Source organism: Panthera onca, chromosome A3, assembly GCF_046562875.1.
Source record: "Panthera onca isolate mPanOnc1 chromosome A3, mPanOnc1 haplotype 2, whole genome shotgun sequence".
Taxonomy (NCBI): domain Eukaryota; kingdom Metazoa; phylum Chordata; class Mammalia; order Carnivora; family Felidae; genus Panthera; species Panthera onca.
Genome location: NC_138341.1, coordinates 57,718,272 through 57,790,360, shown reverse-complemented (window position 1 = coordinate 57,790,360; position 72,089 = coordinate 57,718,272). Strand labels below are relative to the sequence as shown.

At 44.9% G+C, this 72,089-nt stretch overlaps 1 protein-coding gene across 1 annotated transcript; it reads left to right on the top strand.

Annotated features, from left to right (window-relative positions):
- The first annotated feature begins 43,664 nt into the window (after positions 1-43,664).
- Positions 43,665-66,001, top strand: SLC1A4 (solute carrier family 1 member 4). The gene is made up of 8 exons (XM_060604460.3): positions 43,665-44,537; positions 52,576-52,618; positions 54,820-54,882; positions 56,232-56,398; positions 59,014-59,247; positions 60,442-60,636; positions 60,923-61,057; positions 63,032-66,001. Exons 1-8 carry the CDS (start codon positions 44,011-44,013, stop codon positions 63,264-63,266), a joined length of 1,599 nt encoding a protein of 532 aa, XP_060460443.1. The 5' UTR covers positions 43,665-44,010; the 3' UTR covers positions 63,267-66,001.
- The last annotated feature ends 6,088 nt before the right edge of the window (positions 66,002-72,089 follow it).

Sequence of the window (72,089 nt, the reverse complement as noted above, 5' to 3'; positions counted from 1 at the left end):
TTTTATTTTTATATAAAAGACATAAAGGAGGGGCGCCTGGGTGGCTCAGTCGGTTGAGCGTCCGACTTCAACTCAGGTCACGATCTCGCGGTCCGTGAGTTCGAGCCCCGCATCGGGCTCTGGGCTGATGGGTCAGAGCCTGGAGCCTGCTTCCGATTCTGTGTCTCCCTCTCTCTCTGCCCCTCCCCCGTTCATGCTCTGTCTCTCTCTGTCTCAAAAATAAATAAACATTAAAAAAAAAAAAAAAGACATAAAGGAATTACCTGTCAGTACTACAGTGATCATTTTTGGAGAGTGAGTAGTCCTCTCCCAGAAGGCAACAGGGTTACTCTGGGGGCTGGCTCAGTTGGTAGAACATGGAACTCTTGATCTCGGGGTCATGAGTTTGAGCCCCATGTTGGGTATAGAGATTAGTTAAAACTGGAATCTTAAAACAACGACAACAACAAAAGAAACCAGGGTTAGTCCGTGTGGCCAACAGAATGCAGCAGAAGTGATAATAGAACACTTTGTGTTAAGGTTGTGAAAGGTTGAGGCTTCCAGCCTTGGGCTCTCTCTCTTGCCTTCTCATCATTTACTCTTGGGGAAAATTGTCATTGAAGGAAGACTCCCACTACCTCCATTTTGACCTCAAACTTCCTAATTAAGTTCTTCTTTCCAGCTTATCTCAACTCAGGCAGAAGACACCGTGGGCAAATCATCCCCTGATGGGAATGGAAACTACCCCCTCAAGTAGTAAGGACTGCTCTGAGCCAGCAAGACCCTGCCCTTGACTGACTCCAAGACCATGATCAACTTGACCTCCACTTCACCTGCAGTACCCACCGACCTTTGTCCCACAGTTTTCTTATATAAACCTGAAAGCATCTTTGGCACTTTGGAGACCGTCTTTGCGACGCTAGTCTGCTGTCTACCCTGTGTTGGCCTTGCTGTTTCACCACTGCGGTCCCTCTGCCTTTGCATTTTGTCAGTAGCGAGTAGCCAGACCTGGTCTGCATGGGAGCCAGGCGCTCTTGCGCCCCTGCACCCTGGCTACAGCATGAGTAACCCTATCAAGAGAACCACCTGAGGTCTCTTGCCAACAGCCACAGGAATGAGCTTGGACACGGATCCTTCGGCCTCAGTCCAGCCCTCAGATGACAATGGTAGCCCTGGAGGACTCTTGACTGCCGCCTCTCAGGAGCCCCTGAGTCAGAACCATGGGGCTAAGCCTCTCCTGCTAATTGAGGTAACAAATGCTTGTTGGTTTAAGCTGTTAGGTTCTGGAAATCATCTTTTATGCAGCAATAGATAACTAATAAAATACTTTTTGTGCAATATTTTATTTCTAGATAACATACATATATTGCTTAACAACCAGAAAAATTTTTTTTAATTTTTAATGTTTATTTATTTTTGAGAGAGAGAGACAGAGCATGAGCAGGGGAGGGGCAGAGAGAGAGGGAGACACAGAATCCGAAGCAGGCTCCAGGCCCTGAGCTGTCAGCACAGAGCCTGACACGGGGCTCAAACTCACGAACAGGGGAATCATGACCTGAGCCGAAGTCAGATGCTTAATTGACTGAGCCACTCAGGCACCATGAATTTTTTTAATTTTTAAAATTTTTATTTTTTGAGAGAGAGAAAGAGAGAGAGAGAGAGGTTGTGCAAGCACACAAACGTGGGGGAGGGACAGGGGGAGAGGGAGAGAATCTCAAGCAGGCTCCACGCTCAGCGGGAGCCTAACTTGGGCCTTGATCTCACAACCGTGAGATTGTGACCTGAGCTGAAATCAAAATTCTGACACTTAACCAACTGATCCACCCAGGTGCCTCCAGAAAAAATATTTTTCAAATGATCGGTCAAGGAAATCTTTCGTTCCAGTGTGACAAAGGACAACCTGTTTGGTCACCTTGTCACCACCAGTGCCCAGTGCACTTGTACCAGCTAAAGTCAGACACATCTCCTGTGCAAAGGCACCAGCTACACCAGTGGGGCTCAGACAGGGACTGCCTTCAATTTGTGTTTGGCCAGGGACCCTGGCCTTGCAAAACATCCCACAAAAGGGGAGAATTCTTTTCATGTGACCCAGGTATAAAAATATAAATATGATATAGCAGAAAATCAGTTAATTTCCTTGGAAAGTTGGTTAACTTTTAAACTTGGTGAGCTGATTCATATAGTATATGAAGTAATAAATAACATTTGATCCCAATCTATTAGCTATGCCATTGTATTCACAGAGGAGTTGCTAAAACAAGGAACATACATTTTTCTTTTGAAGGCCAGTGGGCCTAAAAGAAAGCATGAGTGGTGGAAGGAATGCTATATTAACTCTGTGGCTCTGGAACAAGTCACTTCGCCTCTCTGGGCCTCAGTTTCCTCATACATAAAATGGCAACGCTGGGGTATATCAATCTCTCATGACTCTAAAAATCTGTTGATTGATAGTCCTGCTTTAACCTGCCAAGGAATTTTGGCTCTTCGATGACAAGCCATCTCAAAGCCAGCCGGAGCCCCCCTCATGAGGGACACTGCTCTGTCCAGTATGAGAGACACTAGCCATAGGGGCCTTCTTAAATTTATATTCACTGAAATTAATTAAAATTAAATTTTAGTTTCTTGGTGGCAGTAGCCACATTTCAAGCACTTAATAGCCACACGTGGCTAGTGGCCAATGTATTAGACAACACAGAGTTAGAACACCTGCATCATCATGGAAAGTTCTATCAGACAGCACTGCTCGAGGTCTTGGCTTTCAGTGTGGGCCGCAACACTGAATTGGCATCACCTGGGAACCCTTAGAAATGCAGGCTCTTGTATCTACCCAGATCTGCTGAATCAGAGTCTGCATTTTAACAGGATCCGCAGGTGCTTCCTGCACATGTGGGCTCGAAAAGCACGACTATAAGAAGGCCTCCCCACTGAGTAGGTAGCTGCAAGGACACAGCAGTGCTCCTGTGGCTTCTGTATAGACTCCAGCGACTCCTAGTCTGGCTCTTATTACGTGCATGATCTTATCTACTGAATAGGAAAATCTGAGGCTATAACAACAAAAAGAAATGATCATGATGCCTAATACATAGTAAATGCTCTTTAAATGGCTGTTTGATATGTTTGGATTTGATGAGATTCAAGGTCCCTGCCAACCATAAGCCCAGTGCAGACTGCATGGCCAAAAGTGGCTCTTCCCCTCGCCGCCACAGGGTGGTGCTGTGTCACCAACGTCCCTTCTTCTTCAACAGGCTTCCAGCCAGCTCCCGCGCAAGAAGCCAATAAATTGCCCCGCGACTTCCAGGTCTCTGTTTCGGATTACCGAGCACGACCGCACGGCTGGGACACCAATCCAAGCATTCATCTGACAGATAATGGGAGAACAGGCCTCAGCTTTGTGCCCAGTTGGAATGCAAAAGTAAGGTCGGCACAAAGAGTTGAATGAGGACTGTGTGAAAGTCTTATTGGAAGCTGGAGGCTTCTGTTGGAGAGCTAGGGGGAAGGGAAGCCTTATGATTTTCTAAATCTGCTTCTCCACGACCTGGGCTCTTCTAGCCACAGATCTGAGCTATGGCTTTCTGCCAGTCAAGTGTGTGTGTGTGTGTGTGTGTGTGTGTGTGTGTGTGTGTGTGTGAGACAGACAGACAGCCAGGCAGAGAGACAGGGCGGGGGTGGGGGGAGAGGAAGGAGAAAGAGAAAGAGAGACCGAGACTGGGGGCTAAGGATTGCATGGTGATCTGGGGTGGGATGGTGGGGGATTTTTTTTGCTGCTGGGCTCCATCTCCAGTTTCCAATTTGGTGGGAGGGCTGGGGTGACCTGGTAATTTGCATTTCAAACAAGTTCTCAGGTGATGCTGCCTCTGCTGATCCAGGGACAGCCCTTTGAGAAACAGGAAACTTCTGAAAGGCTCATATGGAACAGATTATATAATCCCAGTTCAAAAGAAGGATGTTACTCCAAAGGAATTATTCCAAATCCACCCCCCACACCACTGCCTCCCTCCTTGCCCCACCCCATGATGTCCTCAGCTCCCTCAGGGTACTTGTTAGTCAAAAACCCAGCATGAACTGGAAGGGTGGCTGGGGAACCAGGAGCCAGAGCTCATTCCCAGGTGATGGTGCCCCTCCTTTCCCTGCAAGACTCCTAACTCCTAATCCTTGACTTGTTCTGAGTTTGATTAAGACTCTCAAAGCTCACTTAGCCCCACTTTAGGGACAGACCATGCAGAGACCACTCTCTTTGCTTGGTGCCACCAGTTCAAGGCAGGGTCACCCCATAAATAGGTGGAAATGGCAGGAACCTGGATTGTAATGGGAGCATTGGACATCTCATAGGGATTCAGACAAATCAGATGGGCCCTCAATGGTTCGTATGTGGTGACTGGGGCACTTGTCACTGGAGGGGGAGTTCTAGGAAAAGAACCTGAGTTCTTCCTCTGAGTTCCTTAAGAGCCAGTTTCATTTCTAAAGGGGTCTCCTCTCCTATACCAGGAAGAGGAGGGCTACTCTGAATTGCCAGAGAGAAGTCTTTTATGCATGGAGGCTTCAACTTCAGTCTGTATGACAATAACTCTTATCTTCCAGTAATTTCCCCTGTATAGTTACCTTCCCACAATTTGTATCCCCAGAAGCCAACCCCTTTGTCTGACTTCACAATTTATCACCCTTAGTTAAAATGGTATGTAAGTCCCCCGGTCTTACCACGTGTTTGGAGTTTTCACTTTTCCCTGTAAGACTTCCCCATATGTATGTAAAATAAAACTTTCTCCCATTTTTTTTTAAGTTTATTTATTTTGAGAGAGAGAGAGAGCGCGCGCACACGCGCACGCAGGGGAGAGAAAGAGAGGGAGACAGAGGATCCCAAGCAGGGTTCATGCTGTCAATGCAGAGCCCAATGTGGGGCTCAAACTTACGAAATTCCAAGATCATTACCTGAACAGAAACCAAGAATAGGACGCTTAACCAACTGAGTCACCCAGGTGCCCCCAAATAAACATTTCTCCTATTTAATCTGCCTTTTATCAGTGTGGCTTGCGTCCCCTGTGAAATGGTGCAGCTACTAACCCTAAGAGGTAGAGGAAAGGGTTTTTTAACATCCCCTACATGCTAAGACAGCATTTCCTAGAGTGTGTGGTGGTGAGTTCTACTGGGGGCCCGTGAGATGAGTGATGGAGTTCAGAGGCTAATGTGTCTAATTTAGATAGTTTTTAAAATTGTTCTTTCATGGGGTGCGTGGGTGGCTCAGTCGCTTGAACATCTGACTGTTAATTTCAGCTCAGGCCATGATCTCACCGTTGGTGAGACTGAGCCCCGTATCGGGCTCTGCGCTGGCAGCACAAAGACTGCTTGGGACTTTCTCTCTCCCTCTCTCTCTGCCCCTCCTGCCTGAGCTCCCTTGCTCCCTTGCTCTTTCTCTCTCCCTCTCGCTCAAAATAAACTTAAAAAAAATAAAAATAGTTGTCTTTTTAGGATCGAGATGAACATGAAATGAATTTGGTAAAAGTGAATTGATTTAGAGAAAAATACTACATTATAGAATAGATGTTTATCTGAAGTTTAGGAAACACTGGTCCACCGAATCCACTCACACAAAAGTGTTGGTGAGCAGTACAGATTTGGCTGGAGATTTTACAGTGGAAGATTGAAAATGGGGTCTCTAGGGGCACCTGGCTGGTTCAGTTGGTTGAGCATCCGACTTCGGCTCAGGTCATGATCTCACAGTTCGTGAGTTTGAGCCCCGTGTTGGGCTCTGGGCTGACAGCTCAGAGCCTGGAGCCTGCTTCAGATTCTGTGTCTCCCTCTCTCTCTCTGCCCCTCCCTGCTCTCTATCAAAAATAAATAAACATTTAAAAAAAATTTTTAAAACAGGGTCTCTATATAGCACAGCCCATGCCCCACAAGGGCCATAAAATCCCATAGGAGACATTTGTGTTCTTCCCAATCCATTAATGGTACCCAGTCACTGGATCTTTTAATTTTCAGTGTTTCTGCCACAAGGGCACAGATTCCTGGCTCCACCTAGGGGCCCTACCCCACCCCCAATTCTTTCCCTTTATTATGAGGAAGAACTTAGCTCTGCAACTCCCACCCCAAATTCTGTGACTGAGGAAATCTTCTATAATTTTCATGTAGGGATCAATAAACACCGGCAAAACCATTTTTAAAAAATTACTTTTGGTAGTTAAGATAGCAACGTAAAATGGGGTAACTACTTTGAAAACATTTTAGCATTTTGTTGAAGTGTTAAACATACACCTCCTGTATGTCCCTGCCATTCCACTCCTAGGAACTTACTGTATTTACCTAAGGTAAATGAAAAACTATGCCCAGGCAAAGACTGGACATGAATGTTCATAGCAGCTTTATTTGTAATGGCAAAAACTGAAAACAACCCAAATGTCCATCAGCAGGCAAATGAACAAACAAATTAAGGCGTATTGATTCAATGAAATACTCCTAGCAATAAAAAGGAATGAAGTGTTGATGCACGCAATGACGTTTGACATGGATGGATCTCGAAATAATTATGCCGAGCTAAAGAAGCCATACTAAAAGGATACATACTGCATGATTCCATTTATGTGAAATTATATAGAATGCAAACTAATCCATGGTGACAGGAAGCAGATTTCTGACTGCCTGGGGTGGAGTGGCAGCAGGAAGGGTAAAGGAAGAATTATAAGGGGGTATGAAACTCTTGAGGGTAATGGATAAATTCATTATCGGTATTGTGGCGATGGCTTCACAGATGTATGTTTACATCAAATTTAACAACTGTACATTTTAAACACATGCAGTTTTGTATTGTAGGCCAATTATACGTGAAACATTTCTTAAAAATAGTAATGCAACTCAACAACAAGACAATAGAACAGAAGTGCGTAAAAGATGTTATCAGGCACTGTACCAAAAAAAGATGCCAGGGAAATTAAGCACATGAAGCAATGCTCAACACTATCAGTCAGTAGGAAATGTAGACTAAAACCATGGTGAGGAATTACCACACATTTCTCAAAATGGCAACAATCTAGTTCAAGTCCTGGAGAGGATGCAGGGCTGCTGGGACTCTCCTATATTTTTTTGTTTTGGAAAGCAGTTTGACAATTTCTAAGAAAGTTAAATATACACTTAGGGCGCGCCTGGGGTGGCTCAGTCAGTTGGGCATATGACTCTTGGTTTCAGCTCAGGATCTCAGGTCATTTCATCATTCGTGAGTACGAGCCCCGCATTGGGCTCCATGCTGACGGTGCAGAGCCTGCTTGGGATTCTCTCTCTCCCTCCTTCTCTCTCCCTCTCTCTTTACTCCTCCCCCATTTTCTCTCTCTCTCTCTCAAAATAAACATATATATATGTATATATATATATATACATACATATGTATATATATACATATAAATATATTTACATATATCTACACACACACTTAGGACATGACCTAGCAATCCTATTCCTAGATATTTACCCAAACTAAATTATGTCCATTTAAAAACCTGTACATGAATGTATATAGCTGCTTCATAACCATGTTATATGGTTATGTATAGCTTGTTCATAACCGTGAACAACCCAAATCCAAATGTTTTCCAAGGAGTGAATGAATAAACAAACTGCGTATGTCATACAATGGAAAACTGCTCAACAATAAAGGAATGAACCCCCAGTACATGCAACAACATGAATGAATCTCAAAATAGTGGTGTGGACTTAAGCCAGACTCAAAAGGCTGCCTACTGTAAAATTCCATTTATATGACATTCTGGAAAAGGCAAAACTATGGTGATGAAGAACAGCTCACCGGTTCCAAGGATTAGAGGATTAGGATAGAGAGAGGACTGTCTATAAAGGGATTTTTTTTTTTTAGGTGATAGAAATATATTCTAATTGTGGTGGTAGTTACACAAGTCTATACATTTGCCAAACTTTGTAGAACCATACACCCAAAAAAAGTGAATTTTACTGACTATATAAAAACTTAAGGATCAATTTAAAAATAATTCATATTGTTATAAATGTTGGAAACAATAAAGAAGTGTGGGAAGGAGAAGGTAGAAGGGCCCTTCACACAAACACAACACAGAGCCTTTAGCCTACCCATTGTTAGCTGTTTACTAAGCATCCTCTCGGATTACTTCCCACAAATACATATGAGTTTACTTACAACTTTTAGCTTCACAGGAACGGGTTTATATCCTACATATGGTTCCACAACTCCTTTTTTGTGCAATGTTGTGAGGGTCTTGGAGAAATAAATCTTAACTCCAATATACAATTTGGTGCAACTGAAAACCACTGCACCATTTTCTAGGTTACCTAAGTGGTTATGCTATGCCTGTGCTACCAGTCTGGGGAGAAATTAGAAATTAGGCTGGGCCTAAGCCAAATCAGGAAATCCCTAAGGAAAATTTAGAATTAAATACCCATTGCCTGTTTTATTAGGTTCTCTGTAGGGATGATAGTCGCTGTACTATAGGGAAGAAGGCACAAACCTCTCTCCAGACTTGGGAATGGGGTGGGAGTGTCTCTGAAGAAGCCTGATGAGCATGGCAGGGGCTGATCATGGTCAGGGTGGATAGAGACAATGCCCATTTTCTAAGGTGAGACAGAAAATTCTTACCAGCCCAGCAAATGTTTTAAATCTGTTCTTTGAGGGGCTCCTGGGTGGCTGGATCAGTTAAGCGTCCGACTCTTGATTTCAGCTCACGTCATGATTCACAGTTTGTAAAACTGAGCCCCAAGTTGGGCTCAGAGCTCACAGTGCAGAGCCTGCTTGGGATTCTCTCTCTCCCCCTCCCTCTGCCCCTCCCCTTCTTACACTGTCTCTCCCTCTCTCAAAATAAATAAACTTAAAAAAAAATAAATCTGTTCTTTGAGAACCTAAGATATGCTCTCTTTTCTTGATACAGAGTCTAAATCATGCTTGTGTCCTTGTTGGGAGCTGGCATCGTGGAGGAAGCCAGGCTCTGTCTGTATTGGAGCAGACGGGCTGGAATCACAACTCTCAGCTTTACCAGCTGGACAACCTCGGGCAAGTCATATGACCCTCCTCTATTAGATTCATGGGCTTGTTGTAAAGATTAATATACAAATGCCTGGTAATCAGTAGCTACTCAATATGATCGGTAACTGTACTGCTGTTCTATTCAAATCCCGTCCCTTATTTGCTGGGGAGGCCTCTGACCTCAGATGTAAGAAAGATTAGATTTCTTCTCTTGTGGGAGCTTCCCTGAGTGACTACTAGATGGATTTTGCCAACAGCCTCCCCTTCCTTGCAAGGCAGCTGGGGCCCCTCTCGACTCTCCAGTTCAGCACCCACAAATGGCTAAAACTTGCTATGAAATCTTGCCTGGCAGGACCTGTATTGATTTTGTTCTCAAAGTCTTTCCAGTGGCCTCTAATCTCCCTGTAATGCCCAGTTACAAAACATGGTGGCTTCGCTCCACAGCTGCCAGAGACTTGTGTCTTTCTGGACAGAAACCCAGGCCCCCCTGTACCCCTAGGGTCCACCTTGTGTTTACCTTCAGACTGCAAGGTCTCAGAGTTCAGCACCTTCCACCAGATTATTGAACAGCTCCACAGATCAGGGCTAAGGGGTGCGGTCAAAGATTCGTGCCTCATCTCTGCCTCCTTTTCACTGTCGTCAGTTAACAAATATTGATCATACCCTGCTGTGTGCAAGTGGGGAACGAAACCCTACACAGTGTTCTCAAGACCTTTTATGGTCCAGTGCTGCGTGTTGGCTAGGTCAGTGGGAAACAGAGGACAGACAGCCTCAGCTGAGCCCCTGGCACCATTCCTGCCAATATTTAAACCAGGTCAATTCTTCTGGCCTGGTACACCATTTAACTCTTACAGTGGCTGAACTGTTTGCCAGTCCTGAAAGCTAAGTAAGGACTTGGAAGGGCAGGAGGTTCTGACCTAGGGCCAGCCTTGTGTTTATCTTGAAACCACAAGGTCTCAGAGCTCAGAATGAAACATAGAGAGACAAGTCACATGGCCCAGCTGGGATCCTGCTGCTGGGTCCTCCTCTACCCAGGTGTGTGGCCTTTAAAGTCACTTACCTCTCTGGTTTCACTTGTTTCCTAATTTTTATGGAAATAAGGCAAGAGTTTCAGAGTATTTTCAAATGTGACTTTTGCAGTTTACTAATAATTCCTCAGGGAGGAGTGAGGGGGAATAGCCACCCACCCAAAGTGCTAACTACTTTTTCTGTTTTAACCTAGCATTTTTGAGAGGTCTCCCCAAGCATCTCCCCATATATACCTCCCACCCTGTCACACTCACTTTTCCAGCAATGATATTGGGAGTCACAGAAGAGGGAAGTCTTGGACTTATAAGTACACAAACTTTTCTTATACATTTGGAAAATAATTTAAGTAGATATTTTGAAAATAGGTAGAGTCACAGTAACCAAAATAAAATATATTCTTGAAAAGAGATTCTATATAAAACAAAAAGAATCTCAGCAGACAAGGTAAAGCAAACACCTGAAATAGTTCAGAGATACACTATAAATTTAAGTTTATAAAGGGGCCATGGTCATTAGAGACTTACAAATTAAAACAACAGCGAGATACCATTACATACCCACTAGAATGGCTAAAATCCCAAACACTGGGGCGCCTGGGTGGCTCAGTCGGTTGAGCGTCCGACTTCGGCTCAGGTCATGATCTCACAGTCTGTGGGTTCAAGCCCCGCGTCGGGCTCTGTGCTGACTGCTTGCTCGGAGCCTGGAGCCTGCTTCAGATTCTGTGTCTCCTTCCCTCTCTGCCCCTCCCCCGCTCAGGCTTTGTCTCACTCTGTTTCTCAAAAATAAATAAAACGCAAAAAAAAAAAAAAAAAATTGAAATCCCAAACACTGACAATACCAATTGCTGGCAAGAATGTGGAGGAACAGAAACTCTCACTCGCTGCTGGTGGGATTGCAAAATGGTACGGCCACCTTGGAAGCCAGCTTGGAGGTTGCTTACAAAGCTAAGAATACATTTACCGTAGGATCCGGAGGTCACCTCCTTGGTATTTACTCAAACGAGTTGAAAGCATGCATTCACACAAAAACTTGCACACACATATTTGTAGCGGCTTTATTCATAATTGCCAACACTTGGAAGCAACCCAGATGTCCTTCAGTAGATGAGTGGATAAACCATAGTATACCCAGATGGTGGAATATTATTTGGTTCTAAGAAGGATTGAGCTATCAAGCCATGAAAATCTATGGAGGAAGCTTGGATGTGTATTACTAACTGAAAGAAAGTCAGTCTGTCAAATGCTACATACCCAGTAAACCTCAGGGGGCTGGAGAACTGCTCTAGGCTGGTAATGGGTTTTGCGTTTCATTTTCTACGCTGTGGCCAAAGTAATCCTTCTGACCTGCGAGTGAGGTCCTTCTACTTCCCTTTACGAAACCATACTTTGGCACTGGCTGCCTCCAGGATAAAGCCAAACTCTTCTGATCTTCCTGATCTAGCCCCTCCTCTGCTCTCCAGACTCACACTCCTCACTTCCTCCTTTTTCCCTTCTGCTTTTTGGGCCATCATCGCATTGTTGAGGTCTGCTGCTGCAGGCAGAGGAGTGTACTGCTGGCCTCAGCTTCCATCCTACGGGAAGCTTCAGTGCATTCACACCAAGGCCACACGTCCCCTGAGCTACTCCCAGCCAAGGGCTCCTGATCAGACCCATTGCTCTCTGATCTCTTCCTGGCTTCTGCTTCTCAGAGGACCCAGACTAACACACTTGCCGTATTGAATTACTTGCTGTAATGTCCTCCCCTTCAGTCAGGCTTTGCACGTGCTGTTCCCTCCATACGTTAGCACTGTATCCCCTAAGCCTGGCACAGTGTGGACATTCAGTAAATACTGATGGTAATAGCGGTCAGTTCATTGAGCATTCAGTGTGTACCTGCCTCTGTGCTCAATGTTTTGTGGGTATTTTCTCACTTAATATTCCTAAGAGCTAAGTGGGTAGCATTATCATCCCCACTGTAGAGGGCCACAACGGGCCCCACCCACCACACTTTCTCTGCAGGCACGAGAAAACTGAGGTATGGAGAGTTTAAGTCACTTACCATGGCGATATAGCTGAAAATGCATAAAAAGTGGTCAGGCTTTGAATCCTGCCAGGCCAAGAACTTAGCCACGGCATTCAAGAGCCTCTCCCGTTTCTAACACAAGGCAGGACCTGAAAAACTTAGTAGGAGCTCAGCTCCAAGGCAGGGAGAGCCCAGCTCCGAGTGGGGTCTCCAAGGGAGGATTCCTAACCAGAGGCTGCCAGTAAGGCAAGGTCACAGGGAGCTGAAGGAGACCCACCCCAGCCCCTGCCTACAAGGATACTGAGCTAGAGTGCTGGAGTGATGTCGAAGCCATATTACTGTTCACTCTTTCCTGCTCCCTAGCCCAAGCTTAAACCCGACAGTGAGGATTGCAAAAGCCATTTGATCAGCGGCCTCGCGCCACCTGCCTGAGAAAACACGGTGCTGTGAAGACAGTGTGCGAAGAGGGGATACGGCTGCCGGCACCCAGCTGGAGCCCTGCAGCTGTGACTGTGGTGTCCTGGCCGTGGCGGGGGGGCTTCGGCAGTGCGTGCTTCCTCCCTGCCTCAGCATCGCCATTCTCCTGTCTGTGATGCCAAGTGGCTCCCGTGTGCCCACCACTGCTGCCCCTTTGGCAGTTTCTCTGGCGTTCCTGGTAGTGTCAGGCACTAGGCCATGGTACAAAAGACCTCAGAGTTACTGCAGGGGGACAAGCTACAACCAGCGCCATAGTTTCACAGAAACGAAAACTGAGCCCCAGGGAGATGCTGTGACTTGCCCAAGATCCCAAGGCCAGTTGGTGGCAGAGCCTGAGAAAGACCCTATCTGTACTTTCTTCCTCCTGTCTGTCTGCTGCCTCTTGTCTGGCTCATTTCCCCAGTGATGCTCATGCTGCTTCCTCTCCAGACCTGAGAGCCAGCCTCTCTGTTCTTGCCCAAGGGCTGGCACCGGTCCCGCCCTCCCTGACTCATGCCTAACTGCAGCAGCAACCTCCCCTCCCCCACCTCACCCCACCCCTGCCCCGGTGCCTCTCAGCTTCCATTTCTGCCCCCTCCACTCCATTCTCCACCCTGAAGCCAGAGTGACCTTCCCAAAAACCAAGCCAGGTTATGCCACTGACCTATGAAAAGCCTCTGGTAACCCTGTCACCCACGATGGAGCCTCGGCATGACATCTGGTCCTCTCCAGCCCAGCCTAGACCCATCTCAGCAGCTTCATTCCCAACACACCCCTTATGCACACCTGACATCCCAGCCACACAGCTCACCTAACTCAAAGCTGCTGCAAGAATTAAATGCTATCTGACTGTGCACAGCACCCGGAGCATAATAACAGCTCAGCAAATATTAGCTGGCCCGGTAGCCTGGGCACCTCCCCACCAGGCTGGCTTCTAGTACACACCCGTGCGGGATGGATGATGGGTGAGCTTTGCTCTGCTCTCTGAGCCAGGAGACACGCCCTTAGCTGAGGCCCCAGTCAGACCTTTAACTCCCCAGATCCAGGTATACCCTCTAAGTAAAGGGGTAAAATGAAGAACACTTGCCCGCCCCACTATTTATTTCTCAGGGATGTTTTTGTTTTGTTTTGTTTTTTTTGAGAAAAAACTTGGAGATAGTGCATATGGAATAGTCACATGGTTTATTCCCATCCCCCGAAAGCAGGTGAGCCAGTGTCCCCTGGGATCCATACCTGCACCTGCAGGTCTCAACTTGGGACTGGGGAAGGACGCCAGGGATATTCACCCTGTGGCACAAGGGGGATAATTGGCGGTAGGTACTCAGTGTTCTAACTGCTTAGTACCACATGTAGGTGCTTGTAGGTTGACAGGCAAAAGCACAAGGGGCCTAGCTTCACGAATGCCTTGTATCACATTCACAAGTGATCAGTGAGCAGTCCCATAGCTGCAGGGGATGGCCTCTGTGAGCCTTCGTGATGAAGGCAGATTCCAACCTGCACCGAGAACCTGGAAGCCACTGGTTCATTAGGTTGCCTACTCATCCATCCATCCATCCATCCATCCTTCTATCCAGTCATTTATCCAGAGTACATTAATTTTGCCTCCCTCTCTCTTTTTTTTTTAAAGTTTATTTATTTATTTATTGAGAGAGAGAGTGACAGTGGGATCATGACCCAAGCCGATATCAGGAGATATCAAGAGTCAGATGCTTAACCGACTGAGCCACCGAGATGCCCCAATTTTGCCTCTCTCTCTTGTTTATCACCAAACAAACCGGGAAAGAATACTATGGACCGAATGTTTGTGTTCCCCAGAAGTCATGTGTTGAAGCCCCAGTCTCCAATGTGATAGTGTTTGGAGGTGGGGCCTTTGGAGGTGATTCCATTTAGATGGTGTCAGGAGGGTAGATAGAGCCCTGATGGTGGGATTAGTACCCTTAGAAGAGGATCCGACAGGATGGTGGCTGTCTACAAACCAGGAGGAGGACCCTCACCCCACACAGGTTATTCTGGCACCTTGATTTTGAACTTCCCAGCCTCTAGAACTGTGAGAAAGAAATATTTGTTGTTTAAGCCACCCAGTCTATGGTATTTGGGTATAGTGGCCCGAAGTAACGAAGACAAAGAATAAGGAAAATCAGAAAAGCAGACTAGCTCTCCCAAACTCATCATGATCCCTCCTTCTTCCCTCCCTCTTTCCTTCCCTGCTTTCTCCTATCTGGACAACAGACAGGGAGTTGCTAAGATGATACATGACAAATAAGGTATACTCAGTCCTTTCCTCCCTTTATTGAAGTTAATCTTTTAGCTGATGAAGTATTTCAAATGTATGGAAAATTGTGGAGAATGCTGTTAACTAGTCACCCAAGTACCCATCACCCACTCCAATACTCCAATGAACATTATTTGCTTTGAGGTTCTTTTTTTTTTTTTAAGGAAACAGAATGTCACGGCTCAAAGTTGCCTCTCTCGACCCCACTACACCCCCGTCCGTAACAGCTCTTCCCAACTAGGAGGTAGTGTTTGGGCAGGCTTAGGGCTTTTACTACCTAGGTATAGCCCCATAAACAATGCACAGTATTGTGTTTTGTAGTTTTGCATTTTATATGCATGATATCATACTGTATGCTTCCTTCTACAACCGGTCTTTTAATTTATTGGATTTTTAAAAATTGCATGTGTAGTAGATGCCAGTTGTAACAAGTCAGGCAACACAGAGCTGGGTACCAGAAAAGTTAATCATCTCCATCTGCTGCTTCCAATCCCACCACTCAAGGTAGCCACTGTTAACAGGTGACAAACATCTTTCTGCACCTTTCCTTTGCTCACACAAACACACAGATGGGCTCCGATGCTGAGGGAAGAGGCAGGGAAGGTTCAGGACAGGCTGGAGCAGCCAGGGGTGGCCATATGAACAGATGTTGCAGCCTGGAGAGGAAGAGCCGTCAGAGGCTGTGGGGGGAGGCATGCAACTTCCCCAGCCGTTAACCCACAGCCGGTCAGTTTCGCCATCCATATGCCTCTCATGGCGGGCCCTGTGGTCTGAAGGCCGTCCAGGTCAGTTGATGAGCAGTGTCCTTTCCATAGAGCATCCTTGGGCTGGGACATGAAGAGGGTCTGCCTCTGGCCAGCTGGGTGACCATGCCAAGCCGTGGAACCTCTATAATAAAGGGACCACAAGACCTCTCCAGTCCTTTCCTATTGAGGACTGTCACCCAGATTGTCCTAGTTGGAAGCTGACCTGCTAGCGGGTCCAAGATGTAGGAGAAGCTTTGGGAGGCCAAGCTGGCTTTAGTTGTGACCGAGAAAGGGTTCGCAGATGATATGTGTTTTTTGACCCCTCCAGGAACCTGGAATGAGAACACAGAATGCCAAGAACATTTCCAAGTTTGTTTGTTTTTTCACTTTTTATAAGTGAATAGGACCAGACACGTTATGCTCAGAGCTGGACTGGAATGTTTTTTTCTTCCTTGCCAAAACAAGAACCGATAATTAGAGCTTAAGTTATTTTCACAGGGCAAAACAGTGAGAGAACATGAACGGGAGACCAGAGTTGCTGCACAGTGGAGACCTGCCCAGGGTTCGACCCCTGAGCCTACAGTGGTGTGAGGAAAAGTATAAACCTTGCTTGGGCTTGCAAATCAGGGTCTGAGCTAGACCATAAGAGCCCTCCCATTGTTAAATTCTGTAGTTCTGTTTTTCCTTTTTCCCATTCATTTATTCAACATTTTTTTTGAGTGCCTACAATGTATCAGTCGTTGTAATAAGAGCTGGGGACATCAGTGAAAAATCAGAGAAACCCTCGCCCTTGTGGAGTTCAGAACTCCTTGCAAACAATCTCAAAACACAGAGACTTCCGCTCTTTGTCACTATTCCAATAATTCATTCATTCATCTTTCAAATGAATTGATTTCTCCAACATCCTCATGTCAATGGATAGGACAGATATTCCTGGCCCCATTTTCCCAATGGGCAGACCAAGAACTAATAAATACAAGAAGCATTAGCATGACCATTGCAACCTTTAAGGAAACACACACAGAGGTGGAAAGGCCCAGATCCCACTTCCTAGAACCCCTGTCAAGCTCCTCTCATGGGCTGGAAAAAAAAAAATGGAATGTATGGATTTTCTGATTAAAAAAAGAAAATTTATGTTTATTTATTTTTAAGAATGAGAGAGACAGAGCATGAGCAGGGGAGGGGCAGAAAGAGAGGGAGACACAGAATCCAAAGCAGGCTCTAGGCTCCAAGCTATCAGCACAGAGTCCAATGTGGGGCTCGAACCCACGGAACGTGAGATCATGACCTGGGCTGAAGTCGGACACCCAACCGACTGAGCCACCCAGGTGCCCCTGGATCTTCTGATTTAATACCAATAAGAAAGCTGAGTTTCCAGACATGACTGAAGGAGCAGTGGTGAATCTAGAAAGATGATACTGCAGTAAGACAAGTGAGGCTTCCTGACTCCTTGGGCAAATAAACACTGCTTGTCTTGCTCCGTTTCTCCAAAATGTTCACATCCCCCTTTGGCATCCCAAACCACACCGACCTACAGCTCTTATCCAGGCTGGGATACTGACACCTCCTCCGGGCCCACAGAGAGCTTGGTGGCCATTGAGTCCCTTCCATTGATGCCATCCAATAGCTGAGCCTGGCACTCCCTAAATTGCCCAGTGGGGCTTTTACAGGGCACTTAATAACTTACCCATGGCTCTGGTTCCCCCAGCTCCAGGCTCCCAGCCAAGTTCTCCGAATTGTTTTCATTAGCAATGAAAGGGCTTTTTAGCCTTGCAGCAGAATGCAGGGGCTTTTGTCTCCTTTCCTCACAGGGCTGTGAAGTCCCTTTCAGGCTGCTCTTCTCTCCCAGCAGGGCCCACCCATCAGAAGGCATCCAGTCCTGAATGTGGGCCCGCCAGGCCAGAAGGTGGCTCCCAACAACTCCCCAGGTGTTCTCAAGTTGGCAGCATGAGCAGAACAGGTTATCTGAATCTAATCTGCCCAAAAAGTGTGCTGGAGATTTTAGGATATCGAGTATCTATAGTGCATTAATTAAAATGGGAAAAATAATAATGCGTTCCCAACCTAACCAAAAACCCCAACCAATAGCCTCTCAATCACTAAAACACTCAAACACTTATAAACAATCCACTAAGGAGCTCTAAATAATATAGATCAGTGGTTCCTAAAAGTGTGGTTGCAGACCAGCAAGCATCAGCATCCTGTGGAAACTTAAAAATGCAAATGTTCAGACCCCAAACTAAACCTACGAAGTCAGAAACTCTGGGATAGAGTCCAGCTGTCTGAGCTTTAGCAAGACCTCCAGGAGATTTAGATGCATGCTAAGGCCTAGGAACCACTGATACAAAGCATTGAACAATTACCTATTTAACATTTAATGAACACATTGGTGGGTACCTTTGGGGTTTTTGTTCGTGTTTAAATTTTATTAAAAAAATTTTGTTGAGGTATAATTCAACTATTACATTCAGGTGTACAACAGTGTTAACCTTTGTAAACGTTGTAAGCCAGTCACCACAATAAGTTTAATTACCAACTGCACCTTACAAAGTTCATACAAGATGATTGACTATATTCACTGTTCTGGACATTACAATCCCACGACTTATTTATTTTATAACTGGAAGTTTGCACATCTTGATCCCTTTCACACATTTTTTCCCCCAACACCACTCCCCTCTGACAACCACCAATCTGTTCTCTGGATACATGTGTCTGGGTTTTGTTTTGTTTTGTCTTGTTTGTTTCGTATTTTCGATTTCATACGCATGGGAAATCAGGTGATATTTGTCTTTCTTTGTCAGACTTATTTCGGTCCTAATACCCTCAAGATTCATCCATGTTGTCACAAATGGCAAGATTTCATTCTTTTTTTATGACGGAGTAGTATTCCATTGTGTGTGTGTGTGTGTGTGTGTGTGTGTGCATGCCACATCTTCTTTACTCATTCTTCCATCGATGGGCATTTAGTGTTTATGTTGTCTCCACATCTTAGCTATTGTAAATAATTCCACAGTGAACATAGGGGAGCATACATCTTTCCTAAGTAATGTTTTCATTTTCTTTGGATAAATACCCAGTAATGGAACTACTGGGTCATATGGTGTTTCTGTTTTTAATTTTTTGAGGGAACTCCATACTGTTTTCCATAATAGCTGCATCAATTTGCATTCCCACCAACAGTGTGGGAGGGCTCCCTTTTTTTCACATTCTCACCAACACTCGTTATTTCTTGTCTTTTTGAGTGTAGCCATTGTCACAAGTGTAAGGTGATAGCTCATTGTGGTTTGGATGTGCCTTTCCTGGATGATTAGGGATGTTGAGCATCTTTTAACGTGCCTGTTGGTGGTCTATATATGTTCTTTGGGAAAATGTCTATTCAGATCCTCTGCCCATGTTTTAATCAGATTGTTTGTTTGTTTGTTTGTTTTATTATTGAATTGTATAAGTTCTTTATCTACTTTGGGTATTAACCCCTTATCAGATATGTCATTTGCAAATCTTCTTCATTCAGTAGGTTGCCTTTGTGTTCTGTTCACTGTTTCCTTCACTGTGCAGAAGCTTTTTAGTTTGATGTCGTCCCATTTGTTTATTTTTGCTTCTGTTTCCCTTGCTTTTAGAGTCAGATCCAGAAAATCATCACCAAGACCGATGTCAAGGAGCTTACTCCATATGTTTTATTCCAGGAGTTTTATGTGCCTGAGCTTTAGAAGACAAAAGCCTATTGATTGCCCCATGAGGCAAGAGAAGTTGCTACTTCCAGGACATACCTATGGGGGTGGGGAGGCAGGTGGAAATATAGGTACGCGGGTATCATTTATCCCTCAGTGAGCCTTAAAAGACACCACTGATTTCTTCATCAGGAGAAGCTGCTAAAGCCACCAGTTTGCACAGCACCTCACAGTTTTTCCACCCCAGAAAGGAGAGGAAGGCCTCCACCCAGATCCCAGACTACATATTTGGAATGGGCAGACCCTGTCCACCCTCCCTTAACACACACACAGAGTCCCTTACCTGCAGAGGTCACCTGAAGCAGCAGTGTCAGGGTAAGGACTCCCTCACTATGCAGCTTCTTATGGGAAGCAGTGAGCACAAGAGTTTTTGTTTTGTTTTGTTTTTGTAAAGAATGCAACACATTCTCTATAATGATTATTTATAGTGATTATGCATAAAATTACAGTTATGGTTTAACACATAATACAGGAGAGACATTATGTGGTGAGGTCAGCCTTCCCAGGAGACAAAAGACTTGAGTTTTTCAGAATTTCTATTATGACTCCTCTAAACTGTAAGCCCTCAGTGGTCAGTGTCCCAAGTCTTAATCATCTCTGTCCTCCCACACTCAGACACTAATGGCCTCTGTAATGATTTAGTGAATTAACTTCTTTCTGCTCCCTTTTCTTTATTGAAGCACCCAAGTGAAGATTAAAGATAAAATCCTTGCCCGATAGGGGCGCCTGGGTGACTCAGTCAGTTGGGCAGCCCACTACAGCTCAGGTCATGATCTTGCGGTCTGTGAATTTGAGCCCCGCGTTGGGCTCTGTGCTGACAGCTCAGAGCCTGGAGCCTGCTTTGGATTCTGTGTCTCCCTCTCTCTGCCCCTCCCTGCTTGCTCTCTATCTCTCTCTCTCAAAAATAATAAACAACAACAAAAAATCCTTGCCCAACATGTCCCTGTGGACCTGTGGGAGGACGCACTTGTGATGTTTGCATCTGAAATGAGATCAGTGTGGCCTAACTCCCAGAATTCTGTGAACAAAGGGGTTGAGAGTGTCCATAATCCTTCCAGGGAGTAAGAGTTAGTTGGCCCCTAAAAAGAGCCCACTGTACATGGCAGGTCCAGAATTGAGGCCAGCATCCATCAGTCCATTAGAGAAGTTTTCCTCAAAGAGGGAGACCCTTGTTTCTCTCCATCATTAGATACCCAGAACCATCTGAACTCTCACTCTCCAAATGTTTGCTGCAAAAACAAGGCAACATTTTTACTCAAAATTCACTATGTGAATCCAACATCATCCCATCAGAGAATTGTTGTGGCTCCTTCAACAACGTTGAAGTTTCTGGAATCCCGGATAGGGGCTGTGCTATAGACACATCTCAGCTCTTAGTAGTTGTTCGTACATATTGTGAACATGTTTTGTAAGGAAGTTGAAAAGCCTGTGAATTAAGTAGCTAGCTTAAAAGACCTAAAAATCCCCATAACTTAGAAGAAGAAAAGTTGAGAAGTGATAAAGTATATTTGCAAGAGGTGAAAACATGACAGGCATAAATGTAGCCATGCACATATCCCATCTAACATGTGTACAATTTATTTCTGTGCACTCTGTGCATTAATTTTGGATCTTTAACGAATAATTTCAATATTTATATTACATTAAGGGACTGCCTATAAACTCCTCGAGGGAAGTTGTGATGCAAAAATGGGGATCATATGAATGTAGGTCTAGGTGTAAAGCTATTTCTGATGTTTAGCAAAAGGATATGAAATCAAAGCAATTGTCAGCGAATTTTATCAAACCGCCAAAAAAATTTGTTAAGAGAGAGAGAGAGAGCAGGGGAGGGGCAGAGGGAGAGGGAGAGAGAGAATCTCAAGCTCTCTAGGCATGGATCCTCCTGCGGGGCTTGATCTCACAACTGTGAGATCATGACCTGAGCTGAAATCAAGAGTCGGACACTTACCAGACTGAGCCAGCCAGGTGCCCCAAACAGCCAAAATTTTGGTTAACTGGAACCCTCAAGTAACTATTAGATTTTTCTAAACTCTAAAATTATGAGGAAGAAGCAAGTCCCCTGACAATAAATTCAAATTAGGACTATAACCAAAATGAATGAAGCCAAAAGCCATCTCACAGTGCTGGAGTATAGCACCTCAGCTCATGCTCATAAACTACAACGATCAGTCCTTGCATCATGAAGGACCCTGATTAGGAAAATGGCAAGACGATCTGGAGATGGATGGCAGTCGCAGAACAGTGTGAATATACTTAATGCCACCGAATTGTACACTTAAAAATGGCTCACATGGCCAACTTTATGTTATGTATATTTTACCACAACAAAAAAAGAATATGGTGAGTCATTGACTTTCTTGGTTTTGTAGGCATTATTCCAGGTGTTTAGTTAAGACTCTTTGGGGGCGCCTGGGTGGCTCAGTCGGTTGAGCGTCCAACTTCGGCTCAGGTCATGATCTCACGGTCTGTGAGTTCGAGCCCCGCATCGGGCTCTGTGCTGACGGCTCAGAGCCTGGAGCCTGCTGCGGATTCTGTGTCTCCCTGTCTCTCTGCCCCTTCCCTGCTCATGCTCTGTCTCTCTCTGTCTCAAAAATAAACAAAAAACATTAAGAAAAAAAATTTTTTAAAAAGACTCTTTGGTTGCAGAAAAGGAAAATTGTAAGGAAGCAGGGGTACATGCAGAACCCAAGGGCAGGAATGCTAAGAGGTCTCGGGGAGGAATAGAATCGGGAACTGACGGGCCATGGAGACTCTTCTTTGTCTCAGCATTTGTCAGTGATTCTATTTCACCCACATGCTCTCTACAGCTTGGTTTCTCTGTCTCTCTGGCCCGCTGAATGGAATATGCTCACTGCCTTCCTCTCTCCACGGCTCCCGAGTTCACTCCTCATGCTTATCCTCCCACATTAAGAAACTTGCAGTCTCTCACTCCCAGCTCCATATTCCGAAGAAAGGGAAGCTGATTGGCATCTCCTGGTCAGGTGGCCTCCCCTGGTCCAATCAATCCAGGGGTGGTACAAACATGCCAATTTTCTCTGGGGAACCCTGAATGATGCAGCATGGCATACGTGGTTTTTTGGTTTTTGCTTTTTGTTTTCATTTTACTCTGTTCCTTCACAGTTCAATACAAGAGTCAACTACTGTAAATAAAACAAATCTCCAAATTGAGGTCAACTATTCAGCATGCCTAACGATTTCTAGGTTTGCCTTAACTGAACGAAGTCTGAGCTCTTCATTTTTGATCGCCAGGGTGAGCATTTTCATTTTCCACTTTACATTTGTTTTATAAAATAACCACTGCGGGGCGCCTGGGTGGCTCAGTCGGTTAAGCGTCCGACTTCGGCTCAGGTCATGATCTGGCGGTCCGCGGGTTCGAGCCCCGCGTCGGGCTCTGGGCTGATGGCTCAGAGCCTGGAGCCTGCTTCCAATTCTGTGTTTCCCTCTCTCTCTGCCCCTCCCCTGTTCATGCTGTGTCTCTCTCTGTCTGAAAAATAAATAAACGTTAAAAAAAAAATTTTTTTTTAAAAGTAAAATAACCACTGCAAATATAATTAAATATTTAAATAATCATCCCCAAACTGTGACATTGAAAAAAAAATAATAAAACTCCAGAACAGAGCCGTTGGCTGGCAAGTGACTCCACTGTGTGAGAGCTGGAAATGTTCATTTTTCTTAGCTGATGCACGAGTGTCCGAATTTGGCATACAGCCCTCAGTTTAGGAGAGTCAGTTCAAGGGTAAAAAGGAAGTTTAGGTTGTCTTAAACCCCAGCCATTAACGTGGAGAATAACCTACGCTAAGTAGCAGTGAGGTGTAAGTATGTAGTAAGTCTCAAGCCAAATTTGGCAAGTGACCAAAAGCAAGGCAAGGAAGGCCATAGAAAGACTGAACCAAGGACAGATTATGTCTACTTTCAGGAGGAAGGGTACTAGGGCTGGCATTTGGTCTGGGCCTTAAAGGATGGGAAAAATTCTGACACATAGATAAAGATTGTTAGTGTTTTAGGAAGTCAAAGAAATAATATCCTTTTTTTTCCTCCCTCCTGAGTTTTGAACTATTTGAGACACAGACATAGGAGTCTGTCTGATGGAAATGAAAATATCATTCTTGTTATTATAGAGCTGTTAAGATAACATGACTAAAGTCTGTGGCCAGTGGGTTTATGAAGGCTTAACCTCTGAATTAGACACATTCCCCGGTCTGGGGCCCAGTTGGATGAATGCTTTAAAATGCACAGCAGGGATATCAACCAGAATACAGGCCCATCCTAAAAGAGGAAGGGGCTGGGGCCAGTGTGCCCAGGTCTTTCTCTTAGAGCCACCTACCAGATTGTTACTTCTGAGATGAAGACCGAGGGAGAGGAGGGGAAAGGGTGTTAACAGTTATCTAGGAGAGGGAGCTTTTGTTAGCTAAGACATAAATGGGTGTTGTTGTTGTTGTTGTTGTTTTTTACGAGTGTGTATTATTTTCATAACAGGTATTATTTGTATACTTAAAAATGAAGCCATTCCCTGGAGGACATTTGTTCTGTGCTTTGAGTCAGGGGTAGCATTTACCAAATGACTTGTGAGCTCATGGTTGCATACCCTGAAATTGCCTCTACAACATGCACTCTACCCACTTCCCTTACCAGTAGAACCCTGGTTTTGTCCAGGGTGCCCAGGTCATAAGACTTGATTTTTCTGAGCTCCTTCACAGTTAGTAGCAGTCATGTAGCAGGGTTTGGGGCAGTGAGATATAAAGGTATATCTACTGAATGGGCTTCCAGAAAGATGTTTTCCTGATGGAAGGAAAAGACTCAGTTGCTTTGAGACTTTTGCCTTTTGTCCTTGTCCTTTCTCCTGCCTGAGGCACAGATAGACTTGACATCTGGAGCTGCAGCAGCTCACTTGTGACCATGAGGACAAAAGTCACATGCTAAGGATGGTGACCCAAGGAACTAGACAATGTTGGGGTCCTTCATGACATCATAGAGTCACTGTACCTATTCTGGTCTGCTCACCTCCAGATTTCTTATTGTGGGGGAAAAATATATTTAGTTAAACCATTGTCAGATTCCTGTTACATGCAGGCAAATGCAATCCTTTTGTATGCCTGCCCATGTACATCATTGATTGATTACTACAAATGTCACATACCTGATCACATAATTTCAGCTTATGTTCGTGATAGTAAGCAACGCTTATTCAATATTAAACAATTATACAACACTAGCATGTGTAACTTTGATCTATGACCAAAATAAGAAAGCTTTAAATACAAAGAAGGATCTTGAGGTTCTAAAGTATCTGAACCAAACACAAATTTAGACCACTTTAAAGTGAAGATAAGCAAACTGAGCTTTAACTTTCTAAAAGAAAAAAAATCTAGGTGTTTGTCACCCCAGATGAAACAATGAACACTATTTAGAGTAGCCTAATTTAAGAGGACACAGATATCACACAACATATAGCTTCACATCCTTTCCAACTTTGCTCCAATGTACCTGGTCAAGGTGGGACTATTCACAGCACGCAGCACTTCAAGCACAGGCCAGAGCTGCATCTGATAGACCTCTCAGCCACAGCAAGGCTGTTTCCAAAAGAAAGAGAGGTGACTTTTAAAAGACATGCAATGTTTAAAACACAAATACATAAAAGACACAAAATATACAAAAATTTAAAACACAAATAGATAAGACACAACATATATTAAAACCATTTTAAAAGTTTTATAAGGGGTACCTGGGTGATTCAGTCAGTTGAGCATCTGACTCTTGATTTCAGCTTGGGTTATGATTTCAGGGTCATGGGATTGAGCCCCATGCTGGGTGTGGAGCCTACTTGGGATTGTCTCCCTGTGCCCTTCTCCCCTGCTTGTGCGCATTCTCTCTCTTTCTCTAAAGTAAAAAAAAAAAATAATAATGAAAATGTTTAAAAGTTTTATAAGAACATGAAAAATAAAGACATGTTTTGCTTGAATTTTTTTTCCTTATGGAAATTCCTCTGTGAGACCTTTACCGCTGCCTTCTTTATACCAGCTTGCGTTACAACAGACCCATGTCCGCTGGTGTTCTATTGATACATTATCATTCTTAATGTATTCCATGGTCAAGGTTAAGTAAGTTTGGGAAACTCTATCCTAAACTGATAAGATCTCTAGTTTAACCTAAGAAAAGTTTAAAAATCATAGTCCAAGGGACACCTGGCTGGCTCAGTCAGAAGAGCATACAACTCTTGATTTTGGAGTTATGAGTTCGACCCCCCACATTAAGTGTAGAGATTACTAAAAAAAATAAACTTAAAAAAAAAAAAAACATAGTCCAAGAATAGGAGTTGGTGTGGTCTAGGAAATCCAGGTTAACATGCACAAGGAGAACCTGCTAGTTGTCACTTTGATTCAGCTTTCTATTGCATTTTTTTATTTATAAAATAATCAGATTTTGCAAGTAGGTCATGTTCATTGCGAGAAATTCCAACAATGCAAAAGTATACAAAGGCCTTACCTGCTGGACTGTACAGTCTGCAAGGGTTGGCCAGAACCATTTTATCTACACACAGTAGGGCTTCAAAGTGGCAGCACGCCCCTTCCATGGCTAACAGGCTAAGGTGTTGCATTACAGGCCTCTCTTATGCAGAATTTTAACAAATAAACTTTTAATTTAGAATAGTTTTAGATGTACAGAAAAGATGTATGGAAAAGAGTTCTCATATACCCACACCCACCTTCCCCTGTTTTTAACATCTTCCTTTAGTATGGTACATTTGTCACAATTAATAAATCAGTCCTGACACTGCATTCAGATTTCCTTAGTCTTTACCGAATGTCCCTTTCCGTTCAACATCCCCTCCAGGAGGCCATACTACATTTAGTCACCAGGTCTCTTTAAGCTCCTCTTGGCTGTGACAATGTCTCAGACTTTCACTGTTTTTGATGACCCTGGCAGATGTGAGTATTGGTCATGTATTTTGTAGGATACCCCTCTTTAGGGATTTGTCTGATGTTCTTCATGTGATTAGACAGGGTTATGGGTTTCAGGAAGGAAAACCATAGAAGTAAAGAGCCATCTTCATCACATCACATCAAAGGTATGTATTACCAATATGACGTACCACTGTTGCTGTTGATCTTGACTCCTATGCAAATTTAACCATTCCTCATATACTGCTAAATGGAACCTTGTGCCTTTCACATCAAGGTGAAGATCTGGTTCCAGTTCATAATAGTCAGTGTCCCCAGTTAGCTTGGACTTGGGCAGCCTAAACACAGAGATGATTCAAAAGAGAGATGTGTGACCTTCATACTGGCCCTGAGCACGGGAGGAGATACAGGGTGGAGAGGAGTCAGGATGACCTGCCCACTCCTATAGTGTGCCAAACCCATGAGGGAGGCTAGTCAAGGGCAAAGGTCAGCTGCCAAGCAGGGCCAAGTGCCCAGGCCTCTTCCTGTTCACTGGGGATGACCTTTCCTGGTACAGCTTGGATTTTCAACATCCTCTCTTCTGCAGTGCCTTCCTGAGGGTGACTCACTCCCCAGCACTCTCAGAGGCAATAGGAGTCCAGGAAAGCTAGTCCAGAATACAAGGAAAGGAAAAAAGAAAACAGGAATTAGATTTGACAGGTTCACTAGAAGATGTCTACCCTGCCCTTCTGTTACACTGCAAGGTTTTGCTGGATTCTTTCTTGCAATAATCAGACAAGAATTCAAATTCGTTTTCCTTGGATGGAATTAGGAGTTGGAATGTTGTTTTCCCCTCCTCTTTATTCTGATATGTTATTTAGTTCAAGAAACTGACTAGACCACACAAAACAGTAATAAAATCGTGTTATATAATTGTTATTTTAGGCAATATGTTTAAGCATTTTGCAATGTATCAGGAGCTTTGCTAATTATTTCGTATATATATATAGGTCATGTAATTCTCAGGAACGTTTTGCAGTTGTTAGCTCTAATTTCTAGATGATTATACGTGGCACAAGAAGGTTAACTAACTCGCCCAAGATCACATAGCTAGTAAGTAGCCAGGAAAGACAGAAACACAGTCTGACTCCTCACACAATATGCTATACCACTTAACAAACCAGAACTCCAGACTTCTACACTGCTCAACAAACCACCACATAGCTACTCATCAACAAACCACCACTCCATGTTGCTACCCTGCACAGCATGTCCCCATACCATACAGTAGCGTCTACAAGGCTCTGAGCAACTTGCTGGGAATAGGTGGATACATAAAGCAGAGTCCTGGCCATAAAGGTCTCACTGTTGGTCCACTTTTCCCCAAGAGTGCAGGGGATCCAGAAGTCCCCACATGCCCATGAGCAGATTCAGGGGTGCTGGGAGAGTTGGCTATCTAAAGGAGACCTAGGTCAGGATAAAGAACTTCAGCCTGTGGTGATTTTGAGACCAAAGGAAATGGCATGGAATTTGACCATGATCCAAAATAACAAACAATATTCAAAATGTTGAATAGTCAATTCAAACCATTAGAAAAGACATACACCCATCAAGATGGAGGATAGGCCCATCTAAATAGTGGCAGCTAGGAATAGGTAGGAGGGGTTGGAATTAGCCCCCAGACAACTCGCAGAGATGGAGGGGTACATACCCAAGAAGCCCCTGTATCACCACAGGATCATCTACGTGGCCTCTATGCCATCATGAGGGGCACCAGAAGCAGGAGGAAGGTTGGCTGGATTTTCCGCATCCACAGGTGTCATTGTGTGCTGGAAAAAACACTAAATGTTACTTGTGTTTTCATTAATATTGTATTAGCTAATAAACCTATAAATCTATTTTAGCCTACTAGCCCAACATGCAGATTTTATTTATTTATAAATCCAGCAATTTTTGTGTTAAAATGAAAAACACTCACTTGCCATTTATCTTTGATTTGTTCTCAGTTGATACATTTGAAAGATTCATTTTTCCCTAAATGTCAGACACATTTACAAACTTGATTCCTTAAATTCCTTTAGAGATTTCAAACCGTAGTCAGAAATATAACATATCTGATTCTCCCAAGAACTTCAAGCACCAAACAGCAGATGATAAATCTAAAAAATACCTTCCTGATTACTCAAGTAACTCACAAATTGAAGCAGATTTATGAATTTAATAAATAAACCAGATTGACTTTAATCATTTTAAGGCACCTAAACAAACAAACCGTAGACGAGCAGCACAGAAATTTAAAACCTTGGCGTTGTACTTACTTAAGCACAATTTACACTAAGTTATCAGTGTTGTTGATTCGTTACTTCATCTGTAGTAACACATTACTATGAAACCAAAGTCTTATTATATTGACTGGAGTCAATGGGCTCTGGACTGGTGACCCCCCAGGGCTCAGCCCTTGGACTTCTCGTTTTCTGTATCTGCACTCACTTTCTGGCCATCTCATCTAGTCCTATGCCTTCAAATGCCATGTATGTGCCCGTGACTCCCTATTGTGCACCTTCGGCTCCAGTAGGCATTAATGTTGCTCACCCGTATTCCTGGTGCTTCTTTTGCCAGGAACACAAGACAATTGTACTTTCTCACCCCTTTGGGGTGAACTGTGGCCACGGGACTTATCTTGGCCAAGGAAATGTGAGTAGGAGTCATGGGCCACTCCAAGGTGGAAGCATTTCATTGCGGGTGTGAGGCTCTCCGGCTCTTTTTTTCCCTCTGCCCACAGCAATAGTCCAGGTAGGGGAGCCTCTATCAGTCTGCATTCCACGGTGAAAGTGACAAGGAGCAGAGCCCTTCGCATAAGAAATCCAGTGTGAATCTAGTGAGAGTGCGATTGTTTGTCACTGCAGCCTTGCCTTGCCCGTCCTGACTAGTATTTATCGGTCTACACCTCTCTCCTGAACTGTAGATACTAAGTCAATAGCTTCACGAGGATGTCTAGATAGATATTTCAAACCTAACAGGACCACAACTGAATTTCTTTTATTTTTATTATTATTTTTTAAATATTTATTTATTTTTGAGACAGACAGAGTGCGAGCAGGGGAGGGGCAGAGAGAGAGGAAGACAGAATCCAAAGCAGGCTCCAGGCTCCAAGCTGTCAGCACAGAGCCGGAGGCAGGGTGGGAACTCACAAACCTCGAGATCATGACCTGAGCCAAAGTCGGATGCTTAACTGACTGAGCCATCCAGGCGCCCTACAACTGAATTTCTTATCTTCCTCCCTAAAAACCCTGCTGTTCTCAACCTTCCCACCTCAGGTGGATGTCAGTTCCATCCATCTCATTGCTTAGGCCAGAAACTCAGAGTCATCCCTGTCTCTTCCCTTTCTCTCACATCCTATGTGCAATCCATTAGCAAATAAGAGTGGCCCTTCCTTCAAAATACATTCAGACTTGAACCATTTCTCACCAGCTTCTGTGCCACTTGCCCTGACCTATAAGCCGCCATCGCCTCATGCTTGGATAATTACAATAGTCTCCCAGCAAGGCCCGCTGCTTCTATTCTAGATACCCGGACAGTCTTATTCTTAACACAGCAGATATTTTAAACCAGCGGAATCATGCCCCAAAGCCCTGCAGCAGCTCTCCCTCTCACTCACAGCAAAAGCCAAAGTCAGTGTGATGCCCTACAAGGCCCTGTTTGGGCAGTTCTCTCAACACCTCTCCGACCACAGCTCCTGTCACTCTTTCCCTTTTTCATTTCACTCCAATCACACTGGCCTCCTTGCTGTTCCTTGAACACACCGGTACATTCCCGAGTTAGGGCTCCTGTCGTGCTCTTCTCCATATAGAATGTTCTTTCCAGATACCCACTTGGTTAACTTCCTCATCTCCTCCAGTTTTTGCTCAAATCTCATGTTTGCAATGAGGCCTTCCAATTTCAAACTGCGTACTGCCCACCTCTGGATCTCCTGATCTTTTCACCCTGTTCCACAATGTTTACTACCCTCTAACCTACGTGTATAGTCTCCTTCTTTATTTCATTTATTTATTTTTAATTTTTTAAATGTGTATTTATTATTTTTGAGAGAGAGAGAGAGAGAGAGAGACAGAGACAAAGCTCGAGCAGGGGAGGGGCAAAGAGAGAGGGAGACACAGAATCCGAAGCAGGCTCCAGGCTCTGAGCTGTCAGCACAGAGCCCAATGTGGGGCTTGAACTCACAAACTGTGAGATCATGACCTGAGCCGAAGTCGGATGCTTAACTGGCTGAGCCACCCAGGGGCCCCTAGCCTCTTTCTTTATTAGGCTTATTGTGTACTGATCTCTCCTAGCTAAAATGTAAGCTTCGTGAGGACACATGTTTTTGTATTGTTTTGTTTTGTTTTGTTTTGTTTTTTTCCTTCACGGCCACATCCCAGATGCCTAGAATAGTGCCTACAATAATAGCCACTTGATAAATACTGAAATAATTGGTTGAATTATAAAATACATGAATTATGATCTGGGACTGAAACACAGGGTCAAAGTTCTCTTTCCAGGGTGATCTTGTCCCAAGCAAGTATTGTTTTGGACTAAGCTGAATTGCTACTTCCTGGATTTTACTGGTGGTGCCTAGGTGCTAACTAAATCTGACTCTGATGTGTGTATGGTTTGCATTAGCATACAGAGCATTTTCTGCAAACACTCTTTGAAACTCTTAATTGCTTTGTCCTTGAATGTACTATATTTCACTTTTTTCCTTTGAGTATCATTATGTACTCTTGTTTTGCACAGATTTTTTTCCCCAGTGCTCAAGTTGTTACAATTTGGCCAATGGAGTCCCAGAAATCTCTGCAAGCATTTTTGCTTCTTCACAACAGTGAGACTTTCTAACCCATTTCTGCTTTCTGCTCCAAACAGAGGCCTACTCTCTGTCAGCTACTCTCCAATGAACCTGGTTCCTTTCAGTAGAAAATACTAGAGACCAAAATCTTGCTGCTATAGGGATCCACACCAGATTGTTCCTAGGAACACAAGGGGAGGCAGCATCACTATCAGATCACTTTACTGACAGATAGATGTGGTATATCTTTCAAAGTTTCCATCAAGCAGGATCCAGGCAGAAAAACAGAAATCACACTACAGAGGGGCGCCTGGGTGGCTCAGTAGGTTAAGCATATGACATCGGCTCAGGTCACGATCTCACAGTTTGTGAGTTCGAGCCCCGCATTGGGCTCTCTGCTGTCAGCGCAGAGCCTGCTTCAGATACTGTCTCCCTCTTTCTCTGCCCCTCCCTCACTCATGCTTGTGCTCTCTCTCAGAAATAAATAAAACGTCAGAAGAAGAGGAGGAGGAGGGGGGAGGGGGAAAAGGAGGAGGAGGGGGAGGAGGGGGAAGGGGAGGAGGGGGAGGGGGAGGAGGAGGAGGAGGGACGCCTGGGTCCAAATCTATTTCAGCTCAGGTCATGATCTCAAGGTTCCTGGGTTCGAGCCCCACGTGGGGCTCCACACTGGCAGCACCCGGCCTGCTTGGGACTCCTTCTCTCCCCCTCCCCCACTTGTGCTCACGCGCTCTCTCTCTCGCTCTCTCTCTCAAAATAAATAAATATTATTTTTTTTTAAAGGAAATCACACGAGGAATTTCCATCAGATGAAATATAATATAGGTAGTTGATTACAAAGGTGTTAGGAGGCTGGGGGCGGGTGGTTGGGGGGCCGGTGGTGAAAGGGAAAACAAGAATGCTGAGGTAAACCGGAGATTAATAACCTAGCAGCTACCACCGGGCTGGGGAGCAAATGGGAAGAGGTGGTATTTCTAGAAACCAAGGCTTCAGAGCAGGGCTCCGCAGAGCTGACGCCTGGACCTCTCTCTGCAGGTGCGCGCTTGGTCCTCCAGGAGGGGCGCGGCTCCGTGGGAGCTTCGTGTCTGGGGAAGACGTAGCTGGCAGGCGCTGGCCCCTTGGAGGGGCTGTGCGAGCCTGGGGAGCGCAGGTGGGGCTGCGGAAAGAAGCTAGAAGCTGGAGCTGTCTGCTGCTGTCAGTCATCTCCCAACAGGAGGTAGGAGCAGGGAAGAAGCCCTCCTCCCCCTTCTTCTGCCCCACCAGTGCCTCCCGGAACCGCAGGAAGCTGGCTGGCAAGGGAATGTGGGAAATGTGGGAACTGTGGCTCAGCCCCAACATCCCGGAGCAGGGAAGGGTGGGCCGGGAGTGGGTGGCAATAGCCGGATAAACAGCACGAAGGGGCGTGAGGTCGCCAGGACTTTCCAATTAAACTCCCGCTTCTTCCAGTTATTATTTTTTTAAATCTTGTCCTGGGGTAAAATATTTTTTGACTTACCAGTTCTCCACGTGTCATATCTCTCATCAATTGTAATATGACATCAAATATATACGTATACGCATTTGTATGACACTGTATTTAAATATCCATCGAATATCAATGGCCACTATTACACACTAGTATCCATTTCTATTTTTCTCAGAGTCTGACCTGGGCTGGAATTACATTCCCTTTCTCTCTCTTTCGTTGCGGTAAAATAGACATAATATAAAATTTACCATCTTAATCGTTGTTAAGTTTAGTAGTGTTAAGCATATATTCATATTGTAGTGCAACTCATCTCCAGAACTCTTTTCATCTTGCAAAACTTAAGCTCTGTATCCATTAAACAATAACGCACAATCCCCCTTTTTCCCCTTCTCCTCAGCCAACGGCAACCACCATTCTACTTCCTGTCTATGAATTTGCTTACTCTAGGTAACTGGTATTGGTAGAGTCGTGCAATATTTGTCCTTTTGTGACTGGGCTTATTTCACTTAGCATAATATCTTCAAGGTTCCTCTGTGTTGTAGCATGCGTCAGAATTTCCTTCCCCTTTTTTTTAAAGATTTTATTTTTAAGTTATCTCTACACCCATTGTGGGGCTCAAACTCATGACCCAGAGGCCAAGCGTCACATGCTCTTCCAACTGAGCCAGCCAGGCACCCCTGGAGGCCTTTTAATATTCTGTTATGTATATGTGTACATACTCCACATTTTGTTTATTCATTCATCTGTCAACAGATACTTGGGTTGCTTCTACCTTTTTGGCTGTTGTGAATAACACTGCTATGACCACGGGTGTACATTTCCCTTTACTTTTGTAATCCATATATGGCTTTTTGACCCCCCATTCTACAGGAGTGGTTCTTAACCCTGTCAGACGTAGCACTTTCATTCATCCAAAAATGAAGTTTAAAAATAATATAGCTTACCTATCACATAATTTCAGGAAAATCAACGTAATGGAATAATATATATTTTATTGTAAATACATGCCTGGGAATGATCTCACAGGGTATGTAATGAAATAACTAAATGTTTGCACATTGCACATCAATGTAGACTGTCTCGGGACATCATTTTGGCAATTCAAATACTGCAAGTACTGTTGCTTGGTGGCATGATTTCCTAATATGGGTCACATACATTTAGTAACGTTTGAAACGGAGCAATCATTCTTCAAGGTCCACAATAACGGTAATCATAGACACAGTGCATATTTGTGTTGGGCAAAAAAAAAAAAAATTTTGATGCTTCTGTCTAAAACAGAGTTAGGTTCTTGGCTCAGATCATTTTAAACAGATTATTCCCTTTGTGGATATCAAACAGGACATTGAAACTTCATGAAGCACACAGGATGGTTTCTTGTGTAGAATGGTCCAGGAATTTACAGGACATCAAGCATCTTTGGCCAGTGCCCACTAAATGCCAGTAGCACTGCCTCAATCATGATGACAGCCAAAAAATGCCCCCATTCGTTTCCAAAATTCCCCCCAGGAAGCAATATCAGCCATGTTAAGAGCTGCTCTTCTACAAGTAAGTAGATTCTTGATGCCTCTGTTAAATCTCACCACGATAATGCTATGTAGCTTTGGCAGCCATGAAAAAAACACCTTGCAGACTTATGAGCCTAGTTGGCCAATTAGTGTGCTCTGAAACCCACTGCCAATTTTGTGCCAAGGCCATGCTTCCCATAGGTTTCTCCCAGCCAATGGCTGCATGTAGTGGGGATACTAAGGCAGACCTGTTCCTGGGAGGCTCGAGACTCCTCTGACAGTTGACTTTGACTGAGCTTCCCCATAGCCTTGTTGAACTTTCTTTAGACTGCATGGCAGACATTTCTACCCAACTTTCCTTCCCTCTTTCCTTCCCTCTTTCCTTCCCTCTTTCCTTCATGTGGGTCAGACTTGCGTGGCCTTCTGACAGCTGTCCTAGCTCACGGTTGCCTCTCTATTTTCTCTCCCATTGGTATTTCCTGAATAAAATCCTTGTACATTTTATTCCACCTTGGCATCTGCTTCTTAGAGGATCTGGACTAACACTGAACCACAAAACCTCCATGGCACACAACAGTGGTGTTTATCGCTCTCATTTCTGAGTGGCGGGGGTCAGATGACTAGACAGCTCAGCTGACTGGCTGGAGAAGTCTGTCTGGTAGTTGATCTAGGATGACCTCTGCCATGATGACTGAGGACTCAGCTGTGCTCCACGTGTCTCATATCTCCCAGTAGGCATGTGATAGTGCTCACACAGGCACAAGAGGAAAGCCTCATGTGTAAGCCTATTTCAAACCTCTGCTTGCCTTGGGTCAGCTATACCAATTGGCTAAAGAAAACCATACAGCTGAGCCCAGACTGAGTTAGAGGACCCTGAAAAGTAAGATAACAAAAAGTCAGGATACAGGAAGAGGTGAAGAATGGGGCTATTTTCATAATCTACCACCATGTCCATGCATGTTCCCTATTAGTAAAATACCACTCTTTCTCAGTTTATAAAAAAGTGTAACCTCTCTTACAATTTTCTGTAACCACATCATTGCAGAGTAACTTGATAGAGAGGAAGTCTGAAATGCTGACTACTTACCAACAGACTCTGAGTAATCCACAGGAAGCTATTTAAACTGGAGAAAAACTTCCATTACATTCACTGTCAAGTTAAAGTCATCTTCTCCTCCCCTTGGTGACCTAGTGCTGTGACTGCCCATGACAAAGATTAGATCAGCTACAGACAGCAAATAATCTATATTTTCTTTGTGCATTATAGTGACTGGTTGAATTTTCAAACCCCTTCCACACAAAAATAGAGAAGTCTGGGCATTATTATTTTTAAAATACATTTGAATGAGGGGTGCCTGGGTGGCTCAGTTGGTTGAGCCTCTGACTCTTGATTTCGGCTGAGGTCATGATCTCACAGTTTGTGAGTTTGAGCCCATGTTGGGCTCTGTGCTGACAGCGTGGAGCCTGCCTGGGATTTTCTCTCTCTGCTCCTCTCCTGCTCTCGTGCACATGTTCTCTCTCTCAAAATAAACACATAACTTTATAAAAAAATAAATAAATAAATTTGAAAGAACTCAAGGTTATCCATATGATAACATCACTTACTTGCAGGCCAACATTCTTTCTTAAGTAGGAGGAAAATCTGTCGTGTGACAGGTCAGTAGCCAGGAATTACATCTAAGCCTAGGTTCACCCCTAGCCGTGGGCACTGAGTAGAAGCATCATTTGTCATGTGTGTCCTAGAAGGAAATGAGTGGAGAACCTCAGCTGTATCCCACAGTGACCTCTCTCTCACTGCTTCAAGCTTTTGTAGCCCATACCTTCCAGTAATGGTACTCAAATCCCTTGTGCAACAAAATCAAGAATGGAGCTCTCCTACCCCATGCACTTCCCGTCCCCCATCATTTATGCCCTCTTATAAAAATAATTAATGTTTTATGATCTTGAAAACCTTTTAGCCTGAAGATAAGGTCTCAAGGGCAAAACAGTTAACATCCATACACTCCTCACCTAGTTTTATCAGCCATTAACGGCTTGCCTCCCTCACTGCTTTGCTCTCTGTATATGTATACACACTCGCTCTTTGCCGAGCCACCCGAGAGGGGTGTGCAGACACCATGACACCATCCCTAAATACTTCTCCTCACTCTCCCAAGAATGAGGCCATCGTCCTACTATCCAGAACATTGTTGCCACATTTAAGAAACCCAGCATTAGGTTTAACATACATGAAATTTCCCCAATGGTCTCAAAAGTATGCTTTGCTTTGCTTTGATTTCAGATTCCATTGGATTTGGTTGTTATATCGGATTAATCTGTTAACTGGAGGAATAAGAACATATATAGATGCATTCGTCCTACCCCAGTGCTACAAAAATAAAATTTTCAGGGTTGGAGCCCTGGAATCTATCCTTTCTAAACTGTTTCAAGATGATTCTGATGAGAGTCAAGTTTGGGCACCATTGAGTTCTACTTGTACAGTTAGTTATCTTTTCAAAAGTCCACCACTGTTTCCCAAACAGACCACAGAGAATTATAGGGCCTGGCTTAATAAGTTCTTGGGAGAACCATAACCCATTCTAATTAATATCCATTTCCTACCCTACCCTCTAATCCCACCTGCTTCTCTTAGCATTGGACAGGTGGTGTGGCTTATGATAGTTCAACTTATTATTTTTTTACTTTACCATAATGTGAAATTGATATGCACTCAGTTGAAATAGTACTTCAAATTTTAAATTTGGATCTTTTCCTGGGCTAGCGATATGCAGTAAGATCCTCTCTCACGACGCTGGGGCAGTGGCAGCCCCAGCTCCCAGTCAACCACACAATCAAGAGGGTCAACAGCCAATACACTTAACAACCATTCTGCACCTATGCAATCATTCTATTTTGTGTGCCAGTACAGTATTCAATCAATGACATGGATAGGTGATTTTGCTCAGCTGTAGGTTAATGCAAATGTTCTGAGTACACTTAAGGTAGGCTAAGCTAAGTTATGATGGGCTATAATTTTGGTATTTTAAATGCATTTTCAACTTACGATATTTTCAATTTGGGGATGTAACCCTGTAAGTCAAGGAAGATCCCTACTCAGTAAGAAGGACTTGGTTTATAGGCTTCGAAAGCCTAGCCCTAGACTTTTTATTGAATTTCTCTTTCATTCTAAACTCTCTTAATTCAATACTTCGTAAATACTTTTTTATTGAATAGTGGGGTGGGGTAATGCAGGAGAAGAGGAGTGGCTTGTTGAAATGTAGGTTCCTAGGCCATCCTCCAGGCTCAGGAATATGCATTTTGATCAGGTCCCCAAGTAACCTACACTCCTTTTTTTTTTTTGTATTTCACTCTATGGACCTTACAGAGTGATTTATATTCAGTAAGCCACTCAGTAAACATCCAGTGGTATTGTTGAATTAAATCTCTACCCTTAGAGGGGCGCCTGGGTAGCTCAGTTGGTTAAGCAGCCGACTTCAGCTCAGGTCATGACCTCACGGTTTGTGAGTTCAAGCCCCGCATCAGGCTCTGTGCTGACAGCTCAGAGCCTGGAGCCTGCTTTGGATTCTGTATCTCCCTCTCTCTCTGTCCCTCCCCTGCTCGTGCTCTGTCTCTCTCTCAAAAATAAAAAATAAATAAACATTAAAAAAATTTTTTTTAAATCTCTACCCTTAGAACCTTTGTCCACAAAACACAGACACCCAACTAATTTATATTCCCATCTTGTAACTCATTTCTTCTGATGCTTTTATTTCACTGTTCTGTTTAAGAAGAACATGTGAGTTAACATAGCTTTAGTTATTCTCTAAAACCATAGAAACATTATTTCTGTTTCATCCTACCTTTTACTCCCACTCTGACCAAATTCCCTTTTAGTGTTGACTCACTGTGTTTATCTGAGTCTGAACCTGAACTTTTGGTTCTAGGGGCATTTTTACGACCCCCTTTTTTCTTTTCCTTCTTTTTTGTGGGTAGAGATGATATTGAGGGGAGCCTGGAGGAAGGACTACAGATTACAAAGTCACCAGTACTTTGACTCCACAATGCTATGGCACACTAAGGTGTCCACCACGGAAGGAAAGTACCTTATTCATTATTTTGGATTTTCACCTTGCTTGGTTTGTTTGTTCAGTAATCTAATCTACTTGAAAGGCAAATATTCTTTTTTTAAAAAAATCACATTGCATTTTCTACAAAGCTGTGTTTTGCTGACATGGAAAGAATTAGACTAGAGTTTAACTTTTTAAATATAATTATTAGCTCTAATTGCTAAACTATCTAGTATCTCTCAGTAAAGGTACAGAAGTACTCTAGAATCCAAATTTGCCTGTGAGGGATACCATTTTCCTTTTTCAGTCCATTTGTGGCAGAAAATAATTCCCGCTGTGTGATTCCAGTGATGCCATGATCATTCAAGTGAAATAATGTGGAAATACTGAACTGGCATCAGATGTGAAATTCGAACTGAGATTATCTCTTTACTAGCAGAAGCCTGCAAGTGTGTATAATACAAACCATCAACCAATGCATAAGTATATTGGAAGTGAAAAACAGTCACTTTGACAATGTAGGAAAAACACCATTCTTAGCACTTCATAAGTAAAAAATCCATAGCATTGCTTTCGTGAGGGAAACAAATTCTTCACGATGGATGATGAACGATGGAGTCATGGTTTTAAGAACATGACTAAATGATCCCAAAAACTTTCTAACAGAGGTGTCCAAAGAGACATCAGAGTGAAGGCATTTTTGGGAATAGTGACATATGTGTGCAGCACTGTTCTAGAATGCATGCACATTTGAGCTTTTTTTTTTTTAATGTTTTTAATGTTTATTTATTTTTGAGAGAGAGAGAGAGACAGAGACAGAGCATGAGAGTGAGCAGGAGAGGTGCAGAGAGAGAGAGAGAAACAGAATCTGAAGCAGGCTCCAGGCTCCAAGCTGTCAGCACAGAGCCCGACGTGGGGCTCGAACTCACAGACCGCGAGATCATAACCTGAGCCCAAGTCGGCCGCTTAACCGACTGAGACACCCAGGCGCCCCCACATTTGAGCTTTAAGGACGTTACTGTGGATCAAAGATGGCAGCAAATTTTTTGCTTCTCCCCCCTTTTAGAGGTGGAGCCTAACTCTCCTCCCTTGAATCAGGACTGGCCTTAGTGACTTTCTTGGCCACCAACGTGTGAAAGAAGTGATATTGTGGAACTTTTGAGTCTAGGTCAGAAGAAGTCTTGCAGCTTCTAACCTAGATTTCTTAGAACACTCCCTCTGAGGGAAGTCAACCACTACGAGAAGTCTGACTACACTGAGATCACTATGTTGTAAGGAAGCCCAAGCTAGCCACACCGAGAGACAGAGAGACAGATGCTCAGCCAGCCCCAGTTATTCCAGCCACGCTAGCACAGGCACCAGTGGCGTGACTGAAAGATCTATCTTAGACATTCCAGCCTCAGTAGATGTAATGTGGAAAAGAAGCAAGGATCCCAGCAGATAGCCAGAAGTGAGGCCACAGCAATATGGCCTTGGTTGAGCTATTCCAGCCATCTCCAGTCATTAAGCCACCCCAGCCAAAGATCTAGTCTGAATTTCTGGCCTACAAAATCATGAGCATAAGAAAATGGTTGTAATTTTATGCCACTATGTTTTGGAGTGGTTTGTTACATAAAAATAGATAACTGGAACAGATGTAGAAGAGAGGGTTTATATTATTCAACTATTGCCACAATGATAAAGCATAACACGTGACTCCAAGACTCAGTAAGTTTCAACAACAGAATTTATTTTTCTGAAACTCAGTAAGTTTCAATAAACAGAATTTATAGGTCCGTGGGTTGCCTGGGATGTCTTCTTTAGGCAGCAAGGCAGATGGGTTTGCAGCTGCAGGCCGGATTCAGACACATTTCTCATCTTTGTTCTGATACCAGGCCAACAGGACAATATCTACCTGGGGCATGCCTAGTCACACGTAAGCAGGAGTCCAAGTGCAACTCCGTAAAACATTTTGCTGCCTCTGCTTGAGTCGCATCCACTTATTTCATTGGCCAAGTAGGTCACATGGTCAAGGTCAAAATCTAAAAGGTGAGTAAATATACTCCCATCCAAGTGGGAGGAAGAAGGGAGGAAATTCTTGCTGAACAATACTCCAACCTATTGAGAGTTTCAAACATCAGATGATGGTGGTGGTGGTGATGGTGGTATCACACTGGACCACTTTTAAGGTATTTTGTAATTTGATACTTACATATCCAGAATCCAGAGAAAACACATTAAGTTTTGTAGGGGAAGGTGTCTAAATACAGGAGTCAATAATTTTTCGTACTACACACTAACAAGGAGGAGGCACATAAAATTATGAAAAGATGGAAGAAATGTAATGGTAGAATGGAAGAAGAAGAATTAAGGGGGAAGAAAGGAGAGAAAAAGAAAACAGAAAGTTAAACCCTATACCAACTGTTGGGGAGGCTGAGAGCAGATATCCCATTTCTTGGTTTGCCTCACATGTAGGCAGAGCAGCTATGGAGCAGCCAGTGCCTGGAAGAAGCCCCCGAGACACCAGCTCCTACTTAAAGAGAGGTTTTGCTAGTTCAGACATTAGGCATGGCATAAGGCACCGCCAACACCACACCACACTTATGTCCAATGAAAGTGCCAGCAGGGCAGGGAGTTCCTCACTCCCAACTGAGGGTTAACTATTAACACACCTCTGGGGTACACACAGCTGTGTGCAGCAAGCACAGCTGGAGCGAGGGGGATTACGAAAGGCTTTGGGAGAGAGGTTAACTGGGACTGCGTGGAGAGGCAAGAAAATGTGGAAGAAGCACACAGTCCTGTTTTTGTAGCATGCATAGATGGTGAGTAAGCCAAGGCCAGATGGTGGTAGGTCTTGAATGCCAGGATGAAGAGCGTATTCTTAATTTTTTTTTTAATGTTTATTTATTTTTGAGACAGAGAGAGACAGTGCATGAACAGGGGAGGGGCAGAGAGAGAGGGAGACACAGAATCTGAAACGGGCTCCAGGCTCTGAGCTGTCAGCACAGAGCCCGACGCGGGGCTCGAACTCACTGATCGTGAGATCATGACCTGAGCCGAAGTCGGATGCTTAACCGACTGAGCCACCCAGGCGCCCCTAGCGTATTCTTAATTCAATGGGCACCGCTGCAAGCTGTTGAACAAGAAGTGGCATGAAGGAGCTCTCCTGGAATACCATTCTTTCTTGTCACAGAAGCACTAATTCCTAAAAGAAATGTATTTATGGAAGTATAGTTGATGCACAGTGTTCCATTAGCTTCAAGTGCACAACACAGGGATTTGACAAGGCTATACCTTGTGCTGTGCTCCCCACAAATGCCACTACCATTTGTCATCGTACAACCTATTACCATACCATTCTATATTCCCTATGCTATACCTTTCACCCTTGTGGTTTGTTCATTAGGAGCACCATTTTTTAGCTGGGGATATGCCTGTGCAAAATAAATATTACATTTCTTAACTTCTCTTGCAGCTAGGTGAGGTCATGTACTAAATTCTGGTTAAGGAAATGTAAAGCACATAGTGTGAACAACTTTTAGGAAATGTTCTTAAAGGGAGAGGACATTTCTCCTTTTTTTCTTGCTGCATGGAAGCTGAACCTAATCCTAACATGTATGTTATTCATTAGGAGGATTGGTCTGGGGTAAGGCAAAATATAGGATGGCTGGAACAAGAAGAGCATTGGAGGCGGAAAGACTAATTAGGAGAACATTTTAATAGTCAAGATAGGAAGTGAGGAAATAAGAACCGAGCCAGAATGGTAGCGGTGGGAATGGATGGGTTGGGGAGGGGGGTGGATGTGATAAATATTGCGAAAGGAGTGTCTGTGGGAGTTGGCAATTGATCAGATGAGAGGAGACACTAGAGAAGGAAGAACCAAAGGTCATTCTGAGGCTTCAAACAGAGGTGACTGGATGGACAGTAATGTTGGTAACAGAAGTAGGGGATTCAGAAGGGGATTAGCCTTGAGGAATGCAGCCATGAGTTTGGTTTTGGACATGTTGTGTCGGTATGCCTGCAGGATATTCAGGTGGAGATATAAAGCAGGTTAATTGAAAATTCATTTCTGGGGCACCTGGGTGGCTCAGTCGGTTAAGGGTCTGACCCTTGATTTCCACTCAGGCCATGATCTCCTGGTTCGTGAGATGGAGCCCCACAACGGACTCAGGGTTCTCTCTCTCTCTCTGCTTCCTCCTGTGTGCACTCTCTCCCTCAAAATAAATAAATAAACATTTTTTAAAAAGAGAGGAGAAAATTCATTTCTGGAGCATGATTTGAGAGTCCTTTGCATCAATGTGGTAGTCCAAACAAAGGCAAGGGCTGGGTGCCAAAACAGTGTGTCTATAGAAAATCCTTCCTTCAGTGCACACAAGAGAAATAAACTGTTCTGAAAACATAAAAATATGCTGGTCACCTGACACATACTTCCCTCCCTTCGTCAAAAAAAAAAAAAAAAAACAAAAAACAAAAAAAAAAACCTACAAAGTCCAGTCAATGGCTTGGCTGGCTGGCTTCAAGCAAGGGAATCCTCAGTGTCTCAAAATTTGGACAGCTCCTTAAAGTTCCTTAGGAAGGCATTTTGATTTGCACAAATATCTGTGTGGACGTTTTAAGATGATTCCTTTTCAGCAAGAGATTATTATAGCAAACTGCTTTCCTCCTTAACTCAGGTTAGCCACATGCAAGACTTCCTTTCCACTGGTCTTAAAAGAACATGTATTAAACTAATACATGTGACAGAGTAAAACGACCCTGCAGAGGTCTCTGATATCTGCCATGACCAGAGCAGCTATTAAATAAAAGTTAAAATAAAAAGGAAACGAATCGGATGTTAACATTAAGAAACCATCTTTGCAGGCTGGCTAAACCACTGTATGTACTGGTTTCCTGACACTGCTGGAAGCCAAGAGATGAAAAAGGGTAAAACCTAGTGCCTTCTACGTGGTAGAAACGCAACTGGAAGTCAGGGCGAGAGAGCTGTGGATCCTGGAAGAGTTTTCCGTCTTCAGCCCACATACTGCAGACAGCTGCCGGGTAACCCTGGGCCTATACCGGAGGCTTTAAGCCCCACGCCTCGGAGCGCGCTAGCGCGCGCAGTGGCACACCCGTGCGCTGGGTTTGGTGCCACCCAGAGCTCCGTTTCACTTACAGGTGAATCTTTGTTAGAGCCTTTAATGAACTTGGGATAAGGTTTTTCTAATTCATCCAGCCATCCATCTCCTGTCTCAGGGACAGAAGATGGACACCCCGGCGTGCTTTATGGTACAGGGCTCCTGGAGTCCGTGGCCCCCTTACAGCGCGCAGCCCCTTTGCAAGAAAGGTTGTCAGATTCTCCCGCAGACCGCGGGGCCGCGCGGGGGCGAAAGCACCAACCCCGGCGGGAACCCCTCCCCTCCCCCAATCCCCAGGACAGTGAACGCCGCTGGGTTCCACATTCTCCCCGGCCCTCTGACCCTGAGGGCCCAGACCCCGGCCGACCCGAGCGGCCCCGGCAGGTGCCAACGAGCGCCGGCCGTCCCTCAGGCCGCGCCCCGCGGAGGTCATCCGAAACCGGCCCCAGTTAGCGGGGCCGGGAGGCGGCAGCCGGCGCCCGGATTGGCCCGCTCAGCAGGCGCCCCAGCGGCCTCAGCAGCGGCCTCAGCAGCGCCCCCCGCCCGGCCGCCCCTCCCCCCGCGCGGGCAGCCAGGGCGAGGGGCGCGCGGGGGCGGCTCCCGGGCGCTGATTGGCCGAAGTCGGGGGGGGCGGGGCGGCGGGTGTGAAGGGGCGGGCTCGGGCCGCTCCCAGCTCCCTCGGTTCTTCCCATCTGCGTCCGTTCTCGCGGCTCCCGCGTTGCATCATCTCCAGCCCGCGACCGCTGTGGGAAGGTTGGGCGCGGCGCGACACACTCAGGCCGGTGCTCCAGCCCTCTCTCCCGCGCCTCTCCTGGCCCTTTCCACACCTGCTTCTGCGCCCAGGTCTGGAGCTCTCCGCGGGCCGCCTCCCAAAACCCGCGGGACACAGCTGGCGGACGTCGCCAGCTCCGCCTGATCCGTTCATTGAGAGCCTCGTCTTATCCCAGAGCAAAGTCCCCCGCCTCCAACAGCTCGGGGCCGCGGGCACCGCCATGGAGAAGAGCAGCGAGACCAACGGCTACCTGGACGGCACCCAGGCGGGGCCTGCGGCAGGGCCTGGCGCGCCGGGGTCCGCGGGGGGACTCGCGCGGCGCTGCGCGGGCTTACTACGGCGGCACGCGCTCGTGCTGTTCACCGTGTCCGGAGTGGTGGCGGGCGCCGGCCTGGGCGCGGCGCTGCGCGGGCTCGGCCTCAGCCGCACGCAGGTAGCCTACCTGGCCTTCCCCGGCGAAATGCTGCTCCGCATGCTGCGCATGATCATCCTGCCGTTGGTAGTCTGCAGCCTAGTGTCGGGCGCCGCCTCCCTCGACGCCAGCTCTCTCGGGCGCCTGGGCGGCATCGCCATCGCCTACTTCGGCCTCACCACGCTTGGCGCCTCGGCGCTCGCCGTCGCTTTGGCGTTCATCATCAAGCCTGGGTCTGGCGCGCAGACCCTTCAGTCCAGCGACCTGGGACTGGAAGAGTCGGGGTCCCCTCCGGTCCCCAAAGAGACAGTGGACTCTTTCCTCGACCTGGCCAGGTAACGCTCCCCCACCTCGCCAAGTGCACAGTGAAGAATGCCAGCTCTCAAATACACTCCAGTGCGCGCGCGCGCGCGCGCGCACACACACACACACACACACACACACACACACACATCACCCTCATATACTGCTAAGAGTTCATTCTTAATTGGCTGCTGGTGGACTTTAACATTTTTTTTTAATATGAAAACGCCGTCTGCATGTTATAGCCAAGAACCAGCCCCACCGTTAGGTACGAGTGTGTGTGAGGGAAGAGGCAGCTGTCTCACCTGTACTGTACTCCTTAAGCTCTCTGGCCACCCTCACCATTAAAAACGTTCCAATCAGGCCGGATATCTTCACCCCATTTTATCTGCACAGTGCCTGAAAACTTCTGGGAGCATTGGTTAAATTGTACTTGTTGGGTCATCCTCACCTGTAATCTCTGGCCGTCCCTGTTTCAGCCCTTTGGCTGAGAGTAAGGTGGCCATTTTTGGAAGGCAGCTGTGCTCACCACTATACCACCAACGCACACGGATGGTGGCAATTTTTGAAGAGTTGTCAGTGGTCCCAAGGATAGCAAGGGTGGGGTTAGCTGTATGAGGCCCATAGCCCAGAAACCTGACTCTTCTGGTGGCTTGGGACAGGTTACTGTTCACCCCATAGTCAAGACCACTGTAGAGTATTGTGAGTTTCAAGGAGCTTTATTTCTGGAAGAGTGAGTTCTAGATGGGAGGAAGTTTTGCCTGCTTTTTGTGACCGTTAGAAGTTGCATTTTATCCCTTGAGATGCAGTGTTGTTTCTGTTGTTTTGGATTATCCAAAGCCTCAGCATCCCTTGGTTTCTCTGTTAGCCTAGAATTCACAGATGGGAAAACTGCACCCTGGAGGCATCTTCTGGCCTGGCCAGGTTCAGCTGAGTGAGGAGCTCAGCTGGCTCCCTCTCCAGGTTTCCGATAATTCTAGATTCAGAGCCTTGGAGGTGTGTTTTGTCTTGAGTCACGAAGCAAAGCTCCACATTGCTGAGGCCGTGAAAAACAGCAAACCCTGGGCAAAGTGATTTGACTTCCTGCTACTTCCTTTGCTCCCTCTGGAAAATGTGATGACTGTCTGCCACTTAAGAGAGAATGTGTTCATTTGAAACTATAACAACAGGAAGTCCAAGACTTGTATTTGGAAAAAAAAAAAAAGACGTCTGATGAGAGGGACCAAAAAATTCTTACCAAAAGGGCAGGTGGAGGTGGCCCATTAGGACTTTGATATGATCGCAGTCTCTGGTATCTGGCAGCTTAATATTTGGAGTCTTTAGAGATCCTTAAAGTTTTGGAACTTTTAAATAGGGCGCTGAAAACAAAGTCTGCTGAGGTTGAGACTGCCTTTCGCTCATTACATTCAGTACTATATCAGTCAGCTTTCCCTGGGAGGGAAGGTGGTTGGGGGGTGTGCGGGGGGGGGGGGGGGCGGGGGTAAAGGATTCTCTTTTGCAGGGATCAGTAGCCCAGGGAAGGGAATGTGGATGCCCAGCCCTTACCTGCTGGCGGTATCCCATAAGGAGGCTCAGTAGCATTCTTTTCTCTCCAAAAGAGGGACAGTGGCCAAAAAATGGGGCAAGTTAAGGTGAGGGGTTACTTTATTACCACCCTTCCCAGAAGGGACATCTTATTTCCTGATCATGGTTTTCTAGTTTTAGATCCAAGCCCCTACAGCAGCTGCTTCTGAAGTGAATGGTGGCCCAGCATCATGGCTTATTGACCAGTCTTGGTGCAGACTTTTCAGTGACTGGACTGCAGGAAAGGACTAAGAGAACCTTTGTTGTGGCTTGTTGGGAATAGGTTGCATTTCATAATGCTTCCAACAGCCAACCTCCTTTAATCCAGCAGCTCTCGGATAAAGGTAGGGCAGGTGGTATGATCCTATTTTACGACTGAGGAAACTGAGACTAGAGAGATTAAGTGATTTGCTCAAGGTCACAGGGTGGTTTACCAAAAGAGGGATTAGAAAAACTATGGGTCAGGGCGCCAGGCTAGCTCACTCAGTGAAGCATGCGACTCTGGATCTCAGGGTTGTGAGTTCAAGCCCCATGTTGGGTATAGAGATCACTTAAAAAAAAAAAAATTTTTTAAAAAGAAAGAAAGAAAGAAAAAAAAAAACTACGGGTCTTGTGTACCAGGGCTCTATTTCTCCCACTCTCCCCTTCCCCCAGTCAAAATGCCATAGTAATGATGCCATGCTGCTGGTCTAGTCTGACCATCTCAGAAATATTTGCTCTGGGCCAAATGGGAATCAGGTAAGAATATAATTTGGGTCAGGGCCAATGCCCACTTCCTCTAAACAGAGGATCTGAGCCTCTTCAGCAAAGAAAAGCCTATTTACTGCTGCTCAGATTTGGCTTTGACGTTGAGCAGCTTATGAGAGGAAACTGAGTTCTGAGCCATGTCTAAATGCTTCCTCACTCTCTGGGTAGAAGTTTTAAATTTGCTTCCTTCAAAGAAACCCCACAGATGCTGATTTTATGTGATTCTGGGCGTGTTTCTTGGCAAAGGCAGGGTGTGGTCCTGTCTGCCTGTGGGCAGTGAATGAAATGAGACTGCCAGCAAAAACACCTCAGTTATCCAGCAGGCCCTCAGCGGGTAAGGGCCCAGAACTTAAATACCAGAGAGAAGTCTCTGATGACTTCGTGCAGCTGCTGCCAAGGCTTTGCTAAAGCCCATGAGCTTTCCTGGTGGTGAGGGCCTCACAACTCCCACAGGGTCTCTCTGCCTAGATTTTGAATTTTTCTCAAGATGGAGCTACAAGCCAGAAAGAAATGAAGCTAACAGATATTCATTGTAACTTTTAGAAGGTTTTCAGAATGCCATTACTGAGTGGTTTGATTTTCCAACACACAGTGGATTAGAAATAACGGGCTGGGAAGTGGGTGTGAGGCACTGCTAGAAGCAGGCCCTTTGAGAGTTGAGAAGGGATAGAGTTGGTGGATGGCAACTGGCAGGTGGGAAAGTCCCAGTCTCCTCCTGAGCAGCCCAGAGCCCTGTGCCCAGGCCCCGGAACCGTACAGGACTCTCAGAACTGGATGTGACCCAAGTGATTGAGCTGTGACTTTCCATCCCAAACGAAATGGTTTTGGCACCAAAGAGACAGAAACAGGTTATCAGGAACTCAGTCATTATGGAACTTCTTGGCAAACCATAAGAGACTTAAATACTGAGAACAAACTGAGGGTTGATGAGGGCTGGGAGAGAGGGGAAAGTGGGTGACAGGCATTGAGGAGGGCACCTGTTGGGATGAGCACGGGTGTTGCATGGAAACCAATTTGACAATAAATTATATTAAAAAATAATAAAATAAATTTTAAAAAAATTACGGAACTTCTTGGTCCCTAACAATACTTCCTGATCATGAGTGCTAGAGCATGTCCCTAACCTCTGTGTCATAGCTTCCTCATCTTTGTAACGGCCATCATGAAAGTACTACTTCAGAAGATTGTTCTGAGGGTTAAATGAGTTATGTCTGTAAAGCTCTTAGAACAGGGCTCGCCCAATATATGCTTGCTCTTGTTATAAATGGAGCAGTATTAAGAGCGATTGGGATTTTTGTTTGTTTCACGTGACTCTATGGGGATGGCCCTCTTTCCGTAGTCTGAAAGAAGCGAGAGTAAACAGACGGGGACAGCCGAGGAGGACTTGAAGCTAATGTAGTCTTTCAGTGTGTTGGGAACCACACGAGCTTGGAGAAAAAGAAGTGAACAGTTACTATATTTTGGACTGATAGAATCAGCACTACGGGAAATTTGGAAAATGTGGAAAAGTGAAAACTAAACACAGAAGAGCCTTCCATTCTAAAAGGGAGCAGAAATCTTCACATATCCTCCCTGACATTCCAGTTTTGTTCCTCCCTGCATTATATGTTTGTGATCTCCAAAGTTGACCTCAATTTTCTTCAGCTATAAGTGGAAAGGACTGAGACAACTGGCTCCTAACATTCCTTTGGGTGCTAAAATTTGTAGTTTCCAAATGGAAAGCCAGAGGCTTATCTGCAAAGGTAGCAGGTAGGAACAGCTCTTGGGCTCAGGGCTCCGTCTGCACTGGCAACCAGAAAAATGGACCTGGGCCACTGTTTTTTGCAAAAGCGTAGCAGGGTGCAGCCGTGTGCATGGTAAACACAAATGAGATTTTGCCTGTTGCTCAGTTTTCTAGGCTTTTTTTTTTTTTTCTCGTGCTCATTTTCTCAACAGTGGATAGTGCTACAAGCCTTTCCCTTCGCAGAGGGAGACATAAGGGACTTCCTTTTCCTTTCAAGGACTGGTGTGAATAGGATGCCTTTCTGCAAAAAACACATTTCTTTAATAGCTGCAAAGAAACCTATCAGACTGAGCTCTATTATTAGCCCCAAGATCACAGTCAAGACAGTGAATAGTGAATAATTTCTTTTAGCTGTTGGGCCACAGCAGGTTGTTTGACCCATGCCCTATGTCTCTCTTCTATAGGCAAGATGAAGACTCTTAGCAAATCTAACAAGGATCCAAATTAACCGAGGGTTCTCAGCCTAAGTAGTCACTAAAGGGAAAAGGTGACACTTTGTTGTTTTAAAAAAACAAACACTAAAAGGTTTTAACCCGACATCTTTCCTTCTGCCACCCAGGAGGCTACCTGAATAGTTGAGAGACTGAAAAGAGCCCCCGGAGAGGCCACATGGGTGGTGATTAAAAGCAGACACTGAAGGGGGCTCCTGGGTGGCTCAGTCAGTTAAATGTCTAACTTTGGCTCAGGTCATGATCTTGCGATTGGTGAATTTGAGCCCCGTATCAGGCTCTGTGCTGCCAGCTTGGAGCCTGGAGCCTGTTTGGGATTCTGTGCCTCCCTCTCTCTTTCTCTCTGCCTCTCCCCTGCTCGTGCTCTGTTTCCCATTTTTTTTCTCTCTCTCTCTCTGTCAAGAATGAACCTTATAAACAAACAAACAAATAAAAACAGACTTGGGTTTGAATCCAGCTCTGCCACTTACTAACTGTGTGGACAAGTCAGCTAGCCTCTCTGTGCTTCAGTTTACTTATCTGTAAAATGAGGCTAATAATAATATCTACTACTTACACTTGTTATGAGTATTAAATGAGTGAATATTGGAGTGTCTTGCTAATATTCTCAAGTGTCCCAGCCCCTCAAGGACAGCCCTCAGGCTACTTGCTACAGAGAATTAGTGCTGTTCTTAGCCTCATTTCCCCAAAAGTCCCCCACCCCGGGGGCCCAGCAGTAACCTTACTAGCTGGAATCTAAAAATGGATATGGGCCTTAGGAAGAGGGTAGATTACTCCCCCTGCCCCCTACTGTCACCATAGTGCAAGCCCAGGACCCCCAGCTCTTCCTCTGCTCCCAGCCTTGTAGGGGGTAGCAAGATCTGAAGGGGCATGTCCCTGTTAACGGACTCTAACAATAAACACTAAGGATAATAAATATATAGCAGGCGCACATACCGTGCCATATCCTGTTCTGAAGAGTCTTTGAAATTTTCATAAATTTGGTAAAGAATTTTTGAACTTAAATAAAAGGAAATATTTCTGGAACAAAAAATATACCTAAGCAAAAGTAAATTGTTTTCCATTCTTTTCATATAGGACAGGGAAATGCAGACCACCCTTGACAAATAGGATCAGAAGAGCAAACGGTACCCAATGTATAAAGAAGAAACATCTTTGAAGTGTTTCACTGTGTGAGCTGCGGGAGCACATGCTACCGCTGGCAGAAGTTCTCCTTCCGGCAGTTCAGCCTCAGCCCACACCAGTTTTTCTGTTTAAGTAGTGTACCCAAAGACTCCTATAGCACTGGAAAGGCTTGTCCGTTCACTGTCTCCTCATTTGGTCTGACTTGGCTCTCTGAATTTAGTACGGACTTGACACTTTTAAATTATGGCACCTGTATCTATATACCAACCCCCCCACTCCCCCACCACCTACAACACCAAAGGCACAATCTGTCAAGAGCTCAGAGAAATGTTTTGCTTTACTGCCACAATCTCAGCTCCTTGCCCTTGGTGTGGGCAAGAGGGACTGCGCATGTTCTGTGGTGACCAGAGGGACCAAGGGAGAGGAGAATGATTTTGTGGATGCATGAGCTCCATCTCACTGCCCCCAGGTGGTGCCTTCCCAGGGATTCACATCTGAGAGCTGAGCTATAGAAAGTTCAGTCATCCCATTGAAAGTATGCATTTTTATGGTTGTAAAATCTTCTTTGCAGTTAGCACTGTATCTTTTTATTTTTTTAAGCAATTTTGAGATGTGATTTAGGTACAATAAAATGCACCCATTTTAGGTGTACAGTTCAATGAGTTTTAATAAAGAATGAATTGCAATAAAGAAAGTCTTCTAGCAAGAAGGAAGCCACGATTTTATGTAACTGAATCTTGAAAATGACACCCCATCACCTTTGCTGTATTCTACTGGCTAGAAGGAGGTCCTTCTAGCCCACACTGAAGGGAAGGGCATTGCACAAGATGTGACTACCAGGAGCCTATCTTAGACCGCTTGCCAAGCCGGGTTGCAGTCAGAGCTGCCTACCTCTGAAGCCAAATGCATTGCGAATAGTTGCATAGAGATTCCAGTGCTAGGGAAACAATTCAACCACAGAAGTCAGAATTACTGGATAAGTTTGACATAAATTGTAAAGGATGATTTGGAGTGGTTCACTCTTTTAGACTTATTCTTTTTTTTTTTTTTTTTTAAAGGTTATTTATTATTGAGAGACATAGAGAAACAGAGCATGAGCATGGGAGGGGAAGAGAGAGGGGGAGACACAGAATCTGAAGCAGGCTCCAGGCTCTGAGCTGTCAGCACAGAGCCTGATGCAGGGCTTGAACCCACAAACTGTGAGATCGTGACCTGAGCCAAAGTTGGACAGTCAACCAACTGAGCCACCCAGGCACCCCTCTTCTAGACTTATTCTTAAAGGAAGTGGTACAACCAATGGACAGGGAAATGTCACTGGAATTTTGTTATATATTAAGACCAGCATCTTGCATAGAGCCTGATCCAAAGGAGGCTCTCAGTAAAAACTGTTTGCATGAATAGATTTTGGTTTCAAAATCTAGCTTAATTTGATCAGTTCTATTGCCCTCCTTTTATGACAAATATTTTATAAAACTCTTCATCCTGAAATGAAATCCATAAATAGAATTTACCTACACACATAATCTCAAAGCATCAACATGACTCAACAGTAATATAAAAAGATAAAAGGAGAGTAATGTATAATAAAAAATAATATGTTTTAATACATAAGTATCCTAAAACAAAGTGGTTAGGTGCTTGCTTCTCAATTTACATTCACTGTGAATGAGACAGCTGTAAATGCAGGCTGGTACTTGATACTTGTGTGGGTAATTAAGGACTCAGATCCTACAATTTGCCATTCGTGATGCGATTTTCCAGAAAGATGAACAATTTTTTGCAAGATTCTGAATAAAGCAAAAAATTCTCCCACATTTTACACAGTAGTTGCATTTCTGGAAAATTCAGTGTAAGTTCAAATTGTGCAAAAAACCCAAAAGCCAACCTTGTTTTGGAGTTGGTTTAGGCTGAGGTAATTATAAATAAGGTTTTCATCTACAGGTATATAGGACATTTGGACAGCGTGAGGGCCACGTGAGGGCCTCAGTAGAATGAATAGCTGGGACCTGGCACCTTCCGCTATACACACTCCCCCAACTGCAGGAATGCCCCCCAATTATTTTGACAATGAAAACACTCCCTTGGATTTCACCAGTGGGCTGTACCACTCTTGCTGAAAACCTCCGCAATAGGGCTTAACTTCTTGGGGAAAAGAGAGTGCTATGGTTTTCCTGGAGTACCACGAGGGAGATGAGCATAAGACTCTGTGCTCTCAGAGCATCTATTGTGGCCCAGCAGCCAAGGCATAGTAGGGTGCCTGGGTCAAGCAGGGGCCACAGTAACTTCTGGAGGTGGAGAGAGAGGGAACATTGTGTGTTGAGCTGTCAGGAATGGGCATCTTAGAGCAGACGCTTTGAATGCTGAATCTTAAGAACACTGACAAAGTGCTTTCTTTTCCAACAGAAACCTGTTTCCCTCAAATCTTGTGGTTGCCACTTTCCGCACGGTAAGGCTTGATGCTTTGTTAAGAACAGGAAACTTTGATTGGGGTGGTGTATAAATTCGGCCGTAGAGTTAGGTAAGGCGGGACAGGCCAGGTAGTATTGTTAACAAAACTTGGTACGCTGGCTTATAGAGGGGACCCTGGAGTAAAAACAAACCAAACCACAAAAAACAGAAAGGTTTCCTGAAATATCCCCCTTGTTCCATCATCTTTTCGTATCACCTGGGAAAGATATATATACTTTTATCTTTTTTTCTGATTATAAAAGTCATATATGCTCATGCAAAAAAAAATAAAGTGCAAAATATGAAAAATATGGAAGAAACTAAAAATCACCATAACCACTACCTAGAGATATCCATTAACATTTTGGTATGCATCCTTCAGATATGTTTTTTCTCTGCATGTGCACACACACACACATTTTGAAAATAAAAATAATTATACTACACATTTTAATAGTATGTACACATACTACACATATTGTTTTTAATCTCTGCTTTAAGGCAGCATATGATAAACATTTTTCATGTCAGTAAATATCCTTCTGCGTAATGTTAATGGCCGTATTCCACTGTATGAGCATATCATAATTTCTTTCTGTCAGTCCCGTATTGATAGATGTTTCTGTTTTTCTCTAATGTTTGCAAGACTGCAAGTAACGTCCCTATAGTCCTGCTTTGTGAGGAGAAGGAATATAAAGGTCTAGATTAGATAGACTAATCTCATTACCTTTTCCAAGCAAACGTTTCTGTTTCTACTTACAGCCCTCTCTCCCTCTCTCTTATTTTTATTTTATTTACTTTAAAGGTGTATTTGTTTATTTTTGAGAGGGAGAGACAGCTTGCACGTGAATTGGGGAGGGACAGAGAGAGAGGGAGAGAATCCCAAGCAGGCTCCGCACTGTTAATGCACAGCCCAATGAGGGGCTTGATCTCACGAATCATGAGATCAAAATGATGATCACGAATCATGAGATCAAAATAACCTGAGCCAAAATCAGGAGTCAGTTGCTTAACCGACTGAGCCACCCAGGTGCCCCCCCCCCCTTTTTAAGAACTGCATGTAAACACAGCTGTGGCTTGTATTTATACTGTGAGATAGGAAAAAAGTAAAAGGTTTATGGAGTTTTCAGTGCTTGTCGCAGAAGGTGTAGGGTGGGTTTTGTTTCCCCTGTCACCCTTAATCACAGGACAGCTGAACACCTCTGTCTGTCTGAAAGCTTGATAAATCAAAGCTGAAAGAAACCAGACCTCATCAACAGTAGGCACAAAGCAGTATATCCTAAAGGGCTCCTCGGGACAGTTCAGAGCCAGGTGTTCTTAGAAGAGGTCAGGAAAGGTGTTTTATAACGGATTCCATTCAATTGTGCATACCGCCACAGGGAGACAGCTGTGTGCATCAGGCAGAAGTATGTGAAGTCAACTGTAGGACCAGAGTTTGGAGAGTCATTGTACTTATAAGTGAGTCTCCCAGATGACTTAGCCAGAAAATGCCATCTTGCCTCACATCCTTTGCTTTGGAGAGTAGAGGCCAAGGCAAATTAGAAGTAGATGTTGAAAAAGCAGTCAAGCTCAAACAAGTTCTGGAACAAAGTGGAGCATAAATGTATGAATGAAAATAGGGGCGCCTGGGTGACTCAGTCAGTTGAGCTTCCGACTTTGGCTCGGGTCATGATTCTGCGGTTTGTGAGTTTGAGCCCCGCATCAGGCTCACTGTTGTCAGTGCAGAGCCTGCTTTGGATCCTCTGTCTCCCTCTCTCTCTACCTCTCCATTGTGCTCTCTATAAAAAAATAAATAAGTAAACATTTAAAAATATCAATTAAAAAAAATAAAATAAGACATTGAAAAGTAAACTTCAGCATTATGAAATTAATGTTCTCCAAATAACATAAAGTGTCAGCTGTTTGAAATATCAAACTATCAGGATGAAATTGTGCAGACCTCCTCCTCCAAACCATTGTCCCTAACGCTGTGGGTCCCTGAGTAATGCAGAGGCTTCTTGGGGTGTATGCTGCCTTGGCCTTAAGTAACTTTTGTACAGTTCTCATAGGCCCTTGTCAGGCCAACCGAGTGAGGAATTCTGAGAACACTCGGAGTGAATAGTGAGGAATAACAAGAGGCCCCACAGTCGTCTCCCTTCCTCTGATTGGTCTTCACCTGTGAACTAACAGCGAGCGGGTTTTTCTTTCTCTTGTTCCCAGTATGCAACTGATTATAGAGAGATGACCCACAACACGAGCTCTGGAAACGTAACCCATGAAAAGGTAAAACTCTTTATAAGATCACTTGTGGCAAATGACTTATAAAGCAAATAATGCTTTTAATTGCAGGAGCTTATGTGATGCATCTTTTCCTCAGCAGGGTTGAAAACTCTGGTGTTTGAATGAACTGTCCGAAGAACATACATTAGGTTTGTTCCTTAGGTTATTTACCAACATGGCCAAAGGCCAGCATCTGTAGTATTGGAATCTTTAGTAGATCCATTTCATTGAATCGGAACTAATATCCCCTTTCTTCAATATATTTTATCTATTTTTAAATATATTTTATATGTAAATATATTAAAATATATTAAATATATTTTATATATTTATATTATATATATATATATATATATATATATATATATATATATATATATATATTATAACACCCCTTCTGCCATCCTGAAATATAACTAATAAAATATAACTACCTCTACACATAGAACTTATCTTGGGGCCTTCACTCACTATTGCCATCATTCATTCACACATGTTCTTGGAGCAGCTATTATTGGCCAGACACTGGGTGAGGTCCCAGCCTTCATGGTAGAGCTGGAAGGGACAGGGGACCTTGAGGATTATTCAGTGCTTCTCCAGAGCTGTCATGGGAAGAAGCCGGTACTTTACCCTTTCCCCACCCCCACACATACAGCTTCTGAGGGCTGAGGGGCTCTGAGTTATCCCAGTCTTTCTTTGATTGAGGAAACGTTCTACTTAAAAAAAAAAAAGTTGAAAACTACTAATTAGTCCAGTTCATTTCATCTGACAGTTGAAGAAGCTGAAAGTCTGAGAAGTCATTTAATATCAGAGCTGGGACTAGAACTCAGATCTGTGGTAAAAATGCTGTTTCTATTTCTGCCGTGCTGACATATGTTTCCTGTTCAGAATTTCATGGTGTGTTTTGATGGAATAAACATTACTCCAGTATATGCTTGTAGTAGTGCGATTGAGCATTATGGGGAAAAAAAAGGAATACAGTATGTCTATATATTTTAAGTCAGTGACTTAGGAAAGAATATCCTAAAAATATCCATGTTGATCTTGAAAATCTTTTGTGAAATTTGTCAGCTAGGAGGGCCACCACAACAGTCTAGCAACAAAGAATTTGTGGACATTTGGGAGGCACGATTGCAATCATTGACTCTCGATCTGAAGAAACTTTTCACCAACCAGCTCTTTTATTTTTTTAAATTTATTTTTTTATATTTATCATCAAAGTGTAGTTGATATACAATGTTATATTAACCAGGTCTCCTAAAAGCAACCCTTTGAAGTGATCGTCTGACCTCTACTTGAATTCTCACTCATAGATTATAAACTTAGATCCTCTGTCCCTTCTGATCCCACAGATCCCCATTGGCACCGAGATCGAAGGGATGAACATTTTAGGACTGGTCCTCTTTGCCCTGGTGTTAGGAGTGGCCCTAAAGAAACTCGGCTCCGAAGGAGAAGAGCTCATCCGTTTCTTCAATGCCTTCAATGAGGCAACGATGGTGCTGGTGTCATGGATCATGTGGTAAGTTTGGCCTGTGCATTAGTCTCCCTCTCATTTCTCCTGCCATCCAGAAAAGAATCCCAGTCTACTGTCCGAGGTCACCCCTGTGGGGCCAACCTGGCTCAGAACTCCATCTGTGGTTGATGCGCCTTAGGCCAGACTTGATAGAGGGGGTGGTGGAGGTGGAGAGGTTTCTCCTCACGTCCCCAGTCTCAGAGAATCAGGAATGTGCCATAGCTACCTGTGCCTTCTTCACCACCCACGGTGACCCCTTATGGTTCTGTCACTGGTGATTTATTTATGGGTTTCTACCATTATCCATATCATATAGGATGCCCATACCATCTTGTGGGTCAATCAGCTCCATAAATCTGCTATCTGCTATGTAAAATAAGGCTTATTTATCTTAAAACCATACACCTCAGGCTTCAAAGGGGCCCCTTACTATAATATTTCACAGCATGGAGGACAAATTCATTTTCATCCCACGCATATATAAACTTGGAATGGTCTCTTTTTACATAAATGTTTCTTTATGTGCATCAATAAAAGGGCAATTGTTTAATAAAAACCATTTGATTGATTCTGGCTAACAAGTAAAAATTGGACCAGATCTCTCAAAATGATTTCTTAGAAATCCTACCAATTCCAGCACCTATCCCTTATAAGCTTTATCTTGCTGTTTCACTCAAGTCAAACTTCTATGGGTTTTAACTTCTCCACATACATTGTCAAAAAACTTAGTTTATCCATTCATACACAAAGCATTTTCCTTATTGTAAACCCTTAAATATCCCAGAACTTCTATCAGATAGCATCAGGGTGGCAGATTTTAGGACAGAAGCCTGGAATTTGGTAGTGAAGTTTATCATTAATGGGAGGTCAAGTTCAGAGCCCCCACTGGTGGTGTTTATCTTCCCCAACCAAAAATTCCAGAATCTGACTCTATCCTTGCAAATATGACCCTTCATATGACTGTTGTTGTTCTGGGGAGAAAAATATTTTCAGAAAGGAAAAAGTATTTTCATCACATGTCAGGTTCTTTTCCTGGCTTATATTTTTAGTCTAAAATCTTCTCAAAAATTTAGATTACAGGAGATTATTCAAGAAAGTGATGTTCTTGGGTTAAGACACTTTCAATCTGGAAACCAATTTATAGTCATTCCTTCAATTCAAGGTACTAGTCACAGAGGCAGAGCCTGCCGTGTGTCTGACTGGAGTGGCGATCTGTTGCCCAGTAAGTGCATCTCACCAGAATTAGGGTTTAAAACGCCTTACCTGGGGGCGCCCGGGTGGCTCAGTCAGTTAAGCATCCAACTCTTGATTTTGGCTCAGGTCATGATCTCACGGTTCGTGAGTTCGAGTCCCACGTCAGGCTCTGTGCTGACAGTGCAGAGCCAGTTTGGGATTCTCTCTCCCTCTGTCTGCCCCTCCCCCTTCTCTAAATAAATAAATAAATAAATAAATAAATAAATAAAACTTTTAAAAGTCTTAAATACATACCTATGTATCTAAATGCATAGTAAGCAAAGTAGTTCTCTGAGGAGGAGTCTGGCATGAGGGTGGTGCCTAAAGAGGATTTTGGCCTAATCTGTGTTCTAATTTTTTGAAAGGACAGTGCATTCATGAGTTGCTATGGAATTTAAAATTAATAATACTGCTTAGAATATCCGTAAAGAAAATTCAAGAAACCAGTGACATTGGCTATCTCCAGGGAAGGAAACTGAGTACTTGCAGGGAGAAGTGGGAGGGAGACTTTATTCATCCTTTGGAACACTTTCACATTTGAACTATGTGACATTATATTTATGTAATTGAAACTTACAAAGTCAATGGTTATAAAATTCTTCCTAAATTTATATTAACTTCAAAACAGCTGACTTTTGTTTTCTGTAGCTCCCAGAGTTCATTTCTTACCTTTTTTTCCTCCCATCTTGCCATTAAAAAATTCTTCACGTTCGAGGAGTGTTCCCTGAGGGTCATTGTTAATGACTTTTTCCCACGGAATCATGTTTTGCAAACCACAAGGATTTTAAAACTTAACAAAAGTCCCAGCTTTGGCTCAGTTCTGTATCACAGCAATTCTGCAAAATAGGTGTTAGTCTTTTGTTTTTCTAAGTTCTCAGAACAAGCCTGACCAAGGCTGAAAGTCAAGTTCTCAGTCCGAGAGGCTTTGATCTTGAGGAGTTCCTTGGCTTTCCACTAATGAGCCCAGGTGGTTGGTAGCATCCCTCTGTTAAGAACATAATATACCCAAGGGGAAAGAAGTCTGGGTTCTGGTCCTGACTCTCTTATCCCTGGTGATTTATCATGTTAATTTTACTTAGTTTCACAGCCTATAAAATGGGCCCATCCTTTTCTATTCCTCAGAATCATACTAGGGAGAGCTTCATTTTTTTCTTTTTTTTTTTTTTAAGCAAGTCCCACACTCAAGGTGGGGCATGAACTCACTACCCTGAGATCTAGAGTTGCATGCTCTACCCACTGAGCCAGTCAGGAGCCCCTAGGCTTATCCTAAGGAGAAATGAAGACCACTTAGTTGGAAGTCCCTGTGTTGTGTTTCAGGAAGGGTCTGCATCTCCCAGCCCCATCATCATGTCACTCTTACTGACAAGTACCCTATGCTCATGCCCTAGGTATGTGCCTGTGGGCATCATGTTCCTGGTTGGAAGCAAGATTTTGGAAATGAAAGACATCATTGTGCTGGTGACCAGCCTTGGAAAATATATCTTCACATCCATATTGGGCCATTTTATTCATGGAGGAATTGTTCTGCCACTTATTTATTTTGTGTTCACACGAAAAAACCCATTCAGGTTCCTCCTGGGCCTCCTCACACCGTTTGCAACAGCATTTGCCACGTGCTCCAGGTGAGTCGGTTTCAAGCGGCCTTGGCTGCTCGGAGCCATATTACTGTGGGACCAGAGCCCAGTCGGTGATGCACAACCAACATCTCGACATATTTTAATTTCTTGAAAACTCTCAATTGGTCTTGTCTGGTTTTTCCAAATTACCAGTCCCACAGTTTTATGGAAGTGGGTTTCTGGGGTTGCCAAAAAGAGGGATTGCCTCATTCCCTCCTCCTTCTTGCTCCTTAGAGGTCGAATCATTATTTAACCCAGTTGTGGGTCCTCACCCTAATTAGTAAGACCTTTGCCTGAGTAAAAGAAGGCAACCACTTAACTCAAAATGCACCACAGGGAAGTTCCAGAATGACACCTCCCCAATTCTACCTCTGGATACATGAATTAGAAAATAAGACCAAGGCATCATGGTGAGGGATGCGTCATCCACGGTATTGTGGGATTATTTAATTTAGTACAAAAGATGCACCTTATCATTATTGGAAATCCTTCAGAACAGTTGGGCTTTCCAAATATGTTAAAAAAAACTTTCAAAGGCTGGTGGCCCATTGCGTTTATACATTTGGTTTTTGCCTCTCTACTGCATGTTTCCTCCCATCCTGACTGGCTATTTATATGACACAGTAGGAGTGGTAAAAAGAATTAGGTAGGTAAATTCTCTGGCTTAGACAGAAACAAATCTACTTCTCAGCTGTGCCAGCTACCCTCTGTGGAGCCTGCAGAGCGGGCTGGAGAGAGTAGGGCTTGACCTTCGAGTTATCTAGGAACACAGTTACTCTCCAGACTCACAGCCACTGCTACTTCTTGCCCTAAAAAGGAAAAAAAATCATAGCTTGCCTTTTACTTTTTTGGGGGAAAAATTCAACATAGGAGATGTGCATATGAATAAATAGTTCTTTGTTCTCTTGAGAACAGTTTGCACCATGAGGTAGTGTGTAGTTTCTTGAAATATTTTGAACAGGTGTATGCAGGTAAATAACAGGTAAATCTAGGGAGTCAGATCTTGAATACTTTGGGAATTGACAAAACCCCACATCATGACAGAAACTTTGAAACAATTCCGATTCTTCTCCGATTTCGGAGTGCGGGGGCCAAAAGCGAGGACGATGCTAATTGCTCTGTTCCTGGATCTGAGCTGAGTGATATATTAGCCTGGCTGGGAAGGACTGTTCTCACGGTGGGTTGTTCTTCCATTTCCAGCTCAGCAACACTTCCCTCCATGATGAAGTGCATTGAGGAGAACAACGGTGTGGACAAGAGGATCAGCAGGTTCATCCTCCCCATCGGGGCCACCGTGAACATGGACGGAGCGGCCATCTTCCAGTGTGTGGCCACGGTGTTCATCGCCCAGCTCAACAACATCGAGCTGAAAGCAGGACAGATTTTCACGATTCTGTAAGCGCACTATTCTTTTCTTCACCTCTAGGCCTGGGTCAAAACTCGAGGGGTTTTGCACGTGTGTGATTTCCTTCGGAAAACCTCATGAATACCAGTCTCATTAGGAAAACGACAGCGTGAATTCATTACTTGAAGAGAGTGAATCATCTCTCAAGGGCACAGCCGGCAGAATCTAGGGTTGTGTGGTTTTCAGTTTCTAAGCCATAGCTGCCATATTTTGCATATTTCTCTGTGCCCACACCATGTTCTGTGTTAACGGCTAATCTTCTGTGCCACCCCCTAGAGTGACGGCCACAGCCTCCAGCGTTGGAGCAGCTGGCGTGCCCGCTGGAGGGGTCCTCACCATCGCCATTATCCTGGAGGCCATTGGGCTGCCCACTCATGACCTTTCTCTGATCCTGGCTGTGGACTGGATTGTGTAAGTAGCAAGTCCTAAGGGCACTAAATAAAAGAAAGTCTGTGCTGACTTCCCTGGGAGCTCGGTGCCCTGCAGGGCCTGGGGCATGCAGAGAAACTTCACACATGCTCCCTGCTTTGTGAAGGGAGCCTACAGTTGAGCTGGCAAGACAAAATTTAGAGCTAGAAAAAATTAAACAATATGAGAGACAAAGGCCCATGAATGATCATGAAATGTCATTACTGAGAACTTGGTCAGAGCATCCAGGAAAGCAGGGGTCCAAGGCCCAGGCTGGGCCCCCTGTGCAGGCCGAGGCGGCACAGGGTCTAATGGAGATTGTTGGCTGCAAGGAGCCTTTGGGAATGATTGTCCTTGGCCTGGAACATCCAAGGAGTGATTTCTGAGAGGGAAGTGAAGATGAACCCAGCTGATGTGAGTGGCTTGGGCTCAGAGGAAGCGGACTTAGGGGGTATAGCTCAGTGGTAGAGCATTTGACTGCAGAGGAAATGGAGTGAGGAAGGAGGTGTGATTCGCACCACCATCACCAGCGCTCCTGTAACGGCACGGAACAGTGAGTGTTGATTCTGAGTTCTGATTCCTTGAGTCATGTGATACCTTGTTTGAGTATAAACAGTACTTATTTTATAGGGAAGTTCACCTGAGTTACTAATGTTGGACAGTAGCAACATATGGATAAGAAAATGAGCCGTGGAGCCCAGGTACCTGGGTTTACATCTCAGCTTTGCCATTTATTAGTTGTGTAATTGGAACTGTTCTGTGTTTTAATGTGCTCACGTGTCAAGTGGGAATAATTGCACAACCTACATCAGAGCTGTGTTGAAGATTAAATGAGCTAGCACCTCCACAGTGAATAGAAGAGTTCCAGGATGGTGGTAAACAAGTACCTTAGTGAAGAAAGACACTCCTGGCTAGCCAGAGCCAGGCATGGCATATAACCTAAACTGGAACCTGGCACTGGGCTTGCGGCTCTGCCCATTGTGGCTGGGAATGGTGGTCTCCAGCCCTTTGTGTAAGCCCTGGAAATTTGAAGGAGCCTCTCAGAATCCTTATGGCTCCTCAGCACAATGAGGTTGAAATGTGCAGCAGAAACCCGCATCATCCGGACAGCTCATCAGATGGAACTCAGTCCCTGAGCTGGTGAGTGGGACAGGACCAGAGTGGAGCATCAGAGGCCCCGTCTGCTTTCTTACTCAGTTGCCTCTGCATGGGGAAGGCAGGCCTTTAAGAGGCACTTAGTCAGGAACAGGGAAATAGGGCCCCAGGTGGGCCACACAGTAGAGACCTAAAGTCTCTACTTCAGGAGGTGAGCCCTCCACCACCCTGTGGCCTCTGCTTCCACAGCCCTCAGCTTCTCTGGGGCAGTCAGGCAAGTTCACGCCTTTTCCCCTCTGTTCAAAGTGGGCACTGTACTTGTTCTGAGCCCCAGGAGAGAGGAAGGTTATTGGGCTAATCTATGGGAAGACAAGCTTCTGGAAAGGACAGTGCTGTGAGATGGTGTTTGCCAACCACCATGGAATACATACGAAGATTAACATTCAGCAGAGACGCAGTGTTGAGGTGAGAAAAAGAAGGGGTGTTCCCATGGTGTACTGAGAGTGGGAGAGAAGCTGGATACAAAACCACGTCTACACCATCCATCCTAGTTATATGTGATTTTCATATGATGATGTCTATTCTACCAAAAATACATACACAGGAAGATGACTGGAAGGAAACAGATCAAATGTTACTAGATTCTCTCAGAGTTGTGAGGTATGGATGGCTGACTTTTGTTTTCTTCTTTATATTTCTCTTTCTTCCAGGTTTTCCACAATCAGGTTATTAGTTTCACGAAATAAGAAATATTGAAAGAAAATCAGTTTAGAGTAAAGTGAGGCCTGTGCCCTTAGTAGCCTGCTGTCCAGAAAACAGCAGGGCCTGCAGGCTGCTGTCACCGCAGCACCGGTGTGAGGCCTGCCTTGTCTTTTCCTGCAGGGACCGCACCACCACCGTGGTGAACGTGGAAGGGGACGCCCTGGGTGCGGGCATTCTCCACCACCTGAATCGGAAGGCGATGAAGAAAGAGGAGCAGGAACTGAGCGAGGTGAAGGTGGAGGCCGTCCCCAACTGCAAATCGGAGGAGGAGACATCGCCCCTGGTAACACACCAGAACCCCGCCGGCCCTGCGGCCAGCGCCCCGGAACTGGAATCCAAGGAGTCGGTTCTGTGACAGGGCTCGCTTTGGGCTTGCCTGCAGCGGCGGTGCCCGGCCTGTTAGTGCAGCTGCCGAATGCCAGACACCGTGCTCGCTCTCTGACTTTTAGCCTCCAAGCAATGCTTTGGCCCAGTCACCAGTTTGAGGATTACCTCTCGGCACAGGCATTGGGCTTCCCAGTGGGAACTGGTTACCGAAGACCAGGGCACTCTGATATTCAGCTTCATCCGTGTCCAGGTGCAACTGCGTGTGCTCTGTTTGGAAACACGCCCTTCAGCTGCCAGGCTGGGTGCGTAGCACGCTCACAGGTCCTGGCAGTCAGAGTGTGGAACATGTACTCCTCATTGCGCCCAGTCAGCTCTGCACTGGGTGCTCTCTGGGCAAACCCAGGGGGTTTACAGTCATCTGTTGCATTGCCTCATAAGCCGGAGTAATTGGAAAAATTCCTAAATTCTTACCCTTGGCTGGAATTCACTGAGCTGGGACTCGAGGTGTCTAGATTTTGTACTGTTGCGAGGTGTGGCTGGCTTCTGATTCACTGGTTGCTTGGGGGCTTGGAGGCACTGCATGTTGTCAAGTTAGAAATACTCTAGATGGTGTTAGCACTGCGGGGGTCTCTGGTCAGGGGCACTAAGTAAACAGTTTAAATTCTGAGGTCAGAGAAAGGAGGGGGCATGCAGCCTGCAGGGGAAGGGATGCACCCTATCAGGATGGGCGCGCGCACACACACACACACACACACACACACACACACAGTCATCTTTATTGTCGTCCCAGCCCCTGGGGAAATTTGCTGCTTCTGTGACCTGGCCTCTGACCACACTGTAGCTTTATCCCCATCCACTCTGATCTGGCAATAGGCAGAGAGGGGCCTCTTCCTCCATGGTCATCACATTCAGAACCCTTGTTGGTTTAATCAGCCTATTATTATAATTCAACCAGACCCCTAAAATGCTGCACTACAGCAAAACAAAGACAAAAAGAAAACCACAAACCCATTCACTAATTAGGGTGGGATGCCCCCGTTCCAAGGTCCCCAAACCCCCCAGCTTTGGCTGATTTCTGTGGGCTTAGTTTCTTTTCCTGCCAGTATGTCAAGATTTAAATTATAAGCCACATGTCCGCTTCCTCCAGATGCCTACTGACTGGGTTTGAATGTAGGCAAGGAGGCTTCATAAAGAAGACCGGTGTTGCCAGGGATAGGGAGGACTGAAAGGCACAAGAATGCTATTTCACTGTGGCTGTGGTGTGTATCCTTGGTGTGACCTGCAGCAAGTCCTGGGCCTCACTTTACCCCATTTGTAAAATGGGGCTGATGTCACCTGCCTCTTACCTACCTCAGAGGGATTTGGTGAGGCAAAGTTAGTGAATCCGTGAAAACAACCATTTCAGCTCTTGGATATCAAATGCTGACACCCCAATGCTCTTAGTTTTTACCTAAGTGATACCTTTCTCCACAGAGGCCTCATCCTGCTGGTAAAAATATCCCTTACGACCAGGGCTTTGTGCTCCGTGTGCATTAACCACTTCTATCACGCCCCTCGTTCTCTTTGTAGTTATTTGATAGCATCAAGTGCAACCTCCTGATGTCGTTCAAGTGTTCCTGAATCAGCCACCCCCACCTTCCACCACATTTCTGGGTCCCTGACTTCCATGTGACTCCAAGACCCGGCAGCAGCTCTGCCACTCACAACAGGCCACAACGGCTCCCAGACTGTCGGCATCCTTCGTTTTCTTATTTTCCCTGTTGCCGTGGCATTGCTGTCACCCAGGCCCTGCAGAAGCGAAACACACACACACACACACACACACACACACACACACACACACACACACACGTTAGGATGTGTGTCCCATTGTACTGAGAATGGGCGGGCAGGACGGAAACCGTCAGACTTCTCCGTTTTAAAACCGGGGTTGTGTTTCTGAGTGGAAGGAGTGGGGAAGAGCCCTGCTACACAGAGCCAGTCCAGCTGGTGGGGAGGCCCAAGTCCCTCCAAATCTCTTTAAACCAGCTAAGTCTCTCCTGTCCCCTGTGAAGCCAGGAGTGACCAGGAACCAAGCTGAGAAGTGCCTGGAAACCTTTACACTCTGGCTGGTTGTTGATCCCCTTCTGTTTTTAAAAGAGAGACAATCACACTGATCCCAAATCGCAAGTGAACATTCACGATTTTTCTGCCTTCTAGAGATCTTATCTTTCCTTCTCCCACATATATCCATGGCTACATATGCACATGAATGCACATGTGTATGTGTGTTAGACACATTGTTTTAGCTCCAATCCAAGCAAGTTTGAGTTTGGATAGAGGTGATCTAACCCTAAGTTTTAGGGCTTCTGCAAACTGATTCTCCTGTTTCTAAAAGTGAATTCTTTCACAAAATATAAACATCAAAGCCGTACATCCAGTGACTGCACACTCTCTGTCCCGAAACTGGCAATGCAGTAGGTAGCATGCTGTGGCCTGGAGAAGGGTGCTTCTCTATGAAATCCTGATGATCGCCCCACTTCTCCTGGGAGGAAGAAGGTGCCGTGTTTCTCCCCGTGTTTCAGTCCACAAGAGGAATCAGAGCAGGAGTGACCCAGCTGGGGAAAATCCCACTTTCTCGTTGTCTGAAGCTGTCTCCCCTGCTATTCTAACATGTTGTCATAAATACTGTTCAGATACTGTTAATCTCTGACTGTTTTATATGTGTGACATTTGCCTTAAAACATAGCAGTCCTCAAAATGAATACAGTATTTCTACTAGGATCTGCACGCTCCTTTATTCCTTTCTTATGTTTGAAGTGGCATTTACCACTGCTAGGGCATCGCCTGAGGGTGACTGAATTGATTTTGGTTCTAGCAGCTCTTAACCAGCCTGACCCCCTGAGGCAGGGTAGGCTGACTCAGGGGGGCAGAACCCTGCAGGACGGTCACTGATGCGGCTTGCAGGAGGTGAACGTCCAGCTGCTCCTGGCTGCTTCCTGTTCAACACTAGCAGGGCTCGTGAAAAAGTGAGTGGTTTTGCCACATACCTCCATAAAATTAAGTCTTGTCAGAACAACTGGGTCAACAGGCCTTAACTAAGCATCTGTAAGCCATGAGCTACACTGGAAGAATGCCCCCGTCCATAGAATTACTGAGATAGTCCCTCCATGAGGCACTGGCCCAGGCCTCCACCATCATCCACACCACACCCAGCCCATTCTTTTATATAATCTCATGTTCAATGATACCACATTCCAGCACAATTAGGGAACTTAGAAGCCTCTTATAAAAGATTATCCTACAAGTTCACACTGGAAGCCTTAGTTTCCGGACCCTGGGGCCTCTGAAGAAACAGGTCCCGTTCTGACCTTGGACATTTCCAGCTCTCCGTATCATACGGACACCAGTTTTAATTTCTGGGCAAGGCCCAAAGGGATGAGAACAGAGTTTACACAGACCAAGGGCCTGATGGGGCCTGCCACTAAGGACAATTTGGATTCCCACCTTGGAGTGCAGCTGTCTTGCTTCTTGGTTTTGAAGAGTGTTTGAAGGTTGAGATCAGTACTCAGTGCTTCTGCTTTTCAAGACAGCCAAATGAAGAGGAGAAATTCCATAAGCTGCCTCTTCCCAGGGGACCAGAAATTATGCTGATCTGTTGGATCATCTGAGCCTGCTTCCAACAGCATCAATGAAGATATGACGCAGCAAGGAGGAGTGCGCACTGTCTGCCTTCTCTGTGACCCCAGGCACAATAACCCCTCCGTGCCTCAGCCTCCTTTAAAATGGGGATAATTTTTTTTTAATTTTTTAAATGTTTTATTATTTATTTGAGAGAGAAAGAAACAGAGCACAAGCAGGGGAAGGGCAAAGAGAGAGAGACACAGAATCTGAAACAGGCTCCAGGCTCTGAACTGTCAGCACAGAGCCCAACGAGGGGGTCAAACTCACTAACCGTGAGATCGTGACCTGAGCCAAAGTCGGACCCTTAACCGACTGAGCCACCCAGGTGCCCCTGAATGGGGATAATATTCTTACCATTGGCACAGGCTATTGTGCATGGAATGTGCTTTGGCAGTTGTTGGCTCTCAAATCAGATGCATTCAAATGTCTCTTATTCACAAAAGAAGCCCTCCACTCATGATTTCTCTCAAGCTACATCCTCCCAAGTTGCAACTCAAGATGCCGCCAGCTCCCGGGAATACCCTGCCAACAGAGATTTGCTTTCCTGGTCAAGCTCCACCTCTATTCATCGTGCTCAGGGGAGTCAAAGACAGGCTGTGGTGTGGGGGTTCTAGTCTGCCTCCCAATCGCAGGGCCTTTGACCTACATTCCCCTTTACTTGGGACCATTGATGAGTGAGTGAGTACACAGCAAGAGGGAGAATCTTAAGTTATTTGAAAGAAAACTTCCCCCTTTCGAAAGAAGACAACCCTGAGTCCTCACTGGCTTTTGTTCTTTTCAGAGAATTGGAACTGAGTATCCTAGAATTTCTCAAATCAGAATCTCAAACCTGAATTATCTGTCTTAGAAACAATATATGAAAGAGTATTGGGTTGAATTTTTAAAGAGATGTAGGATCATTTGGAGCAAGACACAAGATTGAGGTGATAGCTTTGGGACTCCTACAGTGGTTTTTAACAGGTGAACTTGCCCCCGGTTCTAGGGCACAACTGTCCCCAGGCTCTGTCTTTAGGGGAAAAAGAATATCATGCCCAAAGCTCAGAAGTGTTCCTTCTCCGAAAAAATAGTTTCAGGGGTGTCCTGAGCTCAGTAAAGATTCAGTGTCTCTTTACTTTTTAAAAGATACAATAGTTTTGTCAAGATTTAGTCCACACACCATAAAATTCACCCTTTTAAAGTATACGATTCAGTGGTTTTCAGTATGTTCACAGAGTTGTGCAGCCGTCACCACATTCTAATTCCAGACACTTCCATCACCCCAAAAAGAAACCTAGGAATTCTGGCATCCACTAATCTGCTTTCTGTCTCTATGGATTTGCCTGTTCTGGACACTTTGTATTTATAGATAGGGATGTTTCCTTTCATAGATACATCCCAGCTAAAGAAAATTGATATTCAAAACATAATCACTGCCCACATTCTCACTATACTCCATTCTCCCTGCACACACCCAAAGGAGATCCTGTCAGATATTCTTAATGATTAACTACAGACTCAATCATTTTAGCACGTTGGTCCAAAAAAAAAAAGAAGAAAGAAAGAAAGAAAAAGAAAGAAAAAAGGGATATCTGGCTAACCGGAACACTTAACTAATTTGAAGCACCTCTCCCCAAACGTGTATAACTGATGAAGGCCCTAGACCACAAGCTAAGTTAAAATGTGGTCTGGATTCAGGCAACTGGTTGTGCCAACATTCTGCTCCCTGCACTCTGTAGCTCCCTTGTATTCCATGTAAACGATGCTCCCTGGAGTTGTTAGTGAGGCTTCAGGGTTATAAGTGACAGCTCTGAATTCTGGAGGTGAGTTGCAGTTAAACTATCATCTTATACTCAGAGCTTGTTGAATGCCCTGTTAAAAAAAAAAAATTCTTTTTAATAAGTGGCGGCAAATGAATCTCAGAGGCAATAAGCCTGAGGTCTAGAGGGACCTGTTTCATCAACTTTAGCAGTCAGGTTGGTTTTCCCAATGGCTAGTGTTCCTGTCACAAGGCATCTGGGTCTGTTGCTAGGCATTTGGCAGCATCACTATACCTTCGTCTCTCTAGTCTGCAGAGCACCCTGGGCCCGCTGGCTGGATTATTCACAGCCCGCCTCCCCGCCCCCACTTACCTCCAGCCGAGCCCCTCTAAGAGAACCAATCTCAAGACAAAAGGGTGGCCCCAGGAGCTTGTGAGTGGTGGTCCACTACATTCAGTCCTTCCAGAAACACAAGGACAACAATGGCCAGGACAAAAAAAGGACAGATGCCAAAGAGTAAAATGCCATATATAGTATCATTACATTTATACCAACAAAACTGATGTATAATTGATGTGTTCATAGCCTCTTTCAGGTGGAGAGAGGGGGTGGTGATTGGGAGGGGGGAAAGGGGGCCTCTAAAAGTGTTGCCAGTATTCTATTTCTTGACCAGATGGGTGTATGCTTTGCAATAACTTTAGTTGTACGCATATGTTTCACATACCTTTCTGTAAATGAGTACTACTTCATCAAGAAAAAAATAATAATAATAAAGGCAGGGGGACAGGACCTGGCAGGAGATTTAACCCTCTGTAGTGGTTACAGTTCACTTTGAGTGATCACATCCTTTCTAAGGTGTCCTACAGGCCACTGGAAATTCGCTCAGCCAACTGCATCTTGGCCATCTAGAGCAAAGGGCAGCTAACCATGACCCACAGCTTAAACCCAGCCCACTGCTTGTTTTTGACAGCCCTCAGGCACTGCTCCAGCAGACTAGCTAGCACTGTGGGCCATGGAGACCTAGCTCGGGTGGCTCCCTCTGCCAGAGTCAGGGCTAACTTACCCATTAGGCCCAGTTCACATGGGGCCTACGGCCCACAATACTTTTAGGGGCCTATTTTAATTTACTTTAAAATCATAAAGAAAGAACCTAAGCTAAGCCTGTATTATGTCTTTTTTATATGAATGCAGTTATAAAATATAACCTTTAATATGTTTTTATGAAGGAAGGGCCCATGAAGGCTAAAGTGCCAGGGACCCACAGAAATCATATGTGCCCCTAGCCCCTGTTCCCCCCCTCTACTCCCAGCACCAGCCTCCCCAGTTGGTGACCACACCTTACCCCTGCCCGGGGCCCACCCTGCTCACCACTTACATGCTAGGGACCAAGCAGTGGAATCCCAGTCCAAGCACTGGCAACTTGGCAAATTGCCCCCCTTCTGACCAGTGGCCCAAGCTGAGATGACCAGACTCGTACTGACTAGCAGTCACCCAACCCACTGTCCACCAACCCCCTACCATCAGGCCAATGGCTCTTTGACCTGAGAATGTCTCTGGCTACTGGCAGCTGGGCATCAAGTGTATCCAGCCTTGGAGAGGGCCCATGGCAGGCAAATGGGGCACGGCAGTGTGGGAGTTTTCTCTTCTGCTATAGAAGCACCTACATGATATCCTTTATTTTGCCTCTTGTCCTAAAAGGCCTAAATAACTTACTATCTGGATCTTTAGGAAAAAAAGTCTGCCAACTCTTGCTCGAAATAAAATACCTCCATAAAAGAAAAGAAAAAAGAAAAATTTTCCCTGCTTTCCTAACCCATTTGTCCCTGGTATCATTTAGTGGAAACCAGAAAGTCATGTAAACTGTGCTGTAATGTTCAGCCCAGGAAAGAGGGCTCAGCCATCCCAATCTTAGACCAATAACCCGAGGTTTGTTGTTGGCTGGTTGAAATTTGTATTAGCTGGAAGACAAACTAAGGTGCATTTTTAAGGGAGACTCTAACGTGGCCCCCAATGATTCCTGTCTGCTGGTCCTGCAGCCCTTGTCTAGGTCCTACCCTCACCAGATAGGTCTGATCTGTGTAAGACAGACAGTCTTTGAATAGGAAGCTGGCCCCTGGTCAAAAATATTACTTACTAGAAAAACCTATGTGATTACATCGTCTTAAAAATCCTCAGACACCTTCCCTCTCTGGAGAGAGAAGAAAAAGTCACATTCACATGGATGAATGTGGCGAAGTAGAAAGCCTTACCCAGTGGTTCTCAACCTCGAGGGCTTATTAGAATCACCTGAGCTTTAAAAAAAAATGTCTAAGCCCCACCCCCACAGGGATTCTGATTCAATTGGTCTAGGTTTGGGCCTGATTATTTACATTTTTTTTTTAAAGTCCCAGATGAGGGGTGCCTGGGTGGTTCAGTCAGTTAAGCATCTGACTCTTGGTTTCAGCTCAGGTCATCATCTCACTGTTTCATGGTTTCGAGCCCCCTATTGGGCTCTGCATGACAGTGGAGATCCTGCTTGGGATTCTCTCTCTCTCTCTCTCTCTCTCTCTCTCTCTCTCTCCCTCTCTTTCTGCCTCCCTCCACTTGGGCTATCTCTGTCTCTCTCAAAATAAATAATTTTTTTTTTTAAGTCCCAGGTGATTCTAATATGCAGCCAAGGGGACAAACCACTGGGTTAGTGCAATATTATGATTTATAAGAAATGTATATTTGGTCTTTGTCCACAGTTACTGGCTCACAGTTCCCCAAAACCTTGGAATTTCCTGAATGGTAAGAGCAATGGGAGCATCTTTTATCATAATGTTTGGTCTCTTGTCCTCAGTTTCTGAAATAACTTAAGAGCCATAGAGGTAAACCAAGCATCTTGTTATTCATAATAAGCCCCTTTCCAACACAACTGAGTTCATGCTGATGAGGTAACTTTCAGAAAGTGCCGAAGAATGGGGGTTGGCTGCCAGGGGAAGCAATCGTGAATAAACTGTTAGAACTGTCAGTCCCTCCCCGTGATTTCCCAGGAGGAGAGAGGGTGAGTGCTGGAGGTTGAGTTGATCCCCAATGGACAAAGATTTAATCAACCGTGCCTATGTAATGAAGCCTGCAGAAAAGCCCAGAAGAGCAATGTTTGGAGAGCTTTCAGGTTGGTGAACATATGGAAGTGCTAGGGGCAGGCACTCCTGGAGAGGGCACAGAGCCTCTGTGCTCTCCCCCCACACCTTGCCCTGTGCATCTCTTCCATTGCGCTGTTCCTGAGTTACCAGTGATCTAGGAAGTAAATGTTTTCCTGAGTTCTGTGACCTGCTTTAGGAAATTCATCAAACCCAAGGAGGGGATCGTGGGAATCTCTGATTTATAGTCAGTTGGCTGGAAGCACAGGTAACAATCTAGGCTTGCAACTAGCATCTGAAAAGGGGGGAGAGTGAGGCAGTCTTGTGGAACTGAACCCTTAACCTATG

Excerpts from the sequence above, each read along its gene's own strand:
- SLC1A4 (XM_060604460.3), top strand. The coding sequence starts at position 44,011 with ATGGAGAAGAGCAGCGAGACCAACGGCTACCTGGACGGCACCCAGGCG. Across the intron at positions 60,637-60,922 it reads GGACAGATTTTCACGATTCT|AGTGACGGCCACAGCCTCCA; the intron begins GTAAGCGCACTA and ends GCCACCCCCTAG. Across the intron at positions 61,058-63,031 it reads CTGGCTGTGGACTGGATTGT|GGACCGCACCACCACCGTGG; the intron begins GTAAGTAGCAAG and ends CTTTTCCTGCAG.